Genomic DNA, 63,451 nt, shown 5'->3' with positions numbered 1-63,451 from the left:
ACATGCTGCTGTTTTCCTCTGTTGTGACTGAGGGCAAGATGTTTAAACCCTTTGTGACCATCTCCAACAGCGTCGAAAATTGTTCATCAGACTTGGGATGTGCCAAAGCTGGTGATAGATGTGGCATTTGTAAACGGGAAGAGAGAGAAATGGGATCAGGGTGAGAGTGGTGCTCAGTAGGGGACCTCGTTGTTTCGTCAGGAAGATGTGTGGTCAGCTCTGCGGGAGGTGTGAGCGTGACAGTTTCAAGATTCTGACAAGTCAATGAGGAAGAGGGGCTCAGCTGGACTTCTTCAGAGCTCTTGTGGGTCTAAATGAGAAAAGTCCAGGAGAAAAAAGATGTCAAGAAAGAGAAGTAGATATATAAGATGTGACAGGGTAGAACCTTGGAAAATAAAAGTGAAACGCATAATGTTGCTTTAGAATCAACATGACCTTGACAATAAACTAGAGACAATTTAGTCACTGGAATCCAACCCACACTGTAAAGAGCCGTTACCTCAGCAAGACTGTGTGTCGTCAGTGGGTCATCGGAGGAGCCACAAGATTTTGATTCCTCAACTGTACTCTCCTCTCGGACACTAACAATCTCCCACAATTCCCCACTCCTCTGGCGCTTCATTTTAATCTTCAGTGAGATCTGTGTGCCTCCCTGCTGTGAAATCATAAAGTTAAACGAGAATTCTACTTAAAAAAAAAAAAAAAAACGAAAACTTGTCATTCTTACCTCGTTCAAAATATTTCCTCTTTTCTTTTCCTTTTGAGTTTGCTGATGTTTGGTGTGCATTCTAACCAAGGCTTTAGTGCTGTTTGACGGAGAGTGAGCAACGATATCATCTATCCAGGCAAGACCAGGATCTGGAGACATGCTGTTATATTCACTAGATACACCAGTTATTTCATTAGGCAGGTCTACAGACATCTCTGGCTCTGACATGAAGCAGGTGTCTGCAAAATGAGCTTGAGCTCTGTCTGTCTGAGTGCCTAAATGAGAAAAGCTCCGTTTCTCAGATAGGATCTGTACGCTTGCATCCTTCTTCCTCCCTCTGGTCTCTACTGTCTGCAGTTCAATCTCCATCCAACTTGCAGTTATATTCTGGTTCCTGTTTACCTGCTTTTGATTCCCTTCCATAAAGTTACTAAAGCCCAGCCTGTGAGCTATATCAATCACTTCCCGCTGTTCATCCAAGCTCTCTCCCTGCATCTCACCTGAGTACATGAACCCAACCAGCTTCATCAAGGCTTGAGCACCTACTGCCTCCAGCTGCACTAGTCTACTCTGGCCCACTTGAAGTGATGGAGCATTGGCAAAGGCTCTACAAAAAATTGGGCTGAGAGCAGACAGCACACAGCTATGGGCAGGGATAGAGACACCTAGAAAAGTAAAAGAAATGCACATTATTATAAAAGGCAACAATGGGAAATAGTGCAATATTTCCAACTACAAACTTATAAACCCGCTTTAAAAGACAGTGATGCTAAAAGTCACAGTTTAGGCTTAAATCACCATTTCACTGGCTTTGTATTGAAAGCCAAGGTCTGTGAAACCAACAGAATTCATAATAATAACAAAATTACAGGAAAGAATTTTTTAAAATGTGCTGTTTTATTATGGACAGATTGACTTACTAGTAGAATCATGACAAATTGTATGAAACACATTGAAATTATGGTCATTTTATGTTTCCTGGGCCTCCCCTGTTGTCTTCACATTCAAACTTAACAAGATATCTGTTTTTTCATTTTACTTAAAATAGAAACAGAATATGTATGACTTTATAAAGTACAAAATAAACTAAATTAAATTAAAGCTTCATTTATTTATATTATCATAGAAAAAGGTTTGAATAAAACTTTATTAGATAGGATATATACTGTACATATTAGCAGGGTTCTCAAAGCATATGAAAATAATACTTACTGATCGTTTGCAAGAAAATTCTCTTTCAAGGCATGTTTGAAATCTTTGAGCTGTTTTTTTTTCTCCCCCCTTTGTACTTCCATTGTCCCCTGAGAGTGGCTAGGGCAGGTAGAAAAGAAGCCATAATTTGTGTCCTTTGGTCAGTTTAGAATTGAGATGGGCTTCTAAACCATTCTCTTATATTGCTGAAAACAAGACTGAAAGTTGTTTTGAAATTCACTTCTATAATTCTGTGCAGTATCTTGCCTGATGATATAGGCCCACCAACATGCTACCGATACTGTAGCATACTTCCATATAAAAACACCGTTTTAGAACCTTACATTTAATTAAACAAAGTGGAACCCCAGATTGCAAGTAATTTGGTCTGCGAGCATTTTGCAAGACAGTTTTGAAATATTTTTAAACTCGATAAACGAGCGAGGTCTTGACATACAAGTAGTATTTTGTCTGCCGAGCATCACGTGACACAGACACACACTGCTTTGTGTGCAGGTTGGTTTGTTTTATTTTTACTTCATTATTTTTATATGAATGTTTTTGGGTTGTGGAACAAATCATCTGAGTTTCCATTATAAATGTTTATGGGGAAATTCACTTTGATATACAAGCACACTTTTGGAATGAACTATGCTTGCAATCCCAAGTTTAAATGTACTTTTGTAACTTGCTTTTTTCCCCCTAGTAAAACAATGTGTTTTTTTTTCCACTTGTAATTTTGTCAAGATCTTGAATTATTTTGGTTGGTCAGACAGATGTTTAAAAAAAAAAAAAAAAAAAGAAAGGTCAGAAAAATAGAGTAGTTTAGGCACAAACTAAACTCCTAAACACTAAAACTCTTACCAAAATATCTGTGTCTAAAGAGGCCTCTGTAAATCCCTAATATCAATTGGTGTGTGTGTATATACACACTGTATGTATGTATGTATTTACATACTGTATAATTCTGCTTTTAGCTCACAAGCAAAAAATATATATATATAAAACAAAAAAGACTGAACAAAAAAGCCTACATGAATTGAGACTGAATGACCCAAAATTTAATTATTTGATGCCATCACTGGTGTGTATATATATATATGGAAGATTTTACAAACATAGTCAGAACAACAAACATAGTTCAGCCAATAAGATTTCAGAAATTAGATCTTTGTGCAGGTCGTGATCATGAACTGCTAATGTGTCACTCAAGACTAATGTGTCATGTCCTTAAATTGAGTAGTATTGACAGTCATTTGATAATTGGGTAATTTTATACAGCCAGTGAAGATTTTGGGTTTGTACAATTAAGCTTAACCTGCTATTCAATTTCTTCCCTTCTTCTGCTACAGTTCCCTTCCTTCTTACCCTCTGTCTGCAGAAGTGCATCACAGTGAAGGCTGCATTGCTGCTGTTTCTGCAGTTCACAAAGGAGACGCAGAGCAAAACCAGGCTGCTGGTATCTCCACATCCTTAAAATCACACACCCCAAAAAGACAAATGAACGTCAAGCCTTGCACAAACTCTTATATTTAATCACAGCAGCTTTTTACACAATGCATCATTTGAAGCAGATGATTCACATGTTCTACAGTCAATATAGAACATGTGAATATTGCATAAGAAAAATGTATGCAATTCCATGTTTATATAAATGTCAAAATATATCATAAAAAAGTCATGAAGACTTTTAACAATGCCATAGGAAAGTTAAACTGAAGCTGTTTTGGCTCAAAAGAATACTAATCTTTCTATTCCATTGTGATTGAGATCACAGAAAACTCAAATAAACTTGAACACCACTTAGGTATCTTGTGTAAGCTTTACTAAGCTAAATCAGTCACTGTACCACATAAACTCCAGCCTCAAACAGCATCAGAAAACCAGCTTAATAAACAAATAATAATAATAAAAAAACAAAAACAAAAAAAAAACAGGTAGGGAAACAACTTCTAACTAAACCTGTGATTATTTCTGATTAAAACGCCTTGATGCTGATTGTACACCATTTATGAATTTACAAAGGTAACTTTAAAAAACAAACCAATTTGTGGATTATTGTAATAATTAAAATAGGATAAAATAATTGCTTACAAAGTAAAAGTTTGATACATCTGGATTAATATACATTCTAAAAAGTCTAAATTGTTCACGGAATAAATACCAGTCTGACTCACTACATAAAATTATGATTGTTATTATGTTCCTTGGACGTGAAGCACTCAGAGAGAAGTCTGCTGATTTACCTTGATAACAGATTAAACTGTTTCCTGCATTCATTCAGAAAGATGGAATAACATATTTTTTACTACGTAGGCGTCCTAATCCTTCAATAGTTTTGCCTACTAGTTTGCCAAACCCTAGCAAATGATTCAGTGGCATTACCCTTATTTCTTTCCTTTCCTGAGTTGTTTTCAGTTGTTCATTTCACTCAGCTGAACTGAACTACAGGCACACGGTGACGTCATCGGCGCCATTGTTGGCTCTGCGCGTACTAGCTTACTACGTAGTGCGCATCGCAGTCTGTCGCATATAGTAACTAGAGCACGTACTAGCTAACTACATAGTGCGAAACTGCGCTCCGCCACACAGTGATTACACAGCATATTAGCTTACTACATAGTGCGCGTCTACCACCAGTAGTGTCTCGACATCACACCCGGTCAACTAACTAGACAGCATACAGGCAGTAATGTATGTGCGTCGTACTCTAACACCGAGAGAAATTACACAGCATACTAGCTTACTACATAGTGCACGTCTCACTTCGCCGTACGAACAAAACACACAGCGTACTAACTTACTTCATAGTACACATTGTATCACCTGTAGTGAATGGACAGCATGCTAGCTCACTACATAGTACACATCTCCACCTGTGGTGAATGGACAGCACACTAGCTTACTACATAGTACACATCTCCACCTGTGGTGAATGGACAGCACGCTAACTCACTACATAGTACACATCTCCACCTGTAGTGAATGGACAGCATACTAACTCACTACATAGTACACATCTCCACCTGTGGTGAATGGACAGCACACTAACTCACTACATAGTACACATCGCCACCTGTAGTGAATGGACAGCACACTAACTCACTACATAGTACACATCGCCACCTGTAGTGAATGGACAGCACACTAACTCACTACATAGTACACATCTCCACCTGTGGTGAATGGACAGCACACTAGCTCACTACGTAGTACACATCTCCACCTGTGGTGAATGGACAGCATACTAGCTCACTACATAGTACACATCTCCACCTGTAGTGAATGGACAGCATACTAGCTTACTACATAGTACACATCTCCACCTGTAGTGAATGGACAGCATACTAACTTACTACATAGTACACATCTCCACCTGTGGTGAATGGACAGCACACTAACTCACTACATAGTACACATCGCCACCTGTAGTGAATGGACAGCACACTAACTCACTACATAGTACACATCGCCACCTGTAGTGAATGGACAGCACACTAACTCACTACATAGTACACATCTCCACCTGTAGTGAATGGACAGCATACTAACTTACTACATAGTACACATCTCCACCTGTGGTGAATGGACAGCACGCTAACTCACTACATAGTACACATCGCCACCTGTAGTGAATGGACAGCACACTAACTCACTACATAGTACACATCTCCACCTGTAGTGAATGGACAGCATACTAACTTACTACATAGTACACATCTCCACCTGTGGTGAATGGACAGCACGCTAGCTCACTACATAGTACACATCGCCACCTGTAGTGAATGGACAGCACGCTAGCTCACTACATAGTACACATCTCCACCTGTGGTGAATGGACAGCATACTAGCTCACTACATAGTGCACATCTCCACCTGTAGTAAATGGACAGCATACTAGCTCACTACATAGTGCACATCTCCACCTGTAGTGAATGGACAGCATACTAGCTTACTATATAGTACACATCTCCACCTGTAGTGAATGGACAGCACGCTAGCTCACTACATAGTACACATCTCCACCTGTGGTGAATGGACAGCATACTAGCTCACTACATAGTGCACATCTCCACCCGTAGTAAATGGACAGCATACTAGCTCACTACATAGTGCACATCTCCACCTGTAGTAAATGGACAGCATACTAGCTTACTATATAGTACACATCTCCACCTCTAATGGAGCACAGTCCAGCAAAATCTTCTACAATTCCATTTAACTTCCTGACAGCAACTGTACCTAAATTTGTAAAAGAATAACTCCACCACTCTGAACTAAGCAAAACACAACACTTCAGCTTTATTAGTAAATTACTTTGTACCCAAGTGTGCATATTTGATGTGGATGTAGAAACCCAAAATATTTACCAGTGAAAGTTTTTGTTGAAAATGTTCATAAATAGTGATAATTTCATAGTAAAGAAACAAATTCTCTCCCTAGTGTTTCTCATTTTATTTGTATAAAGATTTAACGTTCCTTTCCTTTTTACACATGATGCACTGGAAAAACCTAAAGACCATCACAATCCGCAGATTTATTCATTAAGGTGTGTCAGGAACTTTATGACCACCTGCCCACATCATGAGTATAGTTTTATTCCAGATAAGCTGAGGATTAACTCCATCAATAGGTTCTGGTTAGTAAATTGGAATGACTGGCACCCCATTTAACTTGTATGCTACCAGTAGTTAAATAGCAAAACTATTTGCAAGACTAGACAGAACTAGACTTTTGCAAGCATGTAGCTGCTTAATTTCTACAAACATTTGGCATCTGACCTAAGGATCTAAACTTTTGGGGAGTATCAAGTCAAGACTAATTTTGTTCACTGCCTTGTACACATTAACCAATTTGTAACACAAACATAGATCTATCTAAAGATCCATCTTAAGTAACATTTAGATCTACATTTTATTAATTATAAAAAAATACTAATTACATATCAAATTACTGTATATAGATTCAAGTCCTACCCAGCTAACAGTTTACTCATTAACATGATTGCACAAACTCTGAAAAGCTTCGAAAAATCATTTTTATTAAAAACGGTATTGCTACGTTACACATTTAATCCATGAAACAAAGGTGCGATATCTTAAGAGCCAAGGCAGATAGATGAAATTAAGAGAATGATCTGATTTTGTTGCATATAAAGTGTAGCACAACCAACAATACATGACACAAACCATTTTTTCCTTACTTCGTTTTTAATTAAGGTATAAACTGTAAATGCATTTAATTAAAAATAAAACTGATTGCATATGTATTCACCCACAATAACCCCAGAAAAACAAATGAGCCCAATCATAAAATATATATATAAAAAAAAAAAGAAACGACACAAATGTGAGGAAACAAATAATTAAAATTAACAAATATTCTCTGGTATATATAGTTAAATGTGCTTTAATTTTTCTATCTAAATACCAAGCTAGAATCAGAATCTGATCTCTCCCTTAATTTTGCTTGTAGTAGATGCAATTGTGTCAAGATTTTAGAAAGTCTTGTACTTTCCTCAACATCAAAAATGTCCACCGATTTGCGGCCTGCTGCTGAATACCTCCTGCTTAAAACCTACGCTTATGTTAATTGGTAAATTAACTAGACTGAACTGCAGAGTCTCATAGGTGGGAAAGATGGGTTTAAAAACCATTTGGGGTTTATATATAAAAAAAACAAAAAAAAACAAACACTTAACTCCTAGTGCTAGAGTATCCACTTAGCAAATATCTACATCAGACACTGTGCATATCAAATACGCAGTCTATAGAAGGAGCACTTCGCTTGTCATGTAAAGCCAACGCACCCTCAATGTTCCATCATTCACTCCCAATGCAACACTAACAGGCACTGAAGGCCAAATTTAATAAACCTCACACATTCCTCTTAAAGCTACACTTACACTTTCTCACACTCATACACACAAGGCCGAAGGGCCGATCAATGAGTGAGGCACTCTGACTAAGAATAGTGAATGTTATATGCCAAAAATATTTACACATCTGTCTATATTCAGAAGGGGATCAGAAAGCAAGAATTAGCCCACCAGAGTGGTGGTGGTAATCTGCTGTTTTTATTCATGCAAAGAGGCTCAACAATAATTCAGAGTGCTCCAGCTCTGAATAAAGGACCTGCTGTTACACCTACTAAATGGGAGAATAAGGACCCAAGTGGTTATGTCCCAAATAACCCACTTTGGTGTTATATGAGCTACTCCAAAATCGTAAAATAGAGAAATGCCTTCGTTATGGACAATTAAAAATTAGTACACAGGTTTCTCTTCCCACAAGCATTACCCCTCAACATTTTGTCTACTAGTAATATGTCTTTTATACATTTACATTAGCACCACGTTCTTCCAGACAAAAAAAAAAAAAAAAAAAAAAAAAAAAGTGTCTGCTTTGAGTGGTAACTTTTTTGTGTGAGCCAATGGTTTCATTGCAAAATGACCCCTATTTCCCTTCCCAAAATGTTCCGAGATGATTTAATATTCTAAATATATATACACATTGTTTTTGTTTTTAATTATAACTCATAAGACAGTGGTGTAATTTGGCATAAAGGTTCATCAGCACAGAAAATCGAAAAACTTAAATGCAGACCGATCTCACAGATAACCTCCAAAGAAAGAGTTTTACAATAAGGTCATTAGTGTTTCAAGACATTAAGGGCCAAGACAACAACAATATAAAAGTAACTGTAGCAAGAATACTCACTGTATAGCATAAAGTTATAGCAAACAGGAAAAAATTGTCAACAACGCAGGGGGAACATAAACCAGATCTTAATGTAGAAACAACTTGTGACCTTGCCCATTTTAAACCGCAATGCACTGCATGTAGTGTCAAAGAATAAAATAGTGAGAACATTTAAAAGGTTTAAAAAAAACAAAAACACGCCAACTCCAGTTCCATAGTGTTTTCAGTATCTTGTGTTTCTTATTAAAAAGCAAGAAAAAAAGTGAGTGGCATGGATTTAAAGTACCAGAGGAAAATAAAAACGACTACAGAGTCTTTTTGCCTAATAGTGGCAGTCAGTCATTTAGATCGCAGTAGACGGATCAAGAAGCAGAAGGTAAGCGAGAAAAAGAAGGGATAATGATGGAGGAAGAGATTCTTTGCGTCATTGATTAGAGGCGGTGGTCCCGTTGCGACAAGTTCAGCAGGGGCAGTAGGCAGGAACAGGGTGCTCACCATGAGTAATGCACACTATCAGTTTTTCTGTGAATAGAAACAATTGGCAAAGGCAAACACTTTAATTCAAGTAGGGGTTTAAAACAATTGGAAAAAACTGTTATTTTAACTTCATTATAGAGAATTGACATGGCAAATTAAAATGTACTTGCTCTTACATCTAAGGCTTACATAAGAAAAATATAAAGAATTGTCTTTGATCAACTCTAAATATCTTATGACAGTCAGTTTAGAAGCACCTAAAAAATTGAATGACCTCTGTAACTGTGCAAGATTCTACAAATAAAGCTGTCTAATTTACAGGCTAACATACTGCTGTGTTTAAACAGTCTAAATACACAATTTAGTTACTTTTTGTATTGTAGCATTTTACTAATGGTTATTGATTATGCACATTTTAAATTACTTATTACAAAAACTTATTGTGCTGCATAAAACTAGTTACGCAAACAGATTTTGGAAAAAAAAAATCAATAATGTTCCGACTTAAATTGATGAAAGACATAGCTCAGTTTAACCAACCTGACAATAAGTCCTAGACTATGATGTATCTAACTGGTCCTATCAAAATGTTTTCTAAGCTTCTGCCTAAAGGATTGCAATCTAGAATTTTTCTATACAATTGTATAAAAAAAATTAGTATCAACAAAACACAAAATCCAATAATATTAATGGCTGTGTAAACTACAAATTAATTTGTGTAATGGTTAAAATTACTTTACTGTTTAGAAACCCTTATTATACTATCCTGCTATGAAGTTTATCACTGTATAAGGCTGATCAAAAGTGGCATCAAATTTTAAACTCATAAGCACATATACTTTTTAAAACATTAATCCTGCAGCCCTTTTTTAATATTCCTTTATTCAATCCAAGGCAAAGCCCTGACATTAAAAATAAATAAACCCAGCATAATATTAAGGAACAGACATCATGACCTAAATTTTATTTCCTCTTGAAACGAGAGAAACAATAGGGATTAAAAAGTGACTTGTCAATCACTTTTAGCCACAAATCATACAGATACGGTTCCTTAATGATATTAGTCATGAAGGGCATTTTGTGCATGTGCCATCATATGCACAAACCCATTTAGCACAGACAGGGCTACAGACACTGGGGGGAAGGTGATATAACTACACACAACTTATGTGACCAAAGTGGGTTCATGAACAGCGAATATAAAAACCAACTACATTAAAATAAGGAAACACAACATTACTGCAGAAACAGCAAAATATAACACCAAGTAGGTTAGAGCAGTGATTCTCAAAACAGTCCTTAGGCTCTCTCTGGACAGTCCACATTTTTACACTTGATTCCAAGTAAAACTGCACACTGTCCGAGGGCAGTCGGGAATGGTTTGAGAATCACTGGGTTAGAGAGAGGCTGAAGATTAAGACCTTACACACATACACTGAGAGCACATGCAGTGTAGGAAGGAGGCAGTGGACACACATACCATGCTCGCTCATGCACTGAGTGGGGTGAGGGGGGGAGTGGCCTAACCATCGTATGAGTCCAACAAGGGCATGGAGCCCCGTCTCTCCCCATACATCCCTCCCTAGGTGAGGGCACCAGAGAGGAAGACACGTGTTCACAGGTGTAAGAGGGTCATCATAGACAAGAAAAATGTGAGAAAGAAAAAGGGTTAGAGTGAGACTGTCCACAGTGACCCTGTCATTAGTGATTAGTCGTTAGAAGAAAGTAACAAGCTCAATTAGTGTGACATTTTGTGTGTTTGATGACTTGCAGAGTTTGTCCTTGTCAGAAGTACTTGATGTGTTAAATGTGAACGTGTAAACACAGAAACCTGCATTTTAGTTAAGCAGCAATTAAAATAAACATAATTAAGACCTGTCTGATAAGCCAATACACTAGAAATCAACGAATGTTAGACTCAGGAAGGAATTAAAATAAGAAAAGACAAGTAAAATGGTAATTGGACCTGTTGTTTCCCTGCCTCTCTTTTAGCTTAATAATAGTCGTCACTTGCAGTAGAAAGAAAAGTACTTAACATTATCATTTACTGTTGATTGAAATTCACATATTGCAAGGAATGCCTCAAATAACCTAAATTTTTGGACAAGCTTGGCAAAAAAAAATGAGTCAGTAAATTAAACCCATGAATACCTGAATATCATTTTCTGCAGGGTCTAGAGTTTCATCCAAAGTGTTTCTCCGTCCTCTCTGGTCCAGTGTAGCATAGGAGTCTAGTACCCAAAAGCCAGCATAAATAACCAAAATTACACATACAGCACTTCAAACCAAATGAAGACAAGGTATATTAAATGTGAGGAAATCACCTGATCCCAAGTCATTCATTGGAATCATGTTTCTGTCTCTGTCCTGCTTTCCTCCTAAAGGTGTTTTTTGGGGGGGAAGAAAAAACAAAACAAACAAAACAAAAAAAAAACATTACCAACTTATCACAAAAAGATTGTTAACAAAACTGAAAAATTGAATAGTACAAAAAAATAAAATCCCCCCAAATAAACAAATATATGGGGAACACACCTCTGTCAATGAGGGGCAGGGTGCTGCTGTCCCCGTAGCCACCATTGGTGCGGGTGTTGCTTGGAGGGTTCACATTTACCACAAAGTCCGATTTCTTCCAGCCATCTTTCTCCAGGGTGCGCCGCAGCTCCTTGAATCCCCACACACTCTGCAGTACCAAGCCGGCGCCACGTACCTCCCTATCAGAACGGTTACTGTGGGACAAGCACATTGTCATGAAGACATTAATTTACAAAAAAACAAACAAAAAGTGGTGTCAGAACTCTTTTACGTATAGAAAAAGTAGTAACCATAGGGAAGGAACCACCAAAAACAAGCCAACAGCATAACAACCCAGAGTAAAGAACAAAAACGAACTGACCCATCCTTGTTAATGAGCACCAATCTCTCAATGCCCTGTGAGCTGCGCAGATTCTTGGCTGCGTCCACACTGGAGCCGACTACCTCTGCCAGAGTGCTGAGGACTGAAACCACAGTCTCCTCCGAGAGATTACGCACAGGCTGGCTCTGCCCACCACCTGGCAGGTTCGCCACAAGGTTTGGAATAGCATGCTTTCCTGCACAGGCACATGGCAGAGGAGAGGTTAACTTAATAAATAATACTATTTAAATACATCAATCCAGCAACAAGCACAATTAAAACTCTATTATAGGACTATATTGAGGGAAGAGACAAGTGTACTGGTTACTTAAATTCCCATTTTAATGGTAAAATCTTCAGACAACCTACCTCTGTTAGTGCTTACCAATCAAAAATGTCACTTATGTGCACTGATGAATATACCACATCTAAATGTAGACCCCCCCTTTTTCATGGCTAGTCACAAAATACCTCAAAGCTTGACCAAACATTCGCTCCAACATCATTTATCTTAAAAATATTCTCTATCAATGTTTTAATAGTCCATTGGAGTAAAAGCTGACCTGGCACTGTAAATGTGCTCAGACATGTTAGACTAGACAATTTAAACACTTCATAATATATAATACTCTGGTGTGTGTGTGTGTATATATATATATATATATATATATATATATATATATATCCTGGATACATTTTCTGTGCGCACACTTACCAAGAAGGTCCCGGTTGCGAGCATCAATAGCCAGGTTTCTCAGTGCCCCCGACATGGCTCTGACTACACGGTCATTCCCATGGCACAACAGCTCGGTCATCATGGGCAATCCTTTCTCCTGTCTCGTCATTGCTCTGATATAACGTCCATACTGTAAAAGGAAGGACAGGGAACGAGGGGAGAGACTTAAAATTCCACAAATATAGCAAACCTAAACAGCAGTGGCTATAATTTAAGTGGCGCATGGTAGTTTTGTGGCGGTCAGCAAAGTATACTTACAGTCCAGCGGCCTGCACAGAGATTTTGGATGGCTCCTGCAGCAGCCTCTAGAACAGAAGGATTCTTACTCTCCTTCAGCAGTGATGTGTATACTCGAACCACCTCTGGCTGGAAAAGCAGTTCATAACCTAAAATATAGAATAGAGAATGATTTATTTACAGCTGGCTTATGTCTAAAAATAAGAATCTGTAATATTTAACAACAAATCACAGGAGAGCATATCATATGATTAACAAATCATACGAGTCCCACACATGGAATATACTTGGGCCCCAAGTATATCTGCGCAACCTTTTCAAAAAAAATCTGTCCATCTGCCATCCGCAATTGATTAATTAGTAGTGGACAGTTGTCTCTCATGGTAGCAGAATAAACAGGTACAGGAGCGGGAGAACGATGTACTGAGAGGCAGTAAATGCAGCAGATGCCAGCTGCCATATACACACTTGCGATGGTAACCCTCACAACGAGCCGGCATTACCTGCCAGCAAAAAAAGTGGTCTACCACATAACAAATTACTATGTTAATATATAAATAGATTCCAGTGTTATGACCTTTTGATTTCTACCACTAAACAAAAAGCCTCAAAGCATGCACAAGTTTAGTACGAATGAAAATTTTACTGTTAAAAAAAAAAAAATCATAATCCATGTAATTATTTACATAGAATTATTTTGGATATTTATCAACATTATGAATATGATTTTAAACAGACATTTTATGAGATAGTACAGGTGTACTACAAGCTCTGAAGCACCCAGCTTTTAAAGACAACTACATAAAGTACTAAACTTTTAAATAAACGCACAAAGTTAATATTTAAAAATGTACTTTTGGAATAAACTATTTAGGATAATCACATATGGATATGACATGCCCAAATAAGCCCATTACTAACTGTATCAAGAATATACTTGAACAGTAAATGAAGTTATTATGAAAATACTAACCATTAAATTAGCAATTATTGCTGACTTTTTTTTAGTCCTGATCATTTCATTGCTTTTTCTTTACAGTTTTCAGCATTTTTATGTTTAGCATACACTTTGCTGCTTGAAAGTAAAAAGTTAAGTCAAGATTGCACAGTGTGTCAATATGGTTTATTAAGAACCTTATGAATTATACTGTTTATTACCATGGGCAATTACCTGTCAGCAAAAGGTCAGGTGCACATCAATCATTGCTGACGGTACTACTACATCATCCCACCACCCAGTCCATTTTTATTTGTATTGCTACATGTAAAATTTCAAACTTAAAACATTTTCATATCTGATGCCGGATCCAGCATATTCATATACGACAATGGTGCCAATAGAGACATAGATAAAATTTTCAGATCCCTCAGATAGATTAAAACTCAGCATCTTTTATCTGAGTTTTAGGATTTAATTCTTCCATCCTATTTAAGATGTTAAAGAAAAAATAAATCTCACCATCATCAGCAGCAAAATTCTGGCGTTTATACTTAGAACATGTTTAGAATTTTTAGTCCAGACGAATAAAGGTAGCTTAATGTCATTTTCTGCAATCAGTTTTTCATTCATAACCCTTACTCAATTTTTTTTGGATTATGACAAGCTGCTTCGGTGATTAATACCTTTGGCTGGTGTGGTCCTCTTTGGAATGTCAATTATGTCTGTGATTCCATCAACATCATTCTTCCCTAAAAATACCAAAAAAATTTTTTTTTTTAGCACAAATAAAATTCAAAGGGGCTCAAAAAAACAAACAGCAAAAAAGCGTGTTGGCTATCAAGGAAGATCTAAGCTGTCAAGTATAAGTATGTGCTCTTATTAGGGTCATGCCCTCAAACTGAATATTACAAGCAATATTTTAAGGATGTTGGTAAATATTTTGTATAAAATGTTAGCCAATTTTCTATAAAGACTAAAAATGGAAGCCATGACACCACTGAGTGTTATAAACTGAAATAAGATTGATCTAAATCTCTCATTCAATTAATAAGTAAGAAACAGCCAAAGTAAACTTATAACAGAAAAGTCAACAGTGAGTAAAACAGTTAGGTACACTAGGTATACACACCAGTGATCTTTGAAAAGCAAAGCATAGCTCACAAACGTAGGGGCTTACCTTTGGAAAACCACTCGTCTGTTATGGCAGTAGACAGAATAAGCAGTCGAAAATAGAGAAAACAAAAACAGCACAAGAGAAGAAAGACAGTGAGAGAGGATCTCAGTAAGAAAAAGCAAGAGCAACAGTGCCCCAGCCACCAAAAGCAACAGGCTTGCACAAGAATCAATAAAAAAAACCAATGCAAAAAGACTGTTGTCATGCAATGCAGTTTACTATGTTGCATCACAAGCACTACTGTAAAATACTTTTTCCATTCATCTTAATCATGTTATTTTTTTATTTTTTATTTTAGCAAAGTTGGCTACAAGAATGAACGTAGTCTATGTAAAAACTCTTGTCTTTTGTCGCACCTTTGCCCTTGCGGGAGCTAAAGCACCCTCCCTTGTGATTGGCAGGGGCAGGGCCTTGATTGACTGGTGCAGTCTCCTGGTAGCGCTCACAACCTGGGATTTCTCGATGCACCTGGTACGACAGATTCCTTAAAAGACAAACGCTGTTCTCCACCAACTACAGAGAAAACAGTTTTTTAAAACATCACATCCATACATAAAAAAAAATCCCTATGTTGTATTTTTTTTTTTTTTTTTTAACAAAATGTTACCTTGTTGTCCACATCTTTACAGTTAATTTGGGAATGGACAATGTACATTAGCGAGTCAACCAAGCCAGAGCACTCTCTTAATTTCCTCCTGGCCTCACTTCTCTCCGAGCTCACATTCCTGTGGAAAACAAGTACAGCACATGAACACGAAAGAGGTGGCAGAGACACATGCCAAACTGCCCAGAGCTGGAAGACCTGCTGAAGTTTGGCAACATTTTAAAATTTCAATTAGACTAAACAGGATTACAAAACAAAAACAGCTAGGTATAACTTAAAATTTGCTTTTTGAAATGTTTTACTCCTGAACATACAACTCCACTTAAACGCGTACTGAAAGTTAAACATTTAAAAAACGTTTAAACAGCTGATTTTTTTTTCTTCCACCAAAGAACCAATTTGATTTTGATCGAGAATTTATTTGTAGTTAAGAAAAAATAATATAAAAACAACAGAGCTGGTAATTCAACCAGGTTTCTTTAAACATTTCCTATTTTGATCACAAACCATGATCCCATAATATTTATCACTCATCCCCATGATTGTTTATTTGTTTACCCTTGCATGCATTCCAATTTTAATTAATGCATCAAGACAAATAATGAACTGTTATACCCCTGACAGTTAGCTAATTATCTGGAAGGTAATGCTTTAAAAGATTGCCGTAAAAACTGAGCCAAACCAAACCCAGCCAGTGACTTAAAAAGAGAGAGAAAGAAAACGGAAGACCCTTTCAGCTCTTTTGAGATGGAATCAGGGGAAAACATTTCTCACAGCGCTTTCTAAAGGCGAACAAGAGGAAAGAAGCATCTAAAAAGAGAAGTACTCGAGAGAAATAAGTGGATTTAAGGATCACGTTTCTCTCTTTTGTCCCAAATCTCCCTCTCACAAATACCATTAAGGAGCTTGCACAATACAAAAAGCATTTCCCTTTTAACTTCCGCTCTTTCTTGAATACAGGAATGCTGCTTCCTCTCATGCATGTACAGACAAAAACATACACGCCTCTTTTTTTAGTCTTGAACTAACGTATCTCCATGCCATAAACAGCACCTTCACACCAGCTCTGTTTAAAATATCTTTGCACTAACAGCCTCTCACTCTTCCCTCCCAGGTATCTTCTAATGCCAGTACCTCAGGCAGCCAGCAGTGTTCGTGAGAGCTGTCTCCCACTCCAGGTGGCGAGGTTTGCAGCTCTCTTCTCCTACATCGTTACCCCTCTCCCAGCCTGAGTGTGGCACCATCACTTCATCAGACAGCGCATGGAGAGCATGGTCCACAATCTCCATCTTCACAGAGTCGTGAGATGACAGGTTCCATAGAGTCCCTGGGAGGAGGACAGTAAACAGTCACTACAACTTTTTTTTTACTTCTGTTTCCACCACCGCTACAGGGATTCACCAAATGTCTACCTGTAATGGTATCTGTCAGATCCTGATCTCTGGTCTTCCTCAGCAGGCGCACCAAAGCAGGGATTCCATCACAGTTTTTGATGGCAATTTTGTTGTCAGGGTCTCTTCCATATGAGATGTTCTTCAGAGCTCCACAGGCAGAGTGATGCACCTCCTTCTTTGGGTTGTCCAACATGGACACAAGAGCAGGGATGCCCTTTAGGCGCCTCACTTCTGATTTGACCTACATATGAAATGAGATACAGTAAGCACGTAAGCAGATAAACAGTACATTATTTTTACATAGGTTTTAGTAACGTGAATTTAATCTTATGGAGTTATATATCTAAATGAGTAAAAGTTTCCACAAGATTTTCAAGTGAATTTAACAGAACTGCTGAAATATAAAAGGATTAATACTACAAGCAAGACATGCAACCAATACGCCCAATTTTATATTTCCCATGTTAACTTCTAGTACTAAAGCGATGATGTCAGCTAATTAAAGTTAATCAAAAATTGACAGCAAGATAGGAGGTAGTGAGAGTAATGAACAAACAATGTTATCCTGATTTACTAATACTAGACAAACGGTTCTGGTGGTATCGCATGTCTGTGGGTGTGGACAAGTACCTTATCATTTTTAAAGGTGAGATGTTGAAGGTAAGCAGCAGCATTGCTCTTGACTGGGTCCAGACGATAGTTGAGCATAGCAATTACCTCAGGCAGTTCGGGTTGCCTCCATGTTGTTGGGGCAGGGCCTTTACGCAATGTGCTGTCCAGTGATGCCATGCTTCCTCTTTCGCCCTGAGCCAACGGCGCTCCACCTCCCCAATAATACATATCTCCTGCTCCACTCATATCCCCATCCAGGGTACCCTCATATGATCTACACAAACACACCCAAAAATTAATCATGGCAAAACCAAAATGGACAGCAGTGTTTACTTTAATGGTCAGCATTACTTTTTTTTTTACTTTATTAGGCAGATACACAAATGCAGATGCTTGCACTAACCCAGTCCTGCGTGGAGGAGGAGCATGATGACCCAGTCGAGGCATGGTGCTATAGTGCATAGGGGGCCCCATACCATAATCTGGCTCATCATATCCCAGACTCCTCTGGTCATCCTCAAGGCCGTATGGCTCTGGGACAAATCGCTGCATGCCAGAGATCTCCATGGCGCTGCCCATGCGCCCTACCTGTGGCTGAGCTGCGTATGGGTCCAGCTGGGGCCTGCTGTGGACACGGTAGCCTGCGTCCAATGTTCTGTACCCATCCACAGGCCTGAAAAATTTCCAAAGAAAAACAAAATGAACAGGGTAAAAGAATGGCTTAAAACAAACACGTACAAACTGTTTAAAGAAAAACATCTACTTTTAACCCCTTCACATTACAATTTGGTTTATCCTCATCTGACTGTAGGGTTGTAACACACCTGTAGCGATCATCCATGCGGGCCCCGCGGTTGAGGCTGGCATACGTTTCAGAGGGTGGGCCACTGCGGTAGTCATCATAACCTCCTGGTGGCCCATAGTGGTAATTTCGAGGGACTGTAGCTGTTGGGTAGTCCATGTGTCCTGGGTGCCTGTACACCCGGTCTACTGGGGCATTGTAACCACTCATACCAGTGACAGAACCAGTGCCATCCAGAGAGAGTGTGTCAGAGACTGAGGGGATAACTGTGCGAGTGGTTGTGGTCTTAGTGACTTTCTTGACCTGAAAAAAAATTACAATCCATGACAAAATTAGGAGGGTATCAGTTACGCAAATTGCTGCTACTTATTTTTATTTTAGGTTTTATGCTATAGTAAGATTTGACCAAATATCTCTATCTCGAAAAAAATTCAAGTCATCAAAAAGGCTTACTGTTGTTTCAGTGCGGCGTGTGGTGCCATCTTCACTAGTTTCAACAGAAATTACTGGCATCGTCTCCTGGGGTTCCTCCTGCACTGTGACCATCTCCTGGACAAGGTGACCTGGGTCCAACATCCTGTACTGTAAGGGGCATACAAACAATAGTGAGCTCTGGCCATATGCTGAAGTGTTTCCTGTCTTATAAACACCACCTGGCCTCAAAACATCAAGATAGAGAGAGACAAACATACAGACGCATTCACTGATACCTACCTGCGTCCCGTTGATGTATCCCTCGTTTATTTTGAGCCGCTCTAACTCTGCATCACCAGGGATACGCCCGTTCTAAAGAAGCAGAGACCAAGAAAGACTGCTGAATATCAAGCTCAAGGGAGAACTTAAGAAGTATATCTTTTTTTAAGTCCTGAGCAATTAGGGTTAAGAGATGTCAGCCTTGGAACACACAAATGCAGAATGTATAATTTAGAGGCATTACAACAGCCAGTAGTCAGACCATTAAACTATTTCTAACATTGAGTAGCAGCAAGAAGTCATGATATGAGCTTTAATTACACATGCACGCACACACAAATTTGTAAACGGGATCAGTATAAATCATCGAAAATGAATGATGGTAAAAGATGAAAATCATAAACTCCAGTAAATGAATGCATGAATGACAAAAAATAAAGAGAAAAGAGACAAAGGCTTCTGGAAAATCTTATTCAGGCAACAACGCAATGATGTCATACAACACCACAAAAATGCACACAGCAGTAAAGCAGAGTATTCATTCCATCCCATAGAGGGAGCCATCTAGTTGAAAACGGGTCTAGGCGGGGCCCAGGCTTGTGTGAACCTGTCAGCAGGTAGGCCCTGAGCCTGCTCTGCATTGTAGCCACACAACTATGTGAACTAAAAAAGATAAGAATGATTGGGGACATTCCTGAACCACTGCCCTACACATTCTTCCTATAAAGTGTTTGTGTCCGTGTGTGTGTGAGTGGTGCTGTGTTTTAAAGCCAGGGAGAAAAAAAAAAAAAAAAAAAAAAAGGGTGAAAAACAAAGAAAAGGCCAAATTTCACAGAACTGCTGATCGCACATGTGATGCAGATAAATGGCATAAAAAGGACTATTGTAAAAATGTGTCATTTGAGGCTGAAACAGACCAGAGGATTCTAACTGTAAAAAGCCTGTTAGATGTTGAGTAACTTCCGTTACGGGTCAAAGCTCTCTCTCACACTGACTGAACCAGTTCCTTATCTGGTTTTTAACCACAGCGCCATTAGTGCTTTTAACAGGATCTTCCCACATTGGCCTCAATCAACATGCAAGGATTTTGCCTGAACATGCTGCACCATTAAATTCATTCTCTTTCCACAGAGACAAGATGCCCTGCTTCCCATACATCCTAAAGATTAACAAATTGTTTACACCAACAATAGGGAGAAATATTTCAAATGTTAGATACAGGGCCTAACAATCCTAAAGAGAATTCCACTGCTGCCATTCAACCTGGTATTTAGGCTAAGCTGTAATGAACTCTGAGCCAACACAGAGCTCCTCTGATTTTTTTTTTTTAGTGTAATATGGTTGGCTTAAACAATCTTTGCTCTTCACTCATCATATTGTTCCACATTAGTGATGAGCCTAAACATGCTTCTAAAAAAAACATGTCTGCATGCCTATGTGGACCCCAATTATTTTATGTACTTTCTGTACATTTTATAAGCTGATTAACTGTAATTTGTGGTATAAACACAGGTGGTTAACAATTTACACAATTATCCCAATTTTAAAACATGCCAAAATATTAGAGCTCCTCAGCTTCACACTTCCAGAAAAATATTTTAAACAGTCAATGTTTAGATTTTGAAAAATTACAGCTAACAATGTTTGTTCTTGAACAAATAAACAGTGAACAGCCAAGTTTATTGGTTTATTAAATTCTTCTGATAATGTGGCTCACTCCCTGCTATTGCAGATATTTTCATACTTGGGTTTTGATCATCTTATACAAAAGGATCAAAAGGAGAACTGTGTGGTGGTGTGGATGGAGTACAATCAGGTTTTGTCGTCATTACCAAGAGATGTCCCATAGGGGCACATTTTGCGTTCAAGCTGATTTTCTTATGTACAACATCAAACATCATGGCCATCCTCTACAGAAACTGACACTCAGATTAAAAGAAAAACAAGCCTGTATGTACAAACTGAATAGTTTTATCATCAATACCAGTTCCTGTGAAATCAGCTTCATAGAGTGGTGTGTTTTGACTGAGTGGATACTTAATTTATACTACTACAGACACTATAATATAGTGGGCTGTAGATTAATTCTGTTTTGACATACCTTACTTAATTCATACCTGCAAAAACCAATAGTTTTGTATGTTTAACAGCAAATTCCTTTACCCAATTACTTCTTCCAGCTATCAAGATTCTTCCACAGAAAACTGCTTTAAATGAGGCTTCTTTGCATAATCATTGAAAGTAGCCAAGAATAAAGTCTGCAACATAGAACTGTATATTCCTGAACTTAAAACAAGCTATTTTAAATATCCATTCTAAAATAAGCTGTTAAATTGTTCATTAAAAAGAAAGCAACAACTGCAAAACTAAATATACTCTGCTGCGACAGCATCATCAATTGGAAAAAGTAAAAAGCAAGTCGGGTGGTTATTCATTTTCTAATGACATAGCAGCTGTTACAGTCTCCAAGGTAAAATAATTATATGGGATCAGATACACAGCAGAACATCCACACTGCACAGCTGTAGCTCCTGAAGGCCAGCTGCATTACAAACCTCTTAGCCTTTTTGTAGTCATTTTCTTCTTTTTTTTTTTTTTTTAAGCAATCTATAATTCTAAAACTACTCACCACCCTTCGTCAACAAACGCATACAACCAAAAGCTGTGTTGCCTGTAATCAGTGGCTGTGTTTACTTTAAGAAAAGAACATGGCACGTAAGAAACCACTACAACAGGATATAGCAAAAACCTAAAAAAAAATTATATATATATATTTTCTTCTAAGAAATTCACTACAAATCATTGTTGGTTCAGGGTAACGAGCAGGGTAACATTTTCTCAGGTCAGCCGCTTGCATTGAGCTTTCAAGTATAGTTAAGACATTTTTCATTTCATGTAATACACACAAGCATGCGATTTAAAGACGACAGGGATGCTTGAATCAGGGATGGAGTAGTAGCATGCGTAATGGACTAACAAGCTAGAGGATAAAAACAAACAAAAAAACTCAATCTTGAGTTAGGGTCTAACATTTTTTCCAGGGAGGGGGAAATTAAAACGTCTCAAGGGAGGATGAAGAATAGCCGTGTGCTTGATGGCAAATGGGATCAGGATGCAAACAGAAGAGATGAGGTCATAAAACAAATAAAAAAAATAAAAAAAAAGGTGAGTCATCATGCACTAAGGTAGATGATGCAGCTGATATGACAACACAAGATGGTCACCAGATGCTCACGCAAGGCAAACACATGAGGCAGGGCGCAGGCTTATGAGGATGAAAAGGGGGTGTGGGACTTGTGACCTCTGTAGTCACGTGACTGGTGGGAGGAGGCGTTACCTGCAGCGTGGGGAGGGGACGGGGCAAGGTGCCGGGTGGCCCCACGCTCCTCCTCTCCTCCTCGAGAGCTCGAGTCAGACGCTCAAACTGCATCTCCTGCTCGCGCACAGACGCCAGGAGAGACGCGGCATTCTCACACTGTTCCATACACACTGAGAGAGAAGACAAAGCGTTACACACAGCTGCATACACTCCGATAACTAGTGTATGGCACAGACTCATTCGTTTATATTTGTTCTCAGCATTTAAGGACACAATCTAAGCCTGGTCCCAATCAAATAACCAAATAAAAAAAACATTCCCAGAGGATAGTATACTCCGATGTCACAAACACAGTTACAAGTTACACAAAACCATTACAGTTTTAAAAAAAACTGTGGCACAGGGTAAGCAATTATGCAACATGTAGGCGTGTCAAATATAAATCAGATCACAAGACTTTCTAGTCATGCAGTGTACATCCAATTTTAGGTCCCTTAGTGCACACAGCTAGGGTTTAAGATAAGTTACTTGATTATCCATACAATAGCCTAAAAGAACTGGAATATGAGATTTCTACCATTTTTGGTATAATGAAAGTATTTTATAATATTACCGAGTGTACAGTCGGGGAGCTGGTTCAGGGATTTGAAGATCATTTTGGAGCAATGCAAATTAAACAGGAAAATAAATTTTTTACTTTTTTAATATACAGTGGTACCTAGGCATGCAAATGTCCTGCCTCATTAATGTTCACCTTAAGAACTAAAACTTCGCAAGAAATTTGGCATATGAAGCATTTTCGGCAAACGAAAAATTGAACTGAATGCCGGCTAAGTTAGCCGTGTGTCCGGGATTTATTTTTTTGCAGTTTGTGCAAGATTTTAGAACCATGGGTCCCAGAAATGGTAGCAAAGTCGGTAGCAAGAAAAAGCAGCCACTTTTATCCACACAGTGCCAAAAAAAATCATTAAAAAAAGTTTAAGGTATATTTATTTCATTTTTATGTATTTTTTTAAAAATGTTCTAATTGTTTTTATATAGCGTTGGAAAATAGTAATATTTTGAGTGGCTGGAACAGATTTCTATTATTTTCTATGGAAAAATGTGTTTCATAATATGAATTTTTGCCTTAAGGACTCGTCTCTAGGACGGATTAAATGTCAAGGTACCACCATACTCCTTTACAGACCGACCATCTGATCTACACATGGGCTCGGGTAGCCCCCCCCCTCCCCTCCAAACAAACAAACTAGTTACTAATTTCACAGTTATTTTCACAATTAACAATTTAACCTTTTTCGCGAGTGTAAATCAATGGAAATCTAATCGATTACCAGTTACGTTTTGAACATTTTGGCTGCATTGCTATCAACGTATTTAACATCATATTTGTTTACTCTTAACCAAGTCAAACACACTAATCAATTTTGTTTTACTTAATAAAGTTTGCCTATTTTAATTTTAGGGAAACAAGAATAGATAAACAATGGGCAGGGCTTCCAAACAAACCTTCTGTTTTATTATGAAGGAAAACTGTTCTTTTAGTGTATTTTTGAGAGATTATTCATACTAGCCTAACAAGGGACAAATTGGGGGTTTCCCATGCAAAATGGTCAAGTGACAAATGGAGTAAAGGCTGCTGGCCATTACGGCAAAGTAATATGTAAAAATAAATTCATTACTTCAATTTGAACATTAACGCTATAAATGATACATTTGAATGATTAAGGTAAATTATTCAGACACAATGAATGAATATAAAGGACAGTGTGGGTCAGTAATGATTAAACTAACACCGTCTATGATACCTTAGAAAAGTACACACAGAGCAACTTGGCATCCTAGCTTTAGCACCGTGTTTATCAAGTGCTCTGATAAACTACATGACCTGGATGGCTGATGAGATTTTTTTTAAACAAGGCTATAAAATTTAATATTACTTATCCAAAGCAAACAAACAAACAAACAAACAAACAAACAAACAAACAAACAAACAAAAAAAAGAATCCAAAAGAAAACCAAGACAGGCAGTGACAAAACCTTCAAGATAAAAGAATGATGCCGCCAGTGTACAAAGCCTCACAAAGTGCAAGTGACAGGAAACCAAACAGGTTTTTGGAAAGATGATTAAGATGTGTGCAGAAGAAAGAGACAAAGGAGAGCCATCATGTACAGGCAGGCATAATCAGCTCAGACACAACAGTAAACCAACCAAGGTCCTCTAATATCACATCAGACACCTCCTGAAAACCTGCATCTGAATTACAACGCATATCTTACTATTAAAGAGGGATCAGTCACTAAACCGTGGCAAGGGTTAACAACTTCAAATTGAAATTAACAATTACTGTCCGCCAAGCGCAGCATGGATTATTAAAGGATGTCGGTTGAAACATTGCTGAGTGCTTGCGTAGGGCATTTTATCCATTAACTCCGCAGCACTGCTCTCAGAGGGGTCGAATAAACAGACAGCACACTTTCGCTTTAGCTAGATGACGCACTTATCACTTTGCTCTTTCATATGCTTTCAATTTTGACATCTGGTTAATCATCTTGTCCAAGGAGGCGTAACTATACTTTGCTATGTCAAATAATTATGTTCGAAATTCTTTGAAAGGAAAGGATATGCTATAAAGCATTTATAACCATTGTATGCAGTTCCCTTCAAAGAAGCAACTAGCTTTCTCTTCCCTTCAATCAACCTCATCAATAATGACAGACTGACCGACAGCTAGACAAGTCAAAAAATGTACATTTTTAGAATAAGGGCTTATTTACTACGAATATATGCAAGTCTATATGTAGCAAGGGGTTTTAACTTCTTGTTGCAGAGGCTAGACACCTTAATGACTGAAAAGCTACACGTTTTTTGCTTTCCTTTTAACAAAATGTATAAGAAACAGCTGTTTTAAAATAAGAGGTGTGAACAGACATATATAAAGTCTCCATACTAAACAATCCTATTTACAAATTATTTGCATTACTTTGGCTAGAACAAATGATGTAAGAAAACTATTAAACATGCAACTTTAACATCTGGCTACCAGAAAATTAGATATAGGGTTATTAATCCACATACAGCATGTCTGGTTAAATACACAGAGTTTCCAAGCTACAATTTCAGGCATATCACAATTTAAACACAGACTGTACAGTTATTCAGCAGTGTGCTGACATTTCACTCTCTGCATGTATAAATAAATGACTATGCTGATCTGCACTTGCTCATTAGCACCAGTTAACTGAGAGGAGTATGGAGCTGGGTGTGAATGGCAGGTGAGAAGACTCCATCCTGTGGAGCTCTATTCTAGGCTCAGTGCAGCAACGACATTTACAAAAATGACAGGCTTTGGTAGTATATTGTTTTGCAAAATTATTGTTTGAGTTGCCACAACTAAGCGGCATGATGGAAATTGATTAATCCATGGTTTAATTGCTTTGCCACTTTAAATATGTGAACATCTTTTATTGAGTGATGAAAGTTTAGGTGTATGGTGTGTTTGGCCTTGGCTTGCACAATTTTTAGGTTAAAGTTAAAGATACAACCTTCACTCCTATCATGGTTCGGGTCTGTGATAAGAATCAAATGACCATGGAAAGAATGGCTTCCTTTTTTCCCCTGTGGTTTGATAACTGATTATTACAATTTTGAAACAATCAAATCATTCTAAGTGAATCTAGAAGGCAGAAATTCTACACACAAGGCCATTAAACTAACCTTTTGATTCAATACTAAACATACTTTACCATCATAGGATACATTTCATCCCTAATTTTATTCTTGCCAACAAAAATCAGCACTCTCAGAACAGAAAACTGCAGTTGCTTAAGTGAAACTGGTGAGCTGAGTGAAAGAATCCTGAAACCTGAAAACAAACAGTAGCTTCTAAAATGAGAGCAAACTTGAAACAGTAGCCTGCCCAAGGTCAAAGCTCCGCTGCTGAAACAGCACAGCTGCTGTGTCCCCCTGCCACACCTGTGAGTGAGTACTGTTTCCCCTCCTATAGTTCAGACCTCTGCTTTACTACAGTTACTATAAAATCAGGGTTATTGGGGGGGGGGGGGTCTATTTGCAGCTGTCCATCTGGTGATTCAGGGAACAATAGTAAATGTGTGTCGAAGAGTGTACATGCAGAGTGGGTGGGAGGGGCCGTCCTTGAAAAACAGTCACAGCAGTCAACTTCATCAACTCATGAAACTGTTTTCCAACCTTGTCCCGAAACAGCTCTTGCAAAGAGCTACCACGCTCTTACAGAAATAAGGCAGGCAGGCGCACACGCACCCACATTCCGACTAGTCTTGCGGCAAGCCTGATCCTGTCTTGGATTCTCTAACTCGTTAGAAATTCTTAAAAAGTCCTCTTTCCTTTCCCAACTCACACCCCCCCTTCATTCTCTCCATATCTAATTCCCATGTCTTCCCCCCCACCACACACTCTCTGATTCAGAGTGTGAAGTTAGTGACTCACAGGCTCGGTCTGACAGTGAGTTTCAGTGACACACACCTTTTCCTCTAACATCACACTCTCGTACACCTGTGAACTCAGTTACTAACACACCTGTCCAGCCTGAATTGTACTTACAGCAACATGGATCAACATCTGATTTTTTATCTCAGCAGCAACCTGGCAGTTAGATTTAAAAAAAAAAAAAAAAAAAAAAAAATTTGTTTAATGGGGTTTGAACTATGGACTATGAAACAACTGGAACACAGTAATTCCCTCCACCCAAGCATAAAATATCATTTTCTTAGAAAAACAAGGCCTGAATTAAAAAAAAATGTACCAATTATGATACATGTAAGACACATATAAACAACAAATACACCCTGTGCATAATGGTCTTTAAATGGTATTCCTTCAAAACACATCTTGAATACGGTTAGAGATGAGTTATAATCTAGGCCGCACTATGCACGTCACTTTTATTTTTGGTAACAGTACCTCAAAAGTTCTAAGTCTACGCCAGAGGAACAAGAAAATGGCACCCTTAGAACAAGCCTGACCCAATACAAGAGAAACTTTAAGTAGGTTTTGCTGCGCAAGCAACCAAGCTGCTCGAGTCAACCATGTAAAACATTACAGAACAATCACAATGATCTCTATTGGGATTCACCTACTGCAGCTAGTAAATGAGCCAAATAAACCTGCATTCCTCACACAGTACTGGTAGTTTTGCCATCATGGAGACAAAAATTCCTGTAAAACGCTAACTTGTAGATCAGCAACTAAGTGTCAACACCACACCGTTTGTACTGAGGGGAAAGGGGGAAGAAATAATCAGGCATCATCAATGTACTAAAGCAATGGTAAAAATAGCTCAAAATAGCGCTACACCAAAACATTTTATTCACTTAAGTGTTTACCATGTCTACCAACAGGGCAGTTAATATTATACTGCTACTCAATTTAACAGCCAAATTCTATAAACCTACACTAGACAAGCACACACCTAGATGAATCCAAGGATCAGGCAGTGGCATAATGTCTAACTTAAATGATGGTGTGTGCAAGTGGAGCTTATTGTATACGAGGGAGCAGATGTACAAGTCAGAAAACAGGGATGCTCTGCCACAAAAACATTTCAGCTAACAGTTGTGGACTGCAGCAGCAAAAGAAATTAGGTGAGTGTACAGTGATGTCTTTATGCACAAGGCATTTTGGTTCACTGTGGCAAATGGAGGGGGAAAAACTGCCTACTGGCCACATTTTTCAGGAGCCACAAAAATACCACAGACATATAACATTATCAAGATTGAATCTGGAATGTTAAAAAAATACAAAAATTATTAATTAGAAACACTGGTAGACACCTCAGATATGTCCAAATGACAGATCAGACCAAATTCCAACAACAAAAATGTGAAAGGCCAAACAGACAAGCAAAGGCTTGAGTGAACACCAGAGGTATGCAGTGACCCACAGGCAGTGAAAGAGGTCTTTGAATGGACAATCAGTTTAAGGTGTATCTTGGAAAATGCCAGAAGACCAAGCATAGAGTTGGTGGTAGTACTGATAGGGGGGAAAGAAAATATATACTTGTTACTCATCTGTTATGGAAGTCAAAAGGCTGTGAAGAGGAAATGGAACAACTACTTGCCATCTTATAAAACTCTTCAGAAAGCAGCCGCCATGGCAGAATTGTGTTGGGACTAAGGTGACAGTAAAAAAGCCAGTCATGCTGTTTTGGCACAAGTCCAAACTAATGGTTCTGAACTTTGGACTGAGTGCATATCCAGCTCTTGTCTATTGTTGAACAGAGATCAGATTTAGCCATTGGTACTATACTAACTCTTAAAACCGACAGATGAAGTTTAAGTACATAGTGCAATGAATGAAAAATGGGCTTGGTCTCAAATGTCAATCTCTAAAAAGTGAACAAAACAAAATTTAAAGCATTGAGATAAGATATTAATAGTTTAGGACAAATTCATATCTGGAAAGAAACCGATGAACTGTTGCTCCCTTTAACAAGAAGGTATATGTTTATATATAAAAATAAATAAATACATAAAGTAAAGGCTGTCATTTCTAGTTGGTTTTAAAACATGATATTTCGGAATATTCTGGAGCAGAAACTTAGTCTGGAGTGACCACAAACGGAGGCAAGGAGGTTGCAGTGTGTTTTAAGACTGCTCCACAAGCTCTTCCGTGTTGGCCGGACACACCCTTGTAACCGTAAACCCGGTTATTACACCGTTAAGAAAGCGACACGTCTCAAAAAAAACAAGAAAAAAGCGCACTAGCGCCGGATTTAGAGCCTAGTGAACTTATTAAAGCTTTAACTCTCTAAAATCGATCAAATGTAAACTGAAAAAAGAAGGGGAAAAAAGAGCGTATGAACACATCTTCCCCAATTGCCCCGCTACAGGTCAAGGTGGACACACCCGCAGGGGGAAACAGGAAACGTCCCAAACATTTTCTCCTTTTAAGTAGAAAACCTTGGCTTGTGTCATACAGATCTATGAGTCGGTGAATCCACTAGGCAAGTCAGATGAGCCGTAAAATTACTATCCGTGTAGCTGAACTGCTGACTTTCTGACTCTAAATCGCGCATTGTGTGTAAATGCAAAAGCAAAACACAAAAAGCGGGCTACAAAGAAAACACCGAACCACGCCTGTCCCTTCCCCCACATGCGCACACACACACACGCTCACACAAGACCCACTCAACAGGTTCTCACATAAGTCATACTCTTGCTACACAAACCACGCTGTCTCAACATTATCAATAAAATCTACCAGATATACTGGCTTGCACTTGCCAGGCGCGTGCGCGTGTTGTTTAAAAAGAACAATAAAAATACACTAATTAACCTAAGGGACTGCATTTTTCCCCCAAACAAAACGAAATTAACCGCAAAACGTACCGGACCGCTTAAGGCTCAGTCGCTTAGTCAATAACTCCAGCCAACTATTAACTAATCAAAAAACTTTCAGTCAAGCGCAGGTGCTCTGACCTCTCAGATGGCCTGCTAGTGAACTTCCTATGTGAGCTGTATGTGGGGCAGTTTAATTCATCATCTACCCCGTTTAAGAGAATTTTACAAATAGCGACATAAAATATCTTAAATTATAAGATGTAAAACTAAAAACGTTAAAAAAAAAGCCTGAAGCGCTTATTATAACTTCTCTGAGCGTTCTTTCTAGTAACGCAAGCTTAACAACTGCAAACATTATACAAAACATTTATGCGGCAACGTATTCATCTATATTATAAAGCATACGCGAGAAACTTGCATAATCTGCTTATTTATACTTTTATATCACCCTACGCTAGCAAACGATACGCGAGTCCGGAAAGTAGCGTTAGCTTTGTTATGCCAAACCCATTTTCTTCATAGATACTGCTTAAAGGTAAAGCAATCCCCCCAAAAATATTAAAGTTTGTGTTCAGACAATAAATACAAAGAAAGGGGAAAAAGCAAACAACTTCTATCTAACCCATTCGTTTATGCTGCTAGCTTTAGCTAGAAAACAATCTAGCCAGCCAGCGTTTCTAGCTAACTTTACCACCTAGCATGCTAGCTAAGAGTGAGCTAGCTCAGCTAGCTGGGCTAACTTTCAAGTTTGCGAACTAAGACGCTAAGCCGCCGCGTTAGCTTGTGGGAAACCGAAGGTTTTTAATAGCTGCGTTAAGAAAAAAGTAAATCGCAGGCGACTCCCAAAACAAAGCAAGCCCAAGTTTCGACAGTCTACCTTTGTGTTCTTTGTGCAAGTCCGTTGCGTGGCCTATAGAAACAGGCTCCGTCCTACTGACGCCAGATAACCGATTTTCCAGTCAGGAGTAGGAAGTAGTTGTAATTCCAACTGGTCTAAATTTGGGCGTCCGAGCCCGCACTGCCAACGAAACTTATCTGACGTATTCAATCCGAGATTTTCACTCGAACTCGTACTTTAGACATCAGCCATTCAAAGATACAAATACTGAGGGAAACAAAACGCATATGAATTTTGCGGTCTTTAAAAAAAAAAACCCACCTAGCTAGGCTACCTTCCGCGTCGCCGTGTTCACTCCTCTTTTCCTTGCTGCCAGGTTTTTTTTTTTCTCGGGACTGGAGCAGAAGTGATGAACCCCTCCCTCTCTGCGCGCTCCCGACAGTGAGGGGCGGGGGCGGCGTGACCGCATACAAATGAGCCCCAAAGGGCGGGGCTCGCGCGCAGCACGGCGCTCGTCATCCGGGTACTCCACCCGAGTTAGCGCAAGATAACACGATTCAAAATACAAACAAAAAGAAAACAGTGTGATTTACACATACACGTTAGCAAAATAAAAAGAGATACATTTACTGCGATGTAATGTGTTGTGTTCTAGATAAGCTTGATACGATGGGCAGAAACGACGGTGTCACACGTTCTGTTTAGTTTCGTGTTTTGTAAATGAGAGTTTTGTATGGGATAAGACGCCATCTTGTGACTGAAACCAGTCAGTGCGAATAAAGCAGCGGTTTTTCAAACGCGTGTCCGCACAAACACACAGACAGGTCATATATATCGTTCAGGGTATTCGCGATTTTCTGTATTAATTTCTGCACCAACAACACATTTTTTAAATATATTAAATAATAATGAAACACTAACATAATACATAACCTGAAAGTGTAATAAATAATGAACGAATAACAAAAAAAAAAAAAAATTCACTAACATCTAATTTTGGTCCTGCAGTTCGATGGCATAGTGGTTAGCGCTGTCGTCATGCACCTCCAGGGTCACAGACCCGAGGTGGAAATCAAATAGAATTATTTAGTAGTAGCAGTAGCATCACTTGTAGTTGAAAAAAAAGCTTGATATTTAAATAAAATATTATCTTTAGGAAAAAAAAGGTAAAAGGTCTCGTTGATGGCTGGTGGTAACGCTGCAGTTACTATACTGGGCGTTTGATTGAAAGGGCAGAAGCTTAAATCCCAGCATACATTACATGCTATCCCCTTATAGCAACTGCTTCATGATTGTTCTCCCATGATGCTGACCTTGTCATCTGACCACAATTTTCTTCCAAGATTAGATATATGTAAAGCAAAATTCTGTATATAAATTTTTTTTATATAATGACTATCAAATCAGCATATGTTAAATAGAAACATAACAATCAACATATAAAAATAAACAGCCTGAATACATAAGTGTGGAATATATCCAATACATCAGATTATTTTGAGGGTATAAGGATTGAAGTAAGTTTCGGTAGAGAATCCCAGTTTTTAGATGCATATGGTAACAAAAAGTATCCTGTAGATTGCTTTTTTATTACTAATTAATTGTAAAACAATGCAGGAAAAACAGTATAAATAAAATCAGATTTAAGTCAAATCTAAAAGATACATATTAGCCATTGGATGTATATATGAACAAGTAATGTGATCTACTTTCCTGGTGTGCATCTCAACTTTGATAGCAGCAATTTACCCACCTCGTAACTTTGTGTTACAGCTTTTATATAAAAGATAAGATTCTGTTATAGTAATCTGTTTCTTGTAAAAAGTTTCTAATCCGTTCAAAAGCGTGTTAAGTATTTTTCTCTCTTCTCTTTTCTCTTTCTTGATGTTATGGTACGGATAGCACAGTGTTTTTTAGACACGTCTTTTTTGTTAAAGTTTAGATTGCTATAAATAATTATTTAAGTTATTGGCCTTAAGAGACAGGGAATAAAAAATAGGTCAGCATATCTTTCCACACTGTAATAAGAGCCACTGTCTTGTCTTTTTCTATGTACATAAAATTATCACACATCCATAACCCTAAACAGGGACATGGCATGCAGGCCACACAATATCTGGCAATAAATATATTGCATAAAGAAATATAATTAAATACACAATACGGGTGTGAATTGTATATAGATGGAAAGAAATACTCTCACATACTCACTCATAATCTATACCACTTTATTCTGTATTCAGGGTTGTACTATGGGCCTGGAGCCTTCCCCAGGAGGCTTGGGCATGAGGCGTGGTACACCCTGGACAGGGTGCCAATCCATCACAGGGCATACACACATACACTTACACACTCATTCGCACACTATGGTCAATTTGGAAACGCCAATTAGCCTAACCTGCAGGTCTTTGGACTGTGGGAGAAAACTGGAATACCCGGAGGAAACCCACCAAGCACGGAGAGAACATACAAACTCAGAGACGGGAATCGAGCCTGGCCAGGAATGTTTGTTAAAAACTAAAGAAAAAAAAAAGAACATTGTGCTTGAAAACAAAAGGACAGACTATAACTTTTACCACTTTTGTGCTATAGAATGAGACCAAGAGAGAACTAAGTACAAATTTCTGAGGTGTTCAATTTTTTCTGAACTATCCTGTACATCTCACTCCATCATGGCAAACTACAAAAAAAATATTTAAGACAGGCAATGATAAATTAATACACACACACAAAAAAAAAAAGCTTTAGAATTTTTTTCCCCAAAAATTTCCATAATACTTTTATTAAGTGTAAACAGGATAGAATGACTTTATTTGATAGTGTGTAACAAATGCGAAGTGATTCTTTATTACTGGAAATGGCTAATTCATTTAAAGTAACTGTTAATTAGCAATAAACTTCCTTTTTCCTACATCATAATTAACGTATTCACCATACAGATATTCTATATATTTTATGCACCAAATACAATAAAATTGTATCCTTTCTGATTTTCTTATCTATCCCTCAAACAAAGAGGGGAATAGCTTGCTAGTATGGTTAAAGGACTTTAGTCCTTGCATTAGGTGATAACATATTTTGTTACGCGTATTACATAATTGCTGAAAAATCTAAACTACCTTTTTAATTCTTTCAGTAGTTAATGATCTCATCCTGATATTGTGCACCTATTTGGCCCGCTATGCTAAGAAGTTTTATGTGGAGCACTATAAGAATATGGATTCAATTACATTGTTTCTGAGCAGCTTAAGATGAACGCCATGTACTTCCTTCCTCTTTTTTTAAAAGTTGTTTTTTCCCCTTTCACTTACTCTTTCCTCTATTGGTATATGAAATGGAACCAAGTGGGCATGCACGCTAGCTGTCAAATCATTATTAAAACTCAAAAATCATCAAGAGGTTCTTATACTATCATCATGAAACAAGACTAGTGACTCAGTGGTAGGTTTCCTGCCATGCGGAAGACCTGGGTTGAATTTCCACCCAATGCCAAACCCCAGCAACTGGATGAGGTGCCGGTTCCAAGCCCAGGTCATTGGGAGGGTTGTGTTAGGAAGGGTATCCGTCGTAAAAACCTTTGCCAAGTTGTGTGTGGATCAGATGGTCCAACCCCTCGATGGGAGCAGCAGAAAAACTAACAAGAACAAATCTTTAAAGATGCCATAAAGAAGACTTTATTTTGAGGCCTTTAGTTATTTAGTTCTGAAAATTGTGTTAACATTTTTAGAATGTTGTCCTGAAGATGTCCTGGTCTGTAGTTTGTATGGTCCTGAAGACATTCTGTGCTCATTGGGAAAGTTCATGGTTTTGAATCCTGTCATTATAATCTTTAAATAGTTTACAAAGCCAAACAAGCTTTAGATAGAGGAAAAATCTTTCTGGTTGCAGGAAAGAGTTCAATGGTATCTATTGCAATCACTGTGGTGTTATTGCCCTTGAGTACAGATTGCTACAAATGAACTTGATTTAAAACATTGTACGCTTAAAAGGTTTTTGTTCCCCCCACTTTATACAGTAATTAGTACAAGATTACCAGGCCAGTATTTCTGCTTGTGACTGTATTTTTGCAAGTGCTGTGCATGAGTTTCTTGAGCATGACAGTTAAAAAAGCTTGGCTGGATTTGCCTGTTAGGGGTCATAAGTTGCGTGTGAGTGAGTGAGAGAACAGGGTTACCAGATATAATGTTACACACACACACACACACACACACACACACACACACACACACACACGCAAATCTAAATGTTTGTTTAACCATTTTTTACACACTTCATTATTCTATGTGTTATTATTAGTATGTTATTTAAATAATGTAATGTACTATAGATATCTTAATTTAAAAAAATCCCTTAAATGAGTATTTGTGTTCAAACTTTTGATTTGCACTGTAGTTTTATACATCATAATGATTTTTTTCTATTTGAATCAAATCATATAATTTTTGTAGACTATCATGTTTTTGACTCTTCCTATAACCAACAGAAAAATCAGCCTTAGTGTTAACATTTTAGGGAACAGACTAACCAGATGAAAAGAGGAACATAAGTTGTGGCAAAACTTGTAACTAAAGTTGCAGAAGCGCAGCAACTTGCCCGAAATAGAATTGCGTCAAAGAAAAGGCAAGTTGCTCACAAGTGTTGTCATATTCTTACATTAATATTATTGTCCGTGTTTAAATGGCTTTCAAATTCATAGCAGGGTGTAAAGTGTTTTTGAGACCCAAGGAAATGTGCTTTGCTGAGATTGTGCTTGGACTGGCTTCTCTTTTATTCGTCCTGAAGACAGATGGTTACATTTATGGATCTGTGTCAACTTGACTGATGCAAATGGCACAGCGGACTAGTAGACTATCATGATGTTTACTCCCCTTATAATCAACAGGAAAACCAGCCTAAAACCGAAGCTGCAGGAGGGCAGTCACTTGACTGAAAAAGAATTGCATCAAACATCAGGCAAGTTGCTCACAAATGTTGTCACATTCTTGCATTATTATTGTAAGTGTTCAATTTACTTTTATTTCCTCACACTTTTTTTTTGCAACTTTTTAAACGTACCTCTATATAAGTAGCCACAAAGAGGCTGAACCTAACTCCCTGTACAGATGATTGGTTAAAAGCATTTCATCTGTTTATCTCTTTTCTCCATGCCATGTCTCCCTCTGATCACTCAGCTTGCTCTGTACTATCACACTGGTCCATGTGGTAAAACACCAGCAACGGTGACTGTCTTATGACTGCGGCTGGGTCAAATTCATAGTTAGGTATAAAGTGTTTTTTGAATACCCAGTGTTACAGAAGAGCACAATGTTGAGATGTGACAGGGAATCAAGGACAAGGGTTCGATACAAACTAACCCTTGCTACAGGACTGTTGGAATGCCTGTGCTTTGCTGGGGTTGTGTTTGGATGGGCTTCTCTTGTATTCATTCTAAAAACAGATGGATACTTTAGTGATCTGTGTGTCAATGCGACTGAAGCAAATGGCACAGCGGGGAAAGGTGAGAATGAAAAGAACATTTGATTTTTAAGCTTATTTTATAATATTGAGTATAACACAGTGTGCTTGCTCTTATTATTATAGATTTTAAAATTTACATTAGTTAAAAGTGTATATTGGTTGCTCTAACATTAAGACTATACATTTATAGAATTATGACTGTCAGATCATTTATCACTATATACATATTTACATACATCATGTTGCCCAACTTTATGTATTAAACATAATACATTTGTTAATTAATTTTTTATTATTTAATCCACTGTCTCTTTCTTTCTTCCTTTCACCCACACACACACCGCGCACAGGTACTCCCCTAGACTGCAGTGCCCAGGATGAGCAGTTTTCTCTTGTCTTCACCATTGCGTCCTTCATGAATAACTTTCTTACTTTCCCCAATGGTTTCCTTTTTGACCTCTATGGAACAACGACTACAAGACTTCTGGCAATGTGAGTTCATTAAAATTATTCACAGGGAGAGTGTCAAGAAAACATATGGGGAAACAGTGGTGAAGATGACTCATCATGTAAAATAATAAAATAACACATTAAATGTGGAGTGCAGCTTTAAAGTTTGCAGGGTCAAATCATAATAATGCCATGATCATCCATGGCAAGGAGTAATTTTGAATAATCCAGTGCCTTTCATTCACAGGGTATACAAAATAGTGCAATGCCTCTAATCATATTTAATTGTGGTTTTGGGTGATAAATACAGAAGTGGCGTCTGCAATAAGATGTCTAGGAGGAAGCAGAGGAAGAGCCTTGGGTCTATTGAAAGTGGTACATGTTAAAAATTGAGTTTATTATTATTTTTTTAAATAGCATTGTACTTAAAGTATTGGTGTTTCATGTTCGACCTTATATAAACAATCTTTATATATATTTTTTTAACTGCAAAAAATTTAAGAGATGCATCATTTAAACCTTTAAATTGGAAATTATGAAATTATGCGATTAAAGTGAATAAAAAATTGAGAAATTGGACCCACCTTAATGTTAAACCACAGTTTAATTTAAGCTGCTGTAAGTCATATTATATAACACTTAAACAAATTTGCGGCCATAGTGTCGTAATTATTCATTCAGATTTGTTTATTCAGCACAACCCACAGATTACGGATCAGATAACATGTCAGTCCATGTCGACACCTTGACCGTGTCAAGTTCCTCTACTTTGTTCCTCAAACTATTCCTAAACAATTTTGGCAGTTTGACAGGGCACATTATGTTGAAGATGCTACTGCCATTAGGGAATACCGTTACCATGAAATGTATTTGGTCAACAACATAGTGTAGGTGGGCGGTAGGTGTTAAAATAACATCCACATGAATGCCAGGCTAGGATTCCCAGCACAACAATTCCCAGAGAATCAGGCTACATCCTTGTGCTTTTGTATTCCGAGGTAAGGTACATGAACACAACTGGCCATCAAGAGGAAATGTGAGAAAATGGGATTCATCAATCCAGGCCACATTTTTCCATTGCACAATGATCCAGTTATGATGTTCAAATGCCCTTTGTAAGTGCTTTCATTAGTAGACAGGGGTCAGCATGGGCACTCTGACCAGCTTGGGGTCAATCTCTGATACCTTTTTATCATAGAGATTTTCCTACAGTTGAACAATCTGAAGGATCAGACCACATGCATCACTAAGACAATATTCACCATTCGTTCATCCTTGGAACATATTCGGTAGGTCCTGATCATTGCATACCAGGAACAACCCATAAGACCTGCCGTTTTGGAGACTCAATTATCTACCAATCACACTTTAACCCTTGTCAAAGTCAGTTAGATCCTTACTCTTCTCATTTTTTTCCCCTGCTTCCAGCATCAACTTCAAAGACTGTTCACTTATATCCCTGTTATGGTTGACTATGAAATGAAAAAGTGCTGCAATCTCTCTGAAGTTTGAAAGGACTTTGAAAAATTAAGCCAGTTTACTCCTGCTTTGATGATAGTTGAGAGATATTTTAGCTCCATAGAATGTGGTTTAATTTCTTACATATTTAAAGTGTAATATATCATAGTTAAACAGCAAAAACTTGCTTGAGTGTAGCTGTCAAAAGTGTGCATCTACAAGCTACACTGGCACTTTATGAAGATAACGCATGGTGCAGTGTGCCTGCATGTGTTTAGATAGATCGAAAGCATGAGGCCATATACTGTAGATGTGATGACCCCCTTCTTTCTAAATATATGTTATCAAAAATAAAAAATCCCCCAAAATATCACACCAAATACAGTATACTACAGGATTTAATATCAGGACGCACCAACATTTATTCTTATTTTTTCTCCCTCAGATTCCTCTATACTTCAGGAACATTGTTTGTGGCATTTTCAAGTATAGGTAAGAAGCCAAATTAGGACATTCATATCATAATCTCAATTAGCCATCTAGGTTTATTAAAATAATTTTATTATTTTTTCCCCCTTCAGCTCTCCCGCTTTTGCTCTTCCCTGCCCTGTCTTTCATTGCTGTAGGGGGCGTTTTGTTACTTCTGACAAACATACAGGTATTACATATAATATATACAGTATATATCAATTATATTCTGTGGACTTATTTATTAAAAAATAAGTGCTTTATTGCTTTATAAATGTACCTCACCAGGTGGGAAACCTTTTTGGTACTCATCGCTCGACTATAATTACTCTTTATAATGGTGCTTTTGACTCCTCATCTGCAGTTTTCTTTGTCATCAAAGTAAGTAACAGACCTAAATGCAAAGCACTTACAGTAGGTCACATGTCAACATGCTTATATATATATATATATATATATATATATATATATTTATATATATCATAAGTATCATATTCATTGCTTTTATTTTAACATCTAATGGTTGCTCAAGCAGATTACATAAACATCCTCGATTTCCTTTCACTAAGGTCCTGTATGAGCAAGGGATTTCTCTTCAGTCCTCTTTCCTCTTCCTGTCTGCCTGTAGTATCATTCATCTACTGCGAACTCTCTTCCTTTTACCCAAATCACACATACCTTACCCAATCCCAGAGAGTTACACTTATGGGTAAAAAAATATATATTCATTAATCTGTTTTTAAATAAGCTCTAAGCAAGACTTAATTCCTTGATGTCTACCAAGTACTTTTTTTCTGTTTAGGATAAGCTGTCGTAAGTCAAAGAGCTACAATCTTAAAGAGTGTGAGAGCAAGGAGATAAATTGTACCACCGACAAAGAAAAACAAGACCGAAGCAGAGACAGTGAACCACAAAAGCCTGATGATGTTCCTCCTAAGGAGGAGAGCTTAAGCAAAGGTACTGCTTACTATTTCACTCCTTTTGAGGGACAAGCTCAAAAAAATGGAAGGCCCTTATCAAAGACTATATCTTTTCTGAGACTGCCTACTTACCCGCCCTTTTTGTACTCTCTCTTAGTCCTTATCAACACTAATCTCACTCGTGCACTCCCTCTTTCTCCAGACAGCAGCTTTAAGAGCTGTGTTGTATCCTGGTTCTTTTTATGGCATCTGGTATGGCTTTCAGTCATGCAGCTGCGTCATTACCTCTTCATTGGAACGCTGAACCCAATGCTCACCCGACTGGCAAACCAAGATCCAGCCACTGGTAAATAACCCTGAAACTATATAAAACACATCATTCAGTATTTGTACTTCAAGTGGTTTTAATTGTCATTTCAACCATATTCACTAGGGACAATACACAGTGAAATGAAACCCATGAAAAATGATGCAGCATGAAACAACATACAACTATACATTCTATCACACAACTATCTTAAACACAAGCTTACATAGCAGGCATGTGCAAACAGCGTAAGATGGTACAATCCACTAAAACTTTAAAAACACTGGGCACAGGAAATGACCGTGCAAAGCTGACCAGTTCAAAGGTCAAGGGTGACTCAAGTGCACAGAGAAAAGATGTCATATTATATTATAATGCCAAGCATGGAAACATAAGAAGCTGCTGTGGCCGCCATATTACAGTTTAGTATTTTGTTTAGTGATTTAGCAGCCAGCTCAAGAGACAAAAAAAACTAAACAATAAGAGAGTTTGTTGAACATAATGTTGTCGTTTAAGGCAAGGAGACTGTATGGTTACGTAGACCCAAAAGCTTCTGTACCTTTCCTAGATGGCAGGAGGGTGAAATGTTTGTGTGATTGTTGTGTGGGGTCTTCCACAATGCTGGTCGATTTTCATATGTTGTTTTTTTCTTATGTGGTGCAAATGTCTGTGATGGGGGGAGAAGGTTAATTGTCATTACGAGTTAATGCAGGTTCTTGTGATCCAAGAGTTACCACATCCTACTCAGGATACTGTCTATAGTCCCTCTGTAATGTATATGGAGGATAGGATTTGGATGAGGTTTTCTGAGTCTTCTCGGAAAGCAGTGATGCTGCTGGCTGCTTTCTGAAAGTATGAAGCGTTAAGGGACCATTTGCGGTTCTCTCCCAGCGAATCACCATCTGATATCCTCCATGGAGAAGCTCTCAATGTTCAGCTGAGTGGTCCTTCTGTGTTGCTCTGAAGTCAACAACAGTCTTTTTAGCTTTGTCCATGTTTACAGACAGGTCGTGGGCACCGGTCTGTTAGCCTCTGTACCTCCTCTCTGTATGCTGAATCATCGTTCTTGATAATGAGCCTCCCCACGTTCTTGTCGTCAGGTTGTGAGTCAGAACAGCAGTGGACTAAGCACACAGCCCTGTGCTCAGGATCATGCATATGCGCACACTCATAATAACAAAGCACAAAGCGTGTTTAGCTCTCTCTGATACTATTGAGTGAGTCAGAAAACTAATTTAAATACAGCATGGAGTGTATTTATTATTGAGTTATTAAATACTTTTATAGTATAAATTTGCACCTAATGTTTATTTAATGCAAAAAGTACATATAAGGAAATTGTCCTACAGAAAAAAATAAAGATGTGTATCTGTGTGCTAGCGAGTATATCGCAAACAAGCAGTAATATAAATTACATACATTTATAGGTAAACATAAATAACTACATATTCTTTGTTCCTTATAACCATGCAGAGCAATGGAAACTGCAGAATCCGCAACTTTAGAGCTGAGTTCAAGGTGTGATTTCTGGCTGGGGGTTGTTTCAGTGGGTGTGATAACCTAAATCTACATAACAAAAGCCATTAACAGCTCTGAAAAGGCAAGGCCCAGCTTGTGTGAGGGGTAGAAGGGGCTGCTAGGTTGGTTTGAGCCAAAAAATTCCAGGAATTCTAGAGTTAAACAAAGGCTTAAAGGCGTTTCAACAAAGTTTTGTGTGGGCGTTTGTGTTATTCTAAATATTGACACCAGGATTGTCATTTTTGCTGCAAATGCATATCAGTTTCAAATATCAGTTTTTATGTTTCATTGGGAAATGAAAGCCCGTCAGTAATAAACCAGCTGTGTATACAACAGAACACACATAAAATGTGACATTCTGTTTATTCGGATTGTCCCTTGTTGTACTGTACAGTGATTCTGCACACTTAAAACACTGTAGTAGCTTATGATTATAAATTCCTTTAAAAAAATAATGCAATTTTCCTACTGTAAAGACCTTAAAAGACTGTAAAAAAAACTTATTGTCTTTCAGCAAATCATTTAAACCTAATTTAATTTAAATCATTTACTTTTGTTACGCAGACTATTTTCGTTGTAAAACACTTAATACAGTTATTTTTCACTCATTCCCTATACTGTACCATGCATCCTATAAAAGGTTGCGAGGGCCTGCAATCTATCAAAAGGGACCCAGGGCATTAGGCGAGGTACCCCCTGAATGGGATGCCTATAGACTGCAGGGCACAAGCCCTCACACACTACGGGCAGTTTGGAAATGGCAATTAGCCCAATCTGCATGTCTTTGAACTGTAGAAGGAAACCAATGAACCTGGGGGAAATCCACCAATCACGGGGAGAACAAGCAAACTTCACACACACAGACCCGAGGCAGGAATTGAACCCTCGGCACAGTGCTAACCACTATGTCACTATGCAGCCCACATTAGATACATCAGGCAACAAATGCTCTCCTCCCTGGAGAGATATTCATCCTTTCAGTTTCTTACGGGGTCAGGTTGCCAGATCAACACCCGGTTATGTCTGAGAAGTTGAGGGTGGTAGCTTGGACTCCCTGGGGCCCGAACCAGGGACCTTCTATTGCTGTTTTTGGAATTGAGTTAAGTATTGTCCAATGAATAATTAAAACCTAGTATAAGGGTAACCCGTCAATAAATAAAAAAGAAAAGAAAAAAAAGAACAGTTATGATCAAAGGTGACTTGGTGAATTAGAAATCACAGCTATGTTTAATAATGAAAGTCGGAGTGTTTCCACATGAACAGAATGGCAAGAACTAAAAGTATCGGGACTAAACAGTAGTGTGGGGATAAGAAAACCACTTATTATTAAAACTAATTGAAAAAAGACTGCAAAATAGACTTTACCCTATTTTTTTAAGATTGTAAGTTCTTTGGTAGTAATGGCTTATAAATTGTTGTTGATACTGGTTATTTCCAGGTATGAATTTAAACATACATTTTCCCTTATACATCTTTTTTCCCCCCGGCACAGTTAGCAGATACACCAATGCTTTTGCATTCACTCAGCTGACCGGGATTTTCTGTGCTCCTTGGAATGGCTTGTTAATGGACAGACATAAGCGGAAAGGGTTGAAGCCAGGTTGGTACCAAAATTTGTTCAAAATATTAATATGACCAGATATTAGGAAAATCTTTCAGCCATCTCTCTTCCTTTTCTTGGCCATGCTTTTTAGGAGAGAACGAGAAAGAAGCCGACTTGCGTGCATCCATTCTGTCCCTCTTCCTCACCTCTATGCAGTGTCTTCTCTTCTCTATTTGTTCAACCATTCCATTTCTTCCCCTGCAGTATGTCACATTTGTCCTGCAGGTCCTCAATCGATCTTTCCTGTATGGTGGGAATGCTGCTTTTATCAGCATCGCGTGAGTGAACCAGTATGAAAATTAGTTTTGGATAATATTTATGGAGGTAAAAGTTTGCAAATTATATTTTAATTGTATCCCAGGTTTCCTATCCAACACTTTGGAAAGCTGTACGGTCTTATAATGTCCCTCTCAGCTGTGGTATCATTGCTGCAGTATCCTTGTCTTGCTTTGGTCAAAGCTTTTGGAGGGGATCCCTTCTATGTAAGTCATATTGGCTCATTTTGTAACCAGATCAGCCACCAAAATGTGCTAAACATACCAGAGCATAGTCATAGATATACTCGAGCCATAATCATTATCATTTACATCAGTGGTTTTAAGATCTAGGCCTGGAGGACCATGTTTACATGAACATTAACATTCATTCTAATCTGTTGTTCAAGGTGAACCTTATTTTGACCATTCTGACGCTACTGGCTTTCGTCCATCCTCTGAATGTCTTCCGCCACTGCAGAAAGTTGGCCACTCAGGGAGAAAACACACAGGGCACGCTGCATGCCGATTCTTCAAAAAAAGAATCTACACTATAGTACCAGATAGTTTTCATGATCAAAAATGACATTTACTTTGATTATTAAAAAAAAGGTATTTGTAAAAAAAAAAAAAACATTAAGAATCATAAAATCTATTTTTTTCTATTCCAAATAATGACTTTTTTTAATGTATACTATCTGTATTGTATTAAAATGCCACAATACCACTGTCTTTTGTGAATATGGTTTATTATAGAAGACGTTATTGACGTGAGATGTAATGTCATGATGAAATGAGAAGTAAACAGACAGAAAACATTTATAAATATATGCACTTAAATTCCGCATTAAGCAGCCCTTGCACTGATGCCTATAAAATTATGCAAGTATCAGTAAAACAAATATTAAATAAAAACAAATATAAACAAAAATACCAGCAAAAAACAAAACAAAACTGTGGATTGGTAATCATATAAACTCTATCACATATCAGCTCCTGTAACAAATGGCCAATTGGAATGCACTGGATTGAAAAATATTTTTCTGTCTTATATTTGATCTATTTATTAACTCTCAAGTAAAATAAATAAATACATACGTTATTTAAAAATATATATATATATATTTTTTAAGAAAACCATATTGGATGGACACTGGTATCAGAATAGAATATTATTTGTACTGTGTATGGGTCTTTTGCATCTGACATCATGATGTCTGCCATGGGCCCGCCCACTTAAAGACGGTAAAGGCAACGTTGCTTACCGTAAATCCACCCATGTAGTGCCAAAACCTACATACAAAACCACTCTCTGTAGCACTTTAAGCATGAAAACACATCTGATAACGTTGTCATCTTAAACACTTTGTCTCCTTAGTAACTGCTTTTAAGTTGTTCCAAATAGCCTCAAAAAACACACAGAAAACACACAGTCTTTGCAACCACTCTCTAAAACATTTTGGATTATACAACAGGGATTTAACCACACCAGTCAGATAATGAAGATAACACTTAAAAGTTTGGTAAAAAATTATACTCAAGAATTTTAACTTCACTAATAAATGGTTTTGTAAAACATGTTCTATGTACCTTTATGCATAAGATATTAAGATAGATCAATCGCACTTCATTTCGATCTGAATTCAGCAGGAACATAACAGCACACACCTGTCTTTATTATTATTATTATTATTATTATTATTATTATTCATTAAAAACAAACACAAAATTAAACACCACTGTTTTCCGAGGATTTTTGCGTTTTTCTTTTAAGGGTGAGACTTATTTCCCAAGTGCTTCTCTTGTTGAGACATTGTGGTTTTACTACCCTGTATTGCTCTATTTTATCTTATCATTTCACCATGGCCTGCTTGCTTCCTGTGCTCCAAGCATTCAAAATCATGATGTTGAGCTAATGAGCACATCAAGAGCCGAATCAGATTAGGTGTCACAGGTTTCAACCGCACCCATTGTCGAACAGGTGCATAACACCAAGCACATAACCATTACGCACATAAACAAACTTAATGAAGACCTTAGTGACTAAATGTGCCGCTGTCACAGGATGCCACTTTTGTCACAAGTTAATTCATGAAATTTCCACCCTGGTACTGTAGATCTGCCCTGGTCAATTGTAAGTGCAATTATAACACCTCAGGAAAAAAAGCTTAGGTAAGACATGGTATATCATGCAAACTGAAAGATTGAGCCAATTTGCCAACATCAGGCATATCTCACTGTGTATTAATCAATAAATGTATTTTTATTTTGGAAATAAAATATGCATTTGAACTCCTATTTGTTCAAGTTCCATGTAAATAGCACTTCTCTCTAATCTATTCTCATTCATATTTAATCTGAACCAAATCTTTTATGGGTGATAATCAGATAGGATTGTGTTAACCTGGAGTTCTACTGAGCAAGAGACCTGAGAAAATAAATAAACACAATGAGGCATTTGAATCATATTACACGGGTTGTACTAGAACAACAGAGATCATGGAAAGAGAAGATCAATTCTGATAAAGAGCATACAGAATAATCCAAATGAACTGTGAAGGAGAAAGCTACAGCCCATCTGTCCTCCAACAGTACACTCATTATGGTCATGTGACCTATGTGAAATCAGTCGCTTCTTTTTAAAATACGGATAGGATTTTTTTTTTTAAGTACAATGTATAAGTGTGTAATGTGTATTAGTACCATAGTACATAGTATTTTAATTTAGCATTTTTATGTTAAATTAAAATTTAAAGATATTAGATATAAGGTTTTCGATGTTTATCTGCACTGCAAGAGAATTGCTGTGTTTATAACTATATAATCATAGAAATGGTGACCTTATTTTTAAATGAGATATTTCACATGAAATATTTCGGTATCATTACACTAAATAGTAAGTAAAAAAAAAAAAAAAAAAACTAAATCAGGTAATTTTCCTTTAGACAAGTAATATTTCTCTGTTTATTGCAGGATGTAGCAGATTTACTGATCTTTCTTCTTTACTTGTAGGGTTTAGCGAGACATCATCCGCACAAACTCTGCAGAGGAAAATAACAGTAATGGATTTGACACAAAAAAAGAGGTTTTTAAGAAAGTTTTTTAGGAAATACAAATTTTAAAAGTCTGTCTGAACTTGACAATTCACTTGATTTAAATTTTATATTTGCAAATCACTGAATATTGTCATACATTTTACAGTAATGTTATAATTAAACAACATAAAATATAATTCTTTCATTTTTTTGCAAATTGCCCACTGTGCATTTTATCAAGGCCACAAGTCAAAACCAAAGAATCTAAATGCTATTAGATTTTTGCTTTGTCTCCCACCCTCAAAATCGACTAAGCCATCTCCATTCAGGTCCACGTCTCTGAGGATCTCATCGATCTCTCTTTGGTTCAACTGCTGACCCATCAGTTTTTTCATGGCCTCCCTCAATTCCGCCAGACTAATCTGACCATCACCGTTAGAGTCAAACTGAGGCAGAGAGGGAAACAACAAATTAAAGGCACCAGTATACCAGTTACAATGAGTATTTTACAAGGACGGTTCAAGTCAAACCAGGACTTATGAATAAAGGAAAAAGACATTAAGCCCAGTATGGTGATGAGACTCTTAGCCGCAGTAAAACATTTGAATGCTGCAAATATTTTAAATAACAATTCCTGCAGAGTGGCTCAGAGCCCACTGCATGTGTTCCTGTGACAATTCACTAAGTGAAACTCCTCAACTTTGAAAATCAATGGATATCTTGCCACCAATTTGTAAAAGAGACTGTCTGTGGGAACTGTACACACAATCATTCACCAAGGATGAATTATACTCCCAGGAACTCAGCATAAGCCTTGCTTAATTTGACTTGAAGTACAGATTCACCAACCTCTCTAAATGCATCTCTTAGTTCTTTGACTCCGATCATGTCTGCTGTCTCAGCCAACATTTTAGGCCCCATTAATTGCACAAAGTCATCAAAGTCCACTCGGCCTCCACCTAAAGAGCACAACAGCACAGGACATTTCTGCTTTTGTATATACATGAAAATGTTCAAGTGCAAACATACTCCATTTTGGCAGGCAATTATGTCTCATATATGGAATATTTACTGGCGAGTACATTTGCACTTACAGTAAAAGAAATTTGTTTTGGTGACAGAAGCTTCGACAGCAACACATACACCATGAAACAACAATCAATCAATCAATCAATCAATCAATCAATCAATAAATAAATAAATAACAAGAAATTGAATAGGATGCGTAGTATTATCAAATAAATATCAGTGTTTTATTGCTCAGTATTTTTTGCACATTGGGGAGAACATTCTACTCTTCTTGATGTAGATTTTCTGTGATCAAAACTATTCTTATGCCTGGGTGTCCTCGTGTTCGGTGCTCTGTAGCAAAAGTTCAAAGAGAAGATGGCTTTGATGTGAGGGGTCAAAAGCGATTTACTGTACACTTTTACTCTGGATGCATACAGTTATTGAAGGGTGGGCAGGGAAATACCGATAATCCTTTCAGCGATCTGAACTGTCCTTTGTGGCCGTCTGATGTCTTATTTTATAACTGAGATTCAATGATGGCCGATTAGAACTGTGAGCAGCTCCTGTAATATAATAAATCTTTTGCTAATCTCACCTCTATAAATTTTACTGAAGAAAACCCGGGAACCCGAGATTATGGTGTAAATTTAGAAACTTTAGTCACTGGATTTTATTGTTCTTTATCAAGCTCCAGCTGTTCTTAAAAAACACTTTCATAGACAGTACACTGTCAGATTTACCATTTCGCTATATAGTCTGCTGATATTCTGGTAAGATTTAATGTTAAATTATATTTTGGTTAAAGTAAAGCATTGCTTATTTTTCAGAAGATCAGGTTTGTTTGCATTTAAATGCAAATGCATTTGTAGTTTCTGACCCATTTTCCTTTCTACTGAGGGTTCTCTTTTGCCCTCCACCTGTCACCTAAGGGACTTTTTGATAAGTAGAAATCTATGTTGAAAAAAATTCTATGATAATGATAGCAAATGCTAAAGACAGCCCGACCCCTACAAGTACCAACAAACAAAATACACATATATCATGTATTATAGTCATGTAGTGGTTCATCTGTCAAATATTTATTTCAGGTTTACGCCACCTGAGATAAAATGTCCCCATACAAGTGGCGGTGAGCTTTGAACAGGATTAGACTTGTCTTGCTGGATGACTGATATCCACAAATCTCTCTTCTTTTTTTTTTGCTAGTAGAAGCTGATAAAACCGTCTTAGAGGATTTTGACCTGGATTGTTGTGGCATGCCCACGCACAGCAATAGGCTAACATTGTTCAAACCATGGACAGATTGCCAGACAAAATGGCAGTTTGGATTTCAAGTGCGATGTTATATGAAAGAGTGCTACAGCAGATGACCTTAACATTTTGATGCTGATAAATAAATAGAACAAAATTTTTTTAGAATTATGGGAGTCTCCAGTATACGTCAATTGATTGGTACCCCATCTAGGCTTCTGACCATGAACAAGATAAGTGGAATAGAAAATGAGTGCACTTTAGAAATCAGCGAAATTAAGATTATGTTGCATTTTTGTTGCATAAAGAGATGCTGGTGAGAAAATGATTAAATATACTGTAGATGATATAATGCAGGCGATAATAGGAACTATTATCAGGAATATCGCTGTAGTGATTAGCAAATAGCTGTGGTAGAAAAGGACAAACTCACGTGTTTTTTAAAAAACCCTTGAGTGGCATCATACCATCTCGCTGTTGGTTATTTTTCTACAGCTACATTTTATTTCTTATGTAATTCTAAAGACATGTCTCTGTGCTGGTTCACACATGAGATTTTACTTACAGATCTGCTGACTAAGCTCAATCAGCTCCATCTCTGTAGGCATGTATCCCATCGTCCTCATGCACTCGCCCAGATCTTTACAGCTGATGAAGCCGTCCTTATCTCTGTCGAACTCCTTGAAGGCTTCCTTCAGCTCTGAAAGAGAAAAAGTCATTAGGTTTGCTTAATTAAATTGAGAATGTTTTAAAGAATTGATTTAGCAGTGTGCAGCTGGAGGAGAATGAAGGTTACAGTTTTGGGTAAAATTGATTTCAGGAGCGGGAGTGATATCAGAAGGAAAGCATGGTCAGAATGGTTGAATAATTGACATATAAAGCTGTTTTTTAAGCCCTCATCTTAATGATCTGGTTTTGAGAAGAAAAGTGAAATATAGAAAATTGTACCTTCAATTTCTTCTGGCCGTAGATCTCTGTTCTATAGTAATAACCATTCACACACACACACACAAAAACAAACAAACACAGAGACAAACAGTAATTTAGGACAGACGGAATCACACCCCAAAGTTCATTTTGTGAAAAATTAAATGTAAAACTCCTAGTGTGGGGAAACATGGTGAATCTTTATGTATTACCTGAGAGCATGATTGATTCAAATTAGAATTTTATTTGTCACATACACAGTCATACACAGTACGATATGCAGTGAAATGCTTATACGACCGCCAGTGACCTTAAAAAATAAAAGCTTATACCTAAAAAATAAATATGAATAAAAGTAAATACAAAAGAAAATAAATTTAACTAGTAAAATCTACTGTACAAATAAGGGCATAATAAAAATATTACAATATAAAACAAATAAATAAAAAATAAAAAAAATAGAAATTTGTAAAAATTTGAAAGTGACTATGGATGTGCGAAAATGCATAAAAAGTCACTTGTGCAATTATCCAGAAATAAAAGTATAAATATATACTGCAAGTGTGTATGAATGTGTCCATAGTGTCCTTGATTGTCTAGTCAATGTTGGAAATTTAAAAGATGGTATTAGTCCTGTGTTGTGTTGTAGTTGAAAGACCTTGTCGCCTCAATCATGGGGATGATGGAGAAGGTCTAGAACTAAATTACATTCCCATCTACATATCTCTTCAAAAACAGGTTGCAACAAGATACAGTAATAAGATATTTGCATATGTTTGTAGGTAGCAGCACTTTGGCATAATGGTTAGCACTGTTCAGAACAAGCAGAATCCACATACACAGACCAGAGGCGAGCTTTGATTCCCATCTACATATCTCACATACATTCCCATCATTCCCATCAAAGTGGTTAGCACTGTTCAGAATCAAAGCTCGCCTCTGATCTGTGTATGTGGATTCTGCTTGTTCTCCATATGCTTAGTGCTTTTCCTTCCTCTACACACCAAAAATTTATTGGTGTTTCCAAATTTCCCAAAGTTTATATTTTTCCGTGTGTGAGTGTGTGTGCTTGTGCCCTGAAATGGGTTGTACCATGCCCTGAGCCTTGAGCCACGGAATAAAAAGTTTGGAAAGTGGATAGATGGATGGATGCATGGGGGCCTGGAGAATCTCCATGAAAGCTCAAGGCACAATGTACAATCCTGGATGAAGTGGCAACGTGTCAAATATTGTTGCCAAGGAGCTTTACAGAATCAAAAAGAAAATTAAGGAAATTAGTTTGAAATGTGTGAGGAAATATGTATAAATCAAATTATAAGCTACTGGCAAATTTAAATTACAACACCACTGCCGAGTATACTGTACAATGGAAACCCAGGAAGCAAGGGGAGAATTGTATACACACAGACTGGAGCCGAGACCCAGGCCTCCTGAGTGGGAGTGCTGCCCACTAAACCACAATGGCAAAATACAAAACTAATTACAATTAATAAGATTGAAATATTTAACCATAGCTAACTATTTAAAAAAACATCTTTCTGTGATAAGCAATTATTAAATACAGTATAACTCTCTAATCTTTAATACATACTGTAAATAATTCATGCATTTCTATTTTTATAAATATTTTACTCACCCCCCCCCCACTGCTCCTCGAATTTACTGTTATACTCTTCCAAACACTACATGAAACTTCTTATGTATTATTGTAACCTGAATCTGATAGGCAGAACCTCTGCATATTTAGGATTATTACTATTATGAATTGAACTATTGCTATGGTGAATGTTGCAGATGGCAGATTACAACCAGGTCTCTATGGAGTTCAAGTAAATCCTGTATAAGCATGTTCAAATAAAAGATGAAAGCCAGCAAGCGTACATAATGAAAAGAGAGAGAAGGAGAGAGAGAGAAAGAGAGAGTATGTACCATATATATTTATTTTTTTTATTGAAAAGATGTGAACACAGTCTCTCTTGGAAATGGAAAAAATTAACAATATTTTCAGCAAACATTGATGCATAATTACTTTTTATGTCATAAATTGAACAAAGATATATAAAAAAAAGTAAAAACATTATTGTGGGACTGTGAAAAGGTTTTGGCACCCCTACATTATCAGTAATCAGTAACACCTCCTCTGGCAGATATCACAGCTTGCAAAAGCTTTTTCTAGCCAGCTAAAAGTCTTTCAGTTGTTGTACTTGGGATTTTCTCCCATTCTTCCTTGCCAAAGGCTTCTAGTTCTGTGATATTCTTTGGTCGTCTTGCATGCACAGCTCTTTTAAGATCTCCCCGCAAATTTTCGATGATGTTAAAATCAGGGGCTATGATGGCAATTCCAAAACCTTCAGCTTGCATCTCTTGAGGTATTCCATAATAGATTTTGGTATGTTTAGAATGATTGTCCTATTGTAGAAGCGATCCTCTTTTCAGCTTTAGCTTTTTTACAGGTGTGATGTTTGCTTTCAGAATTTGCTGGCAATTCTTCAATGAAACCACTTCTGGCCAGACTTCTCCAGCAAATAGGTGTACCTGGGTCCATTGGTTTCCACCAGTTCTTTGCTGATGGCACTGCTGGACATCATCTGATGTCAAAGGGAAATTAAGCATGTTGTGTCCTTTATTTGATCATGTTATGTAGCATGAGACAGTTCTGTACCAGAGCACTCAGGGGCTCGTCAAACCCTCGCTTACTCGTTTTTGCCCACTGCATTGCTGTTGTGTGAGAATCCAGGAGCACAACACCCTTCAGCAGGGACCACACAAGTCAGCACTAAGCCATGACTCATTTCTCCAGCAATCAAACATTAAACTAAAAGCTTTATTATTCCCACAATAGTAATAATGAGTTTAATTAGATTAGCTAGATATGCAGCTTAAATGTGTAGTGCACAGTCTAAAATTCGGACAACTTCCTGTATAATACATTCTAAAAGTCAAAGACATTTTAAGATGTTATAAGCCTTACAATTCAACCACCTGAACCCAAGAAACGTCAATGCCTTTTTATTTTCTTCACTTTTTGGTCAGAAAAAAAGATGTATGTCTATCCTTAATTACATTATCTCTTTTGGATGACTCATTGATGTCTTATTCCCTGTTTTTGCTCTACGTCTCATGCCTTCACTTGTTTCTCCTCTCTTTTAACCCTTGCTGGCACCCCCTCAACTCAATCTGATTTCTTGTGATCGGATATTAGAGAAATTTAGGATCTGATGTGCAGCATTATACATCAGATAATGACAGCAGATATCCAGTTATCTAATGTTTTCTAATCATTTTACTTTTTTCTTGGATTTGCCATTTATTGTCTCGTGATTAATTTTCATCCTCCCTCCAATACTGTTTTCTATCTCATGTTATTAATTTAGCGTTTTTTTGTTCCCCCCAAAAATCTACTATATAGAATTACAAATTCCTGTTTTAAAATCAGCATAATGTTGAATGAAGAAAGAAAGAGATGGATAGAGGGGGATATTGGGGAGGATTTGTGGAAGGTGGGGATAAGAAAATCAGTGGGCACTGGAGGGTTTTAAATCTTGAACAGTCGAGATTACACAGGGAGTGAAATCTCATTGGTGCTGATGGAGTTAATAGAGAGAGAAAGAGAGACTATAGTGGCACCAACAGGACTACAGAGGTCTAAACAAACAAGATAGCGACACATTCCACTGACAGAAACGAAAGATAAGGATATAGATGAGAGAAGGAGCAACAGATGAATTCAAAGATTTAGCGAGCTAGGTGCTAGTTTTGGACTTAAAATGTTTGTGGCTAAGTGAAATAAATGGCCAAAAAAAACGAGAACTGCAGGAGGATTAGAATAGACATGAGTATATCCTGCAAAACATGTTATATATATTATTGCTTTTATATATATTATTGCTAATAATTCAGCTATACATTACAAAAAATACTTCTGTTTATCCATATAGCAAAACAAAAGAAATTCCGCATTATAGAAAATCTCATTTTATCACAAACTTAAATTGTACGTACTTAATAATTTTACTAATTATATTGTTGCTTCTAAAAAGATTCTAAATTGCAATATTTTAAAGTCAATAATAAAGTCAAATGACTGCTACAGTATACTGTATGTAGGCACCATATATACAGTATATAGGTATATATATATATATATATATATATATATATATATGGTGCCCTCTGAGCACTATGCGTCTCAACATTCGCTGACCGCTCTATGATTTTACGTTGCCTATCACTTTGTGGCTGAGTTGTTGTCGTTCCCAATCGCTTCCACTTTGTTATAATACCACTAACAGTTGACTGTGGAATATTTTGTTGCGAGAAAATTTCCCAACTTATTGCACTGCTTGCATCCACGGTACCATGCTGGAATTCACTGAGCTCCTCAAAGCGACCCATTGTTTCACAAATGTTTGACTGGAACACCTGAATTACATGATGGGTTAATGGTGATGGATGGGTGAGTGAATACTTTTGGCAATATAGGGTATGTAATATGTCTCACTGTCATTATGTACACTGTAATACCTGATACAAATACACTGTAGTGTATGTATTTTACCACCAGATGGCAGATTAAGACCAGACCACCAATACTCCAACTACATTTACTTTAGCTTATTTTATTGACAACGCCTGACAGACAATGCTTAGATAAAGAGCTTTCACACAGGACTAATGAACATTCCGAACAAGACAACCGGACATGCTGGACACAAGGCTCCTAAACATTCCATACAGATATTCTGAGTGAATATTCTAAACAGGACATTCTAAACATCAATTTCTAGAAATATGGCTTTCATATTAGGAATTTAGGAAATTATTCTAAAGCAAACTGTGGTGTTGAAATATTGAAGTCCTCAATGGGTCCGTAAGTTGTTTTCATTACGTCTCTAGTTTGTATGGGGGTCATTGACGGATAAGACTTTTTAATAGGCCAATTTTAAAATACCAAAAATATGGATATGTTTGGCCATTTTCTAAACATTTGGAATGTAGTGTACACATGCCTTTATAAAGAAAAGTAAAAAAATTTTCATTTTAGTGTTTTTACACTTAAGTTAATAAAACATAGCCTTAAAAAAGTCATCTGGGGCGACCGTAATATATCTCAGAATTCACATTTTTTTTATCATTAAGACTAGTTGAACTCATATCAGTAAGTAGATAAACTGATGAAGAAAGATAAACTTTAGTGCCCTTTCATTTTATGGAAACCATTATTTCACAAGTTTATTCTATAATATCAGAGTCTTCTTCTTCTTCTTTGTCTTTCGGCTGTTCCCATTCAGGGGTCGCCACAGCGAATCATCTGCCTCCATCTAACCCTATCCTCTGCATCCTCTTCTCTCACATCAACTAACATCATGTCCTCTCTCACTGCATCCATAAATCTCCTCTTTGGTCTTCCTCTAGACCTCCTGCCTGGCAGTTCCAACCTCAGCATCCTTCTACCGATATATTCACAATCTCTCCTCTGAACATGTCCAAACCACCTCAATCTGGCCTCTCTGACTTCAAAACTATCTCCAAAACATCTAACGTGGGTTGTCCCTCTGGTAAACTCATTCTTAATCCTATCCATCCTTGTCACTCCCAAAGAGAACCTCAACATCTTTAGCTCTGCTACCTCCAACTCTGCCTCCTGTCTTTTCTTCAGTGCCACTGTCTCTAAGCCGTAGAGCATCGCTGGTCTCACCACTGTCTTGTACACCTTTCCTTTCATTCTCGCTGATACTCTTTTATCGCACAACACACCTGACACTTTTCTCCACCCATTCCAACCTGCCTGTACCCGCCTCTTCACCTCCTTTCCACACTTTCCGTTGCTCTGGACCGTTGACCCCAAGTACTTAAAATCCTGCACCTTCTTTACCTCTGCTCCCTGTAGCCTCACCGATCCTCCTGGGTCCCTCTCATTTACACACATGTATTCCGTCTTGCTGCGGCTAACCTTCATTCCTCTGCTTTCCAGAGCATACCTCCACCTCTCCAAATTTTCCTCCACCTGTTCCCTGCTCTCGCTACAGAGCACAATGTCATCTGCAAACATTATAGTCCATGGGGACTCCTGTCTTACCTCATCTGTTATCCTGTCCATGACCAGAGCAAACAAAAAGGGGCTTAGAGCCGATCCTTGATGCAGACCCACCTCCACCTTGAACTCTTCTGTCACACCTACAGCACATCTTACCACTGTCTTACAGCTCTCATACATGTCCTGCACCACTCTAACATACTTCTCTGACACTCCAGACTTCCTCATACAATACCACAGCTCCTCTCTTGGCACCCTGTCATACGCTTTCTCTAAATCTAAAAAGACACAATGCAACTCCCTGTTACCTTCTCTGTACTTCTCTGCCAGCATCCTCAAAGCAAATACTGCATCTGATGTACTCTTTCTAGGCATAAAACCATATTGCTGCTCACAAATGCTCACCTCTGCCCTTAACCTAGCTTCCACTACTCTTTCCCACAGCTTCATTGTCTGGCTCATTAGCTTTATACCTCTATAATTGCCACAGCTTTGCACATCTCCCTTGTTCTTAAAAATTGGCACCAATACACTTCTCCTCCATTCCTCTGGAATCCGCTCACTCTCCAAGATCTTGTTAAACAAACTTGTCAAAAACTCTACTGCCACCTCTCCTAAGCACTTCCATACCTCCACAGGTATGTCATCAGGACCAACAGCCTTTCCACTCTTCATCCTCTTCAACGCCCTTCTCACCTCACTTCTACTAATATTTGCTACTTCCTGTTCCACAACAGTCACCTCTTCTACTCTTTGTTCTCTTTCATTTTCCTCATTCATCAACTCCTTAAAGTACTCCTTCCATCTTCCCATCACCCTCCTGGCATCTGTCAGTACATTTCCATCTCTATCTTTAATCACTCTAACCTGCTGCACATCCTTCCCATCTCTATCTCTCTGCCTTGCCAACCTGTACAGATCCACCTCTCCCTCCTTACTGTCTAGCCTAGCATACAAGTCCTCATAGGCTCTTTGTTTGGCCTTTGCCACCTCTACCTTCACCTTACTCTGCCTCTCCCTGTACTCCTGTCTACTCTCTTCAGTCCTCTCAGTGTCCCACTTCTTCTTAGCTAGCCTCTTTCCCTGTATACACTCCTGGACTTCCTCATTCCACCACCAAGTCTCCTTGTCCACTTTCCGCTTACCTGATGATACACCAAGTACCCTCCTACCTGTCTCCCTGATCACATTGGCTGTAGTTGTCCAGTCAACTGAAAGCCCCTCCTGACCACCCATAGCCTGTCTCAACTCCTCCCTAAAGACTTCACAACATTCTTCCTTTCTCAGCTTCCACCACTTTGTCCTCTGCTCTGCCTTTGTCCTCTTCGTCTTCCTCACCACCAGGGTTATTTTACACACCACCATTCTGTGTTGTCTGGCTACACTCTCCCCTACCAACACTTTGCAGTCACTGATCTCTTTCAGGTTACAACGTCGACACAAGATGTAGTCCACCTGAGTGCTTCTGCCTCCACTCTTATATGTCACCCTATGTTCCTGCCTCTTCTGGAAGAAAGTATTTACTACTGCCATTTCCATCCTCTTTGCAAAGTCCACCACCATCTGTCCTTTTACATTCCTGTCCTGAAGACCAAACCTGCCCATCACATTTTCATCACCTCTGTTCCCTTCCCCAACATGTCTATTGAAGTCTGCACCAATCACCACTCTCTCACCTCTGGGGATGCTCTGCATCACTTTATCTAACTCACTCCAGAATTTCTCCTTCTCATTCAACTCACATCCTACCTGTGGGGCATAACCACTAACAACATTGAACATTATCCCTTTAATTTCCAGCTTCAGACTCATCACCCTATCTGATACTCTCTTCACCTCTAGAACATTCCTTACAAACTCCTATTTTAGGATAACTCCTACTCCATTTCTTTTCCTATCCACACCATGGTAAAACAATTTGAACCCTGATCCTAAGCTTCTAGCCTTGCTACCTTTCCACCTGGTCTCCTGGACACACAGTATATCCACCTTCCTTCTCTGCATCATATCAACTAACTCTCTTCCCTTCCCTGTCATAGTCCCAACATTCAAAGTCCCTACTATCACTCCCAAACTCTTGCCTTTCCTCTTCTCTCTCTGCTTACGAACATGCCTTCCTCCTCTCCTTCTTCGACCAATATCAGAGTCTCCTTCATTATCCAGTTAAAATAAATGTTTATCCCTATAAAAGGAATGGAAAATGGCTGAATTTAGAAAATAAAAGATAGAATATACAAATAATTATACTTAAACAATTAACTCTATGTATATAATTGATGTATAGAATATGAAAACTACAAATATAGGACATATATCTATCATTTAAAACATTTAGCAGTGGTCGCTCCACATGATACTCGGTCGCCCCATACAGTATGATGTTTTCAAGTTTACTCAAGTATAACAGGCTAACGGTTAGCCTCAGAAACCAAACAAGCTTCTTCTAGTGACAAAGCACTATCAAATTTATCATCAAAATATAGATTTGTGAAAAAAAATTATAATTCACAGTTTTGGGGTGGTCGCCCCACATAATGACCAAAAGTGACTACGACATCACAGCCGTTAAAAAACAGCTTTTTCTTACTATATGAGAGAGACTGATTTACTATACAGTTGTTTCCAGGGGGTCTTCACTTGTGTCTGGCGGATGTAGTATCCCATCCTTGAGATGTTTTTTAAAATAAAGGTCCCAAAATTGTGGTTTGTCGCCCCAGATAAAATGGATAGAATCAACATAATTCGGACAACATTCGTTTGTATATCATAAGAAAAATATATGAGCAAATGCTTTATAGTTTTGTCAATGGATGGAAAACATGTTTAAAATTATGCCAACTAGAAAAAGGGATATATTTAAGTTGATTTAAAGTGTTTTTAAACCAGTTGTACTAACTAAAGTCAAGGCCGGACGGTCGCCCCATATGGTGTTTTAGCACTTCGGATAGCAGAAAAATGATAAAAAACTTAAAAATTTTGAGAAGTTAGAGTGGTTTAAAGGTATAACAAGTAGATGAGAAATTTTTATGTATTTTTTAGTTTTTTCTGCAAAATAAAATTAACCCGGACAGAAAAAGGGGGCGTCACGTCATTGACCCATGGACATTCTGCATTCCGACTCACTGGGAAACTAATTAAGAACAGGAATAAAGGCATGGCACAGAGCTATGGTATATTTCACAGTTAGTGGAGTGCACTGAAAGAGAGAGAGAGAGAGAGAGAGAGAGGCAAAGTTACCACATTTATATAAAACTCTCTCTCTTGCTGCCTTGAGCTAACACTCTATGTGTGTTTGATGCATCTAACCCTCAAGTGAACAGCCAGTGAAGTGCAGTTTTGCGAGATAACAAGTATCGTGACAGACATTAAACCAGAAATCCTATGCCTTCTAAGAAGCCACCTGCGTATTTGTATTTATAGTGGCACCAGCAAATCATACACTTGCAAATCAAAGAAGTTCTAAAATCACGTCATGGACATCATCTCGCACATATTCCAACAAAATTCCCTAAGATTTGAAAACATGATTTTTGGATTGATTCATCGTAAGAAAGAGGACTCTTTTTTTGTATTGAACCTGTTTTTACTTCTTGCAAAATATCACATAAGCAAGTGCAAAATGAACAGAAACAAGGCCTCTTTCTTAGTTTTCAGGACAGACAGGATGTAAACATGGCCGAAGCCACTAACCCTTTCCCAACAGGGTGAACACATTGAAAAGCCCCTGCAATGCATGATGGTGGTCAGCCGCCGCCCCACCCACGCCCCAATATTGTTAAATAATGATATTTAAGATGCAGTAATTAAAGAGATTACTGCGTCTGCGTTGGCCCAAAAGCATTATTTCTGATATATAAAAAATGTTTTGCTTATAAGTTGGTGAATGAGGGATAACTGGACAATTCTGGCTTCCATCCTACAAACAACGAGATTTAGTGCATCTCATTTTGTTACTAATCCCTTGTGTAAATTTCTCTCTCTCTTTCTCTCTCACTCTGTGTGTGTGTTATTATCTGGAATTTGGGTCATAGTCCCACACAGGTTTTTTCCCCCAGTGGATTACAGTGAAGCCCAAATGACTGAAGGGTGAGTGCGAGAGAAAACGAGAGCAGCAATACCTCGTGTTAGTCTTTTTAAAATGACTACATCATTAGTTTCTCAGTGTCCACTGGAATGCATGCCATTTTTACACCTCATTGAGTTTAACATATGCCATTACATAATAAAGGCTATTATGCAGATAAATATGAGGCGCCGTATAGGGCTTAAATCAAACTTCACTCATGCACACACATATGAAACACTTGCATACACATATATGAAACACTCACACATACATATATACTACTAACTGCTCAAACAACTACATATGAAATGAGCGCGCACATACATACATACTTTCTGTGCACGCGCACAAAGCCAACTGTAGCGGTGAAGGGAACGAGTGAACAACGGATCTTCAGTTTAGCGGAAATGGGAATGGATAATTTCCTATAAGTCATTACATATCGCTGGAGTGTGAAAAATGTTTACTCGAAAAATAATTTATATTTTTATTATAATTATTATCGAGGACATCATATAAATAGGACACAATAATTTACATTTTAATTTAATTAAGAAACCATTCGTATTATATAGGCTAGTAATCTGTAAAAATAAATAAATAAATAATACGTTATATATATTTTTTTTATGGTATCAGTTTTTGTTTCAATAAATAATCTATATTTAATGTCCGTAGCGTGAAATTTCCACAGCAGCAGCGACAGGTATCCGAGGTGCTTGTGTTACCATGGTAACGCAAGGAGGAAGTGACGTTGCATGGTGTTCTGAATGGTGAAATTTTGTAGAGTGAAGTTCCTTTATCAGACATTTCCTGCGCAGGGAGTAGGCTGTAGGGAGTAGGGTGTAGGGAGTAGTCATTTCAATGTACTGTATATTAACTTCATTCTCCCTGATTAGTAGTAGCGTTTCTTAAATATACCGTTAATGGACAGTTTAGAAGGCAACGAGTGATTTATTTATCACCACAAAAGTGGGTGATATGGAGGGTCGGAACAATGTTTGTCCCGTGGCATTCCGATGAGTTAGTTGCCTTCCGGTTACACTGAGAATCTCATAGGTGAATGTGCGAGAAGAGTTTGTATGTATGTGCGTGGAAAGTATGTATGTATGTGCGCGCGCATTTCATATGTAGTTGTTTGAGCAGTTAGTAGTATATATGTATGTGTGAGTGTTTCATATATGTGTATGCAAGTGTTTCATATGTGTGTGCATGAGTGAAGTTTGATTTAAGCCCTATACGGCGCCTGATAGATAAAGCAAAGGGAGGGAGATTCCAGCCAGCCGTCTAATCTTTGTTATCAGTTGGTTACATGAGTAAATTCAATCTGTAATCCTGATCCATCCTTAAAATGTACTTGCTTTTAAGGGTAGCAAACTCATTCGTGGATTTAATTCCATCCAAGAAAAACTAAAATATACAAAAGCCATAAAAATATAATCTTTTCAGGGTAGACGGAAAGAGTTGATTTAGATTGCCAAAAAGACCAGCTTATAGCCTATCCCAGGGTGGAAATACATTTACAGAATGGGGACTACAGGTGTGCACTATTCATCCCCACATACTTATGCTTATATGCAGTTTAGAGTCACCATTTCACCTATTAGCATGTTCACAGCTGAAAGGTAAAGTACAGACTGACAGCACATATGAAGCAAGCATAAGAAAGCTGAACACTGGTGAAAAACACCAAATGTTCTGTCCATATGCACACCCAACATTATGGCTTCTCTCCATAATTTTTCATGACACAGATTCAACCATGAAGGGAAGCTCCAAACTCACTTCATATTTACAAGCATACAAGCTTTACCAAAGGACCATTACAGTACATACAGTACATAATCCCTTTTTCTTCCTACTGGGTCAATAAATAATCATTATTCATCAAGAATAACTTGCAAGGCTGTGCTATTATGCTGTAAACATATTGTGATGTAATTCATAGCCAAAAGTTAATAATTTATAATAACTGTTTTGATCTACCATTTTTTTCTTTGCATAATTGACCGGTCTTTGTTGTGCTGTTCGTGTCATTTTGACTAGCCATCCACTTTTTGGTAAAGTAGCCACAGTCCCAAAGTGTCTCCAACTCTGGTGAATTTCTTAAAAAAAAAAATCTTTGAAATCACTGTGACCTTTTTCAGCTTTAGGCAAATCAACAACTCCTAATCATAGATGTAATACTATAGTAACTGCATGGTTGTATTTTTATTTATACCAATTTTTCAAAAAAAAAATCCAAAATTTTATTTACATGCCTTGTCATTTCTATTTAGTCATATCTATTTCAATTTGATGTTGTGAAATGTCTTCTGGTAGAGCACCGATATTTAAAATAACTTCTATTAATGTGAAATAAATGGCTGCTTGCTGAAATGATATCAACAATTAAGAAATAAAAATTAATCAGCACTTTCTGTTCAACCAACATCGAGAATTCAGCAGAGCTGGTATAATATTAATAACATTGAGGCACAGCCATGCCATTTCGAGCCAAACAGGACACACGCCTCTTAGGTAAAAACAAAAACTGTATCCAATACAGACATCTTTGCAGGAAACTTAAAATACAGTAAGGAACAGTGGTGAAGGTATTGATTAAACTGGGTAAAAAAAAAAAAAAACACTTTACCAAAGCCAGGGAACAAAAATCCAATTAAAATTTCAAAGATAGCCTAGGGTTAACTAGGCCAAAATCTACCAAATCTCCTGCATAAAAACTGTTTTGAAAGAGGTCATGACCTTGCAGTTTATTTCATACCTGACCAAAAACAGATGCCACCATAGGTCTAAATTTCCTGCGCTCATTCTCATCATTACGTAGGTCGTCTTCTGCCTCAGTGGTTGACCTCAAGCTGAAAGTCTTCATTTTGGATGGGTGTTTGAAGCTTTCACCGGTGGAAATGCTCCATTTCCTCAGCTTCTCAATCTTTGTTTTTATCAATGCCTGCATGGAAACAATCCAGGGAACTTAGATCATCTAAAAATAATGGTCTTAATATTCAAAATCTTTCATTAAAGTAAGAAACGCATACTTCTATGATAAAAAGACATTTTATTTCACTCAGCTACAGACAACTAAAGGAATTAAAAATGAATAAGCAGGATTGCAAAAGGAAAAAAATACCCCTCAGGTTGTAATAAAGTTTAAATAAAGAGTAAAAATGAACTTGCAAAAAATAACAGGTTTTAGTTTTTTGTGATGTAAGAAATGAAACCAAGATGAATAATTTAAGAACTTTTTTCACCTTAAAGAGACATAAATTGTACAACTCAATAAAAAAATAAACTGCAATTTTTATGTGATTGTATTTTTTAAATACAATTTAAAAAATATATTTATATTTTATTTATTAATATTTATCAAATATTGTATATTTATTTATTAATTTAAGTAATGTGGTTGTATAAATATGCATACCCTTAAACTAATACTTTGTTGAAACACATTCTCATTTTTTTTTACAGCAATCAGTTGTTTCGGGTGGGAGTCATGGCACACATGACTTTGACTTGATATTCACCCAGTTTCTTTGCAAAAACACTTCAAATCTCTCACAGACCTCTTCAGATAACCCCACAGAATTTCAATCGGATTTAGGTTTGGACTCTAGCTGGGCCATTCCCAAACATCTTCTGGTGAAGGAATTCTTTTAATGATTTGGGTATGTCAGCCAGTACTTGCTAGAAATTCCTGCAGCTCCATCAATTTTTCTCTAGGCCTCTTGCCAGCCTCCCCTGACCAGTTTTCTTCTTATATTTTTGTTCATTTTGGATGGATGTCCTGTTCTTGCTCTTGGACTTGTCGTTGTTGTGCAATATTTTCTCCACTTGATGATGACTTCACTGTGTTTCATGGGATATTTAATGCTTGGGAAATTCTTTTGTACTCTTTTCATGACTGATTCCTTTTACCAAAGAGAGCCCTTTAATGCTTTAGAAGCTCTTTGGGGACTTTTGCTATAAATTGTGACTAAGAAAATGTCATACTACTAGAACAGCTGAACGTTATCAGAGGCACCTTTAAAAAAGTGGCAGGTGTG

At 37.7% G+C, this 63,451-nt stretch overlaps 3 protein-coding genes across 12 annotated transcripts; 1 reads left to right on the top strand and 2 right to left on the bottom strand.

Moving 5' to 3' along the window:
* Nucleotides 1–6,924: 6,924 nt before the first annotated feature.
* ctnnd1 (catenin (cadherin-associated protein), delta 1) lies at nt 6,925–31,086 on the bottom strand. 9 transcript variants are annotated; one of them, XM_053501776.1, is made up of 21 exons: nt 30,965–31,086; nt 22,504–22,655; nt 19,188–19,259; nt 18,927–19,055; nt 18,496–18,776; nt 18,075–18,344; nt 17,690–17,945; nt 17,078–17,300; nt 16,800–16,992; nt 15,669–15,786; nt 15,418–15,574; nt 15,065–15,082; nt 14,571–14,636; nt 12,969–13,096; nt 12,690–12,840; nt 11,975–12,170; nt 11,614–11,807; nt 11,403–11,456; nt 11,230–11,309; nt 10,559–10,660; nt 6,925–9,123 (listed from the first exon to the last, which is right to left on the bottom strand). In XM_053501776.1, the coding sequence occupies exons 2-20, from the start codon at nt 22,648–22,650 to the stop codon at nt 10,601–10,603; spliced, it is 2,793 nt and encodes a 930-aa protein (XP_053357751.1). In that variant the 5' UTR covers nt 22,651–22,655; nt 30,965–31,086; the 3' UTR covers nt 6,925–9,123; nt 10,559–10,600. The 9 variants fall into 9 exon arrangements, with proteins under 9 accessions (XP_053357751.1, XP_053357752.1, XP_053357750.1 ...); XM_053501777.1 differs by having other exon boundaries at nt 30,978–31,002; XM_053501775.1 differs by lacking the exon at nt 30,965–31,086 and adding an exon at nt 30,683–30,953.
* Nucleotides 31,087–35,543: 4,457 nt separating this feature from the next.
* On the top strand, nt 35,544–45,353 carry slc43a3a (solute carrier family 43 member 3a). Of its 2 annotated transcripts, none has more exons than XM_053501798.1 (12): nt 35,544–36,140; nt 36,463–36,592; nt 38,454–38,500; nt 38,590–38,666; nt 38,765–38,857; nt 39,046–39,185; nt 39,279–39,433; nt 39,599–39,742; nt 42,714–42,821; nt 42,916–43,102; nt 43,186–43,306; nt 43,489–45,353. In XM_053501798.1, the coding sequence occupies exons 1-12, from the start codon at nt 35,948–35,950 to the stop codon at nt 43,633–43,635; spliced, it is 1,542 nt and encodes a 513-aa protein (XP_053357773.1). In that variant the 5' UTR covers nt 35,544–35,947; the 3' UTR covers nt 43,636–45,353. The 2 variants fall into 2 exon arrangements, with proteins under 2 accessions (XP_053357773.1, XP_053357772.1); XM_053501797.1 differs by having other exon boundaries at nt 35,547–36,140; nt 36,451–36,592; nt 43,489–45,352.
* Nucleotides 45,354–46,030: 677 nt separating this feature from the next.
* On the bottom strand, nt 46,031–62,205 carry cabp2a (calcium binding protein 2a). Its single transcript, XM_053501823.1, has 6 exons — nt 62,170–62,205; nt 49,324–49,354; nt 48,941–49,075; nt 46,963–47,072; nt 46,412–46,559; nt 46,031–46,119 (listed from the first exon to the last, which is right to left on the bottom strand). Exons 1-6 carry the CDS (start codon nt 62,191–62,193, stop codon nt 46,094–46,096), a joined length of 474 nt encoding a protein of 157 aa, XP_053357798.1. The 5' UTR covers nt 62,194–62,205; the 3' UTR covers nt 46,031–46,093.
* Nucleotides 62,206–63,451: the final 1,246 nt, after the last annotated feature.

The sequence above is a fragment of the Clarias gariepinus genome, chromosome 8 (assembly GCF_024256425.1).
Source record: "Clarias gariepinus isolate MV-2021 ecotype Netherlands chromosome 8, CGAR_prim_01v2, whole genome shotgun sequence".
NCBI classification, from domain to species: domain Eukaryota; kingdom Metazoa; phylum Chordata; class Actinopteri; order Siluriformes; family Clariidae; genus Clarias; species Clarias gariepinus.
The sequence above is the reverse complement of the archived record's forward strand: the minus strand, read 5'-3'. Positions and strand labels throughout refer to the sequence as shown.

Bases quoted from the DNA above. Each gene is read 5' to 3' on its own strand.
- cabp2a (XM_053501823.1), bottom strand. From the start codon at position 62,193: ATGGTGGCATCTGTTTTTGGTCAG. The intron at 47,073-48,940 runs GTAAGTAAAATC...TGTGCTCTTTAG, and splicing joins TGAGCTTAGTCAGCAGATCT to GTGGAGGCCGAGTGGACTTT. The intron at 46,560-46,962 runs GTTGGTGAATCT...TCTCTGCCTCAG, and splicing joins TAAGAGATGCATTTAGAGAG to TTTGACTCTAACGGTGATGG.
- ctnnd1 (XM_053501784.1), bottom strand. From the start codon at position 22,650: ATGGAACAGTGTGAGAATGCCGCGTCTCTCCTGGCGTCTGTGCGCGAG. The intron at 19,260-22,503 runs GTAACGCCTCCT...CTGCTTCTTTAG, and splicing joins GTCCCCTCCCCACGCTGCAG to AACGGGCGTATCCCTGGTGA. The intron at 17,946-18,074 runs GTTAGTGCAAGC...GTGTTTGTGTAG, and splicing joins CCTCCTCCACGCAGGACTGG to ATCATATGAGGGTACCCTGG.
- slc43a3a (XM_053501797.1), top strand. From the start codon at position 35,948: ATGTTGAGATGTGACAGGGAATCAAGGACAAGGGTTCGATACAAACTA. The intron at 36,141-36,450 runs GTGAGAATGAAA...CACCGCGCACAG, and splicing joins AAATGGCACAGCGGGGAAAG to GTACTCCCCTAGACTGCAGT. The intron at 39,743-42,713 runs GTAAATAACCCT...CCCCCGGCACAG, and splicing joins AAACCAAGATCCAGCCACTG to TTAGCAGATACACCAATGCT.